Source organism: Ruditapes philippinarum, unplaced genomic scaffold (assembly GCF_026571515.1).
Source record: "Ruditapes philippinarum isolate M1 unplaced genomic scaffold, ASM2657151v2 ctg5973_1_1_1_1, whole genome shotgun sequence".
In the NCBI taxonomy this organism is placed as follows: domain Eukaryota; kingdom Metazoa; phylum Mollusca; class Bivalvia; order Venerida; family Veneridae; genus Ruditapes; species Ruditapes philippinarum.
The window spans coordinates 16,294-88,382 of NW_026854080.1; the positions used below are offsets into that span (position 1 = coordinate 16,294).

General features: G+C 32.3%; 3 protein-coding genes and 1 long non-coding RNA gene across 6 annotated transcripts; 2 read left to right on the top strand and 2 right to left on the bottom strand.

The window, feature by feature from the left end:
• Window positions 1–21,886: 21,886 nt before the first annotated feature.
• On the bottom strand, window positions 21,887–34,405 carry LOC132738873 (carbohydrate sulfotransferase 10-like). 2 transcript variants are annotated; one of them, XM_060726482.1, is made up of 2 exons: window positions 34,294–34,405; window positions 21,887–24,178 (listed from the first exon to the last, which is right to left on the bottom strand). In XM_060726482.1, the coding sequence occupies exons 1-2, from the start codon at window positions 34,391–34,393 to the stop codon at window positions 22,842–22,844; spliced, it is 1,437 nt and encodes a 478-aa protein (XP_060582465.1). In that variant the 5' UTR covers window positions 34,394–34,405; the 3' UTR covers window positions 21,887–22,841. The 2 variants fall into 2 exon arrangements, with proteins under 2 accessions (XP_060582465.1, XP_060582464.1); XM_060726481.1 differs by lacking the exon at window positions 34,294–34,405 and adding an exon at window positions 25,051–25,257 and having other exon boundaries at window positions 21,896–24,178.
• A 10,053-nt stretch (window positions 34,406–44,458) lies between these two features.
• LOC132738874 (uncharacterized) lies at window positions 44,459–54,521 on the top strand. 2 transcript variants are annotated; one of them, XM_060726483.1, is made up of 3 exons: window positions 44,459–44,658; window positions 49,395–49,534; window positions 52,567–54,521. In XM_060726483.1, exons 2-3 carry the CDS (start codon window positions 49,441–49,443, stop codon window positions 53,871–53,873), a joined length of 1,401 nt encoding a protein of 466 aa, XP_060582466.1. In that variant the 5' UTR covers window positions 44,459–44,658; window positions 49,395–49,440; the 3' UTR covers window positions 53,874–54,521. The 2 variants fall into 2 exon arrangements, with proteins under 2 accessions (XP_060582466.1, XP_060582467.1); XM_060726484.1 differs by lacking the exon at window positions 44,459–44,658 and adding an exon at window positions 44,692–44,834.
• Window positions 54,522–62,198: 7,677 nt separating this feature from the next.
• Window positions 62,199–63,862, top strand: LOC132738875 (uncharacterized). The gene has a single exon (XM_060726485.1). It carries the CDS (start codon window positions 62,272–62,274, stop codon window positions 63,856–63,858), a length of 1,587 nt encoding a protein of 528 aa, XP_060582468.1. The 5' UTR covers window positions 62,199–62,271; the 3' UTR covers window positions 63,859–63,862.
• A 4,355-nt stretch (window positions 63,863–68,217) lies between these two features.
• On the bottom strand, window positions 68,218–70,299 carry LOC132738876 (uncharacterized). Its single transcript, XR_009626927.1, has 3 exons — window positions 70,262–70,299; window positions 69,642–69,658; window positions 68,218–68,618 (listed from the first exon to the last, which is right to left on the bottom strand). It is a non-coding gene; the product is annotated as an uncharacterized LOC132738876 (long non-coding RNA).
• Between the last annotated feature and the right edge of the window lie 1,790 nt (window positions 70,300–72,089).

Sequence of the window (72,089 nt, forward strand, 5' to 3'; positions counted from 1 at the left end):
TTCCAGATAAATGTACGATTTGATGAAGGTTTTGACCACTAATCTTTGTGTAAAATTTCAGATCATTTGCGCACTTCGCTTTTCCAGAATGATTTCTCAAATTGTAATGAAATGACCCAAAATGAAAATTGTTTAAACGCTTTTGACTCAAATTGGGCTAAGAAAAGCATAAAAATATGATTTTCAATTTATTTCAAAGTATATTTTTTAACTATCTTTGCATATATTTCTGTTTAAAATACCCCAGCTCATTTATGTAAGAAATTCAAATGTTACGTTTTAGGCTTTTAAACCTAAGCGGAGTCCCTTTAATATTTTGTGTATGTAAATCAAAGTACATTTACATTTTCACATTACTGCACAGTCAGTGCTACTTTCTTTTCAGTTGTTTAACATTTGACATGTTTTTGATTAATTCATTATCACATTTTGAAAGAATAAATAAAACACTGATTTCTGAGGCATGACTACTCGTTTTGTAAAATGTAGAGGAAATGTTTCCTTATACTTAACAAAACAGTAACCGAAATTTTTCTTATTCTCCCTCGCCGAAAGGCGGCGGGGATATAGAAATAGTCTCCGTCCGTCCGTCCGTCCTTCCGTCATTCCGTCCTTTCGTCCGTCCTTTCGTCCGACATTTTTGTCCGGAGCATATCTCAAAAAGTATTTGAGGTATCAACTTGAAACTTCATAGGTGGATAGATCTCATTGAGGAGGAGTGCAGTGCACAAGAAGTGCACATGATAATTCTACCCTGCATAATTTTTGAGTTATTGCCCTTTGTTATTTTTCAAACTTAATGATTGTCCGGGGCATAACTCAAAAAGCTTATGAGATATCAACATGAAACTTCATAGGTGGATATATCTCACTCAGGAGGTGTGCAGTGCACAAGAATAATAACTCTACCTTTCATAATTTTGAGTTATTGCCCTTTGTTATTTTTCATACTTAATTTGTCATTTGAGTGACTCATAACTCAAAAAGTCTTTGAGATGTCAACCTGAAACTTCATAGGTGGATAGATCTTATTGAGGAGGAATGCTGAGCACAAGAAAGATAACTCTTCCCATTATAATTTTTGAGTTATTGCTCTTTGATATTTTTCATACTTTTTGTCCGGAGCATATCTTAAAAAGTGTCTGAGTTATCAACTTGAAACTTCATAGGTGGATAGATCAAACTGGGGAGGAGTGCAGTGCATAAGAATGATAACTCTAAAAATGCATAAATATACCGTGCACAATAATTCACCGTCGGGGAACTAAAACAATAGAATTACTAAATGCACGTGAAAAACATTGAAGTAGCTGATAAAATACGTGTAAAATGCTACTACAGTCGACTCCGGTTATAACGAACTCAATGGGACATAAAAATATCGTTTGTTATATCCGAAGTTCGCTAAAAGCGAAGTAGCAACAACTTTCTGACTTGTTTGGATGGGGAAATTTGCCGTGAAAAAGCCATACTCTTCACTGGTTACCTGTGTAACCGGTATTTTACTGCAGCGGTTATTAAATGGTTATTTAATGCAGGGCATTTGTATATCTTCACCGTCGGATAACTTAACAATAAACTTTAAAGACACGGTGATATATCATGTAACTTACAAAGAAAATATTTCTTGATAAAAATAGTAGTATATTAAAATACATGTATATCGCAATATCTGCGACAAAAGGGGCATAATTATGTAAAAAAGCAAATCAGAGTTATGGGACTCGTGCCAATCATCTTAAATAATCACAGAGAACAAGTGTGTGAAGTTTCAATCCATTCCCTCCAGTAGTTATGGAGATACCAGCTTACACGCAAAAACTTAACCACAGGGTCGCCGACGCCGACAAATGGGTGACTGCATTAACTCGATTATTCTGTGAATAGTCGAGCTAAAAATGGATGCCGCCAGCAATCAGTCTGATGACCTCTCCAATGATGACCTCTCCAATGACCATCGTAAAGAATACCTCCGCTCGAAGAGTATTCAAGTGGGCTTATACTACTGACAACTACATTGAAACTTAGGGCCGTGTGGGTGGTGGTAGTGAGTGTGTTAGTGCCGGTGTGTTGTGACATTGTGGAGGTGGCTCTTGTAGTTGTTGTGTTGGTGGTATTGGTGAAATGACCGTGTGGGTGGTATTTGCGGTGTGTATTAGCGGTGTAGGTGGAAGTGGCGGTGTAAGTGGTATTGGTGATGTCTGGTGGTAGTATAGGTGGAAGTGGCGGTGTGGGTGATAGTGGCGGAGGCGGTGTGGAAGAAGCGGTGTGAATGGCGGTGTGTAGTGGCGGTGTGGGTGGCGGTGGGTACAGTGTAGTGGCAGCGGTAGCAGCAGTTTTTGTCGCAATTGATTCTTTTATTTAAACTGAAAAGCATTTTCGTGTCAAAGACATCCGTTTTTTTTCTCTTGTCCCATTTAATTATTTGCTTTAATAATTTGAAGTTTTTTTTGGTCGTTCGCGGCGTGAACAGACTAAAAAAAACCGAACCTGAAATTGTTCAGTACTATCTAACTATCAGACACTTAATTCTTTCCTAGAAGTAAAAAGGGAAAAAATACACAAAAAAAACCCTACAACATCAATTGCCACACAAAACCACAGCAAACCAAACAAATACACATTCAAACAAATTTAAAAAATACCAGCCGAACAAACAAAAGAGACAAAACAACTTGTAAAAACTGATCCCCCACAAACCGAAAGTACTCTTTATCAACAAGTTTATCATAAATAATGGCCCACATATAAGACATTTTGTCTTTTGATATCATAGATTAAATATAAATATAAGTATCTTTAAATACATGTACAACATTACATGCATACACAATAAACACATTAGTAAAATATTTGTCTTTTAAAAAAAATATGACCGAAATAAAATCATGAAAATAACATGTTTACAAGTTTGTATTGATCAAGTTTAACTATTTTCAACACTATTAGTAAGCTTACCCTTTCTCAATAATACACAGACACAAAGCGTTCATCACGTAAACGCTTGCTGATTTTTTAGTTCGAAAAGTTATTCGACGCTGAATGAATATTCCGGTAAATGTAAATCATTTCGCGAAACATTTTCACGAAAAAAGTGTTTGAGCTCTTTGCCAAATTGCAAATTTTAACCCCGAAGTTCACGATGTTAAAAGGCCCATTATGCCTCGGAAACGCTTCTTCCATTTTTTTTTTGGGGGGGGGTGATTTTTCTTGTTGCAGTTTCTAAAACAGTGCTCAACTGCCATATAGGCGAACTATCCATTGCTTCTTTTGCTCTTTTGGCAATTGATAGATCCCTACTTTGACATTTTATTTGAATATCAATTGCTTGACCACACGCATTGACATGTGCTCTTCTGTTAACAAATATGTTGTGGTGAAATTTTTATTGTATTCACTAATCTGATAATTAGAATCATTTGCATTTGGTATAACTATCGAGTTTTAAAGGGACTCCACTGAGGTTTTTTGGCATGATGGGACTGAAAATATTTTTTCCAGATAAATGTACGATTTGATGAAGGTTTTGACCACTAATCTTTGTGTAAAATTTCAGATCATTTGCGCACTTCGCTTTTCCAGAATGATTTCTCAAATTGTAATGAAATGACCCAAAATGAAAATTGTTTAAACGCTTTTGACTCAAATTGGGCTAAGAAAAGCATAAAAATATGATTTTCAATTTATTTCAAAGTATATTTTTTAACTATCTTTGCATATATTTCTGTTTAAAATACCCCAGCTCATTTATGTAAGAAATTCAAATGTTACGTTTTAGGCTTTTAAACCTCAGTGGAGCCCATTTAATATTTTGTGTATGGAAATCAAAGTACATTTACATTTTCACATTACTGCACAGTCAGTGCTACTTTCTTTTCAGTTGTTTAAAATCTTACATGTTTTTGATTAATTCATTATCACATTTTGAAAGAATAAATAAAATACTGATTTCTGAGGCATGACTTTTGTCTTTTGCACTTCGGTCAATGCAATATACTTGCAAGGGAAACAACTCTATCAAACCACAAAGGATTCTGTAAACACTGGTTATTTCCCTTTCGTAAACTAACATAATGTACGATGGGTAAATGACGTGATTGTTAGTATGACATTTTTCTTATTTGAATTTAGATTAAAATAACAACATTTTCATTCGAATGGCATCTTTTATCTTAATTCGTATTATCAGTTTTTATATGAACATGCTAATCATGGTCTTTGTTATATTTTATGTTGTTTATCTTGGAGATTTTATTTCTCATAAGTAAATTTACAATATATGTTATATTTTTTCAGACTTGTAATTGTTGTTACCAAATTTATGGTGTACATGTTATAATTATTCATTCATTCATTCATTCATTCATTCATTCATTCATTCATTTATTTATTCATTTATTTATTTATAATAATAATTGTTATTATTATTATTATTATTATTATTATTATTATTATTATTATTATTATTAAACAATTCAATTTTCTCGGACGGACGGACACATATTCATACGAACAGACGGAGGGACGTTTGCAGGACTACAAGATACAAGAAACTTTATTTTTAAGTCGGTTTACATATTACAAGAAACATTTGTAATTAGCCACTTACCGACAATAAAAAAACAGCTGTAAAATATACTCAGTATACCCTTCATTTGCAACTCAAAGTCAGCTAGAAATATTAAACAATAAATTGTCTCGGACAAACAGACATACGGACGTACAGACAGACGGACAAACAGACAGACGGACATACAGACAGACGGACAAACAGACAGACGGACATACAGACAGACGGACAAACAGACAGACGGACATACAGGCAGACGGACATACAGGCAAACGGATAAACAGACAGACGGACAAACAGGCAGAGGGACAAACAGACAGACGGACATACAGACAGTCGGATATACAAACAGACGGACATACAGACAGACGGACAAACAGACAGACGGACATACAGACAGACGGACGAACATACAGACAGAAGTTCTCACAGGACAGTAATTATGTGGCTACTCTATTGTTCTCTCTATTGTTCTTTTTAGCCACGCAAAAGAAAATAGCCACATAAAAGCATTACGGAATGAATGACATCAAAGAGAAAGAACAGTTACCTATTGTCCCTCTAGCCACATAATTACTCTCCTGTGAGTGCGGACATACAGACAGACGGACGTTCTAACAGGAGAGTAATTATGTGGCTACTCTATTGTTCTCTCTATTGTTCTTTTTAGCCACACAAAAGAAAATAGCCACATAAAAGCATTACGGAATGAATGACATCAAAGAGAAAGAACAGTTACCTATTGTCCCTCTAGCCACATAATTACTCTCCTGTGAGTGCGGACATACAGACAGACGGACACACAGACAGACGGACATACAGACAGACGGACAAACAGACAGACGGACATACAGGCGATTGCAGGACTTAAAATATACAAACTAGTTTTCGTGCTACATATTATATGATACTGTGTTAATATATAGAACATACCTGCTAGTCATAATCAGAATTGATTGTTAAGCAGTATGATGTAGATGTAGATGCATACAGTCAAATACACAAAAAATTATTACAATAATTGAGCATTCTATTAGAAATATAGACAAAATACTTACTTTTGATTGTAATAGTAGTCCAAAGTTGCGATTTTCATTCCAGGCAGTACTTTGGCTAAAACGTTTTCGTATGATCTGTAGGCCATATGACACATCGGTTGATATTTTCTATGTTTTTATATAAATTATTAGTAAAAGTTTGCTCACAAGACCTGCTTATCTGTTCCTGAGCCATTTTGAACTTAAAATGAAAATCTTATACTCACAATAATATACATGTTTATGATCAGTTATGCCCAACTTAAACCTCGAAAATACTGACTATCGCTCACCCATTGTTAGATAGACTCTGACTTTTAATTTGAATAACAATACATTTACCCACAAACATCGACAAACAAACCTGTTGTGGTGAACTTCTTATTGTATCTATTAATCTGATAATTAGAATTGGACAGGTCAGGGATCAATGCATTTTAAACGGTCAGTCTATATTTTATCACTACTAATAAACCAATGACATGGCTAACACACATATTCACATTTTCTGTTGTTGTATTTTTATCAGAAAGACATATTTAAACAAAAGAAAGTCCGTTATGAGGTCAATCTGTGGCACGTGCACAGATATAATCTACTCGGACAGACCCGGTCATGTAAAATACGTGAAAATAGAAACAAAGAAAACATTAATTGTAATCAGAAATTTAAAACGAAAAAAAAAATGTAAATGATTTTCATAGTATACATGCCATGAAAAATCTGAAGACAACTTTTAATCAAAGTAATGTTTATTGAATGCACTATGCAATTATTACAACATACCTTTATTAAATCTTTAAAACAAAATAGTGGACAGCATCACGTGACTTATTCAATCGCGTAATTTTTTTAGATATGACCATCGTAATGAATTACCGCCGCTTTCAAGAAGAGTACGTCGTGCTAGTATTATAAGGTCCTATCTCCATTTTCATGAAAATTGAGTATGATATACCACTGGATTCAGAATTAAAAGATCTATCTCCAGGTGGTTTCCATTTATGTATGAGGTTACCTTGCTTGATATAATAGCATGTATATCATTTTCCATTTTCGAAAATAATAGTTGAATTAATTATTATGTTGCCCTATGTCCATGAGCCAATCAGTAATTGTGTGTAAGGTCATGTGACAGATTTTGCTTTGTCAAAAAGCATTGACACCATTGCTTAAACTGGCTGCCAGAAAAGTTAGTTTTTTAGTATCATATTTGATAAATTGCTAGGAAATATTACCAGTAAGTCAAAGCAAAACCTTTAATTCTTTTAAAAGAGATAATGCCATTATATATGGTTACCGCCTTTAAAATAAAAATGGTTATAAACACTACTCCTGGAGATAGGGTAATGTAATTCTAAAAAGAAAATTTTTATTTTGTTTTAATATTTTCAAAAACATGGCAATAAATAGAAGGCAGTGTTGTTTAAGGCTAAAGTACTTATTCTGAAACATTTTTAATCATCTATTTGAGTTATCAAAAAAAAAATTAATAAGGTATCGTGAAAAAAGTCGTTATAAATTTTATAAAATATAACTTTTGAACTATGGATATATTCGGATGATTGAATTTCGGAGATAGTTGTTGTTTCTTGTTTTAATATACTGTCGTCTATATAACCAACTGTTGTTGTAGTATAAGATACTTTAATTGTTTCAGAGATTAGAGTGTGTTTCATTGAATGCAGATGCCAGAACATATACTAGCGTTTATTTTGTGATTTCTTCCATTAGAATTTTTACTTAACAGTGTTTCACTAACATGTAAAAAACTCCACAACCGCGCATTAAATGTTTTTGCCTTTTATGAGAAATTTTGAATTTTCTTTCACATTTAACCTAAACGATAGAGGCATCCACAATATTTTCCAACATGCTCGTGGGCTTAAACTATTTTTAATTCCATGAATATTCATCTTGTTCAACATTTAAACTTTACCAATGATTTTAGTTCGCTCAGTCACTGTATATCAACATATTGGTTAGATATTTCAGACAGTCCAATTTTATAATTGTCACATCTAGAATAAAACTTAATGTCTCACATTGCAGAAACTTAAACGACTTCGATTTTCCTGCGATTAGATTTTGTCATCAACTACTCTCAATTACTAGTATATTTTTTTCTCATGCAAATGTTATCAGGTGAACAATCAAGTTCCTTTAAAACTTTGTTTTATTTTCACTCTTATTGGCAGAAAAGGAGGATCAAATATAGTTTAAAGAACTTATTGCAAATGCTTACATTGACTGTTCCTTTCATAGTTTTCAAAATGAAAACTTATTTTGATTTTCACTCGTTCACTCGCTATATACCCTTGGATGGGCATAATGTCACTTTAATTTTTTTGGTAAGTACATGTATATGGAAACATTTCCTCTACATTTTCCAAAACGGGCATAAAGTTTGTTAATAATCAAACAATTTTAAGTCCAAGATTTACATAAAAAATGTTTATATCATTTGATTAGAATAAACAGTATATAAAGCTGGAGGAAAATCTTGAGTAAAATTTGTGCCATTTGCGCCCAAAAATCTCCGTTGCGTTATTTAGTCATACCGGTTCAAAAGTTTAAAGAGCAGCAAAATTTCGGTACACGGTTTAAAAGTGCATGGTGATATTGTACCTGTAAAATTCACTGTTACTATTCAAGTAAAACGCTATTCAGAAAACAATACAGTAATCGATTTATACAGTTTAAAAGATTAAAACGGAATGAAACATCCACGTAGTGCTAAGTAACGTAAATGATATTTTCCGTTTTTTCTTTGTACCGATTTGTTTACTTCGATGTTAATTTTTCGTTTAAGTTAAGTCGTATTTTGAAGCGGAGCATGCGCAAAACAATTTTTGTAGACTGCTCCTAATGATTTTACGCTTTAAATGACATTCGTTTACTACAATCAGATACGCAAAAAATGGATGCTGCCAGCAATCAGTCTGAACACTGTGGAGAGGTCTGATGACCTCTCCAATGACCATCGTAAAGAATACCTCCGCTCGAAGAGTATTCAAGTGGGCTTATACTACTGACAACTACAATGAAACTTAGGGCCGTGTGGGTGGTGGTAGTGGCCGTGAGGGTGATAGTGCCGGTGTGTTGTGACGTTGTGGATGTGGGTGGAGGTGGCTCTTGTAGTTGCTGTGTTGGTGGTATTGGTGAAATGACCGTGTGGGTGGTATTTGCGGTGTGTATTAGCGGTGTAGGTGGAAGTGGCGGTGTAAGTGGTATTGGTGATGTCTGGTGGTAGTAAAGGTGGTAGTGGCGGTGTGGTTGATAGTGGCGGAGGCGGTGTGAATGGCGGTGTGTAGTGGCGGTGTGGGTGGCGGTGGGTACAGTGTAGTGGCAGCGGTAGCAGCAGTTTTTGTCGCAATTGTATTGATTCTTTTATTTAAAATGAAAAACATATTCGTGTCAAAGACATCCGGTTTTTTTCTATTGTCCCATTGAATTATTTGCTTTAATAATTTGAAGTTTTTTTTGTCGTTCGCGGCGTGAACAGACTAAAAAAAACGAACCTGAAATTGTTCAGTACTATCTAACTATCAGACACTTCATTCTTTCCTAGAAGTAAAAAAAGGGAAAAAATACACAAAAAAATCTCAACAACATCAATTGCCACACAAAACCACGGCAAACCAAACAATGGAGAAAAAACAACTTGTAAATCTTGTCCCCCACCCCCAAACCGAAAGTAGTCCCTATCAACAAGTTTATCATAAATTATGGCCCACATATGGGACATTCTGTCATTTGATATCACGGATTAGATATAACTGTATAAGTATCTTCAAATACATGTATAACATAACATGCATAAACAATAAACACATTATAAAATATATTTGGCATGCAAAAAAGACAGAAATAAAATCATGAAAATAACATGTTTACAAGTTTGTATTGATCAAGTTTAAGTAATAGAAAGAGCATCGGAACACGAGCCTATCTGATTTATACGAGGGGGCGTAGCCCCCGAGTATAAATCAGATTGCCGAGTGTTTCGATGTTCTTTCTCTTTTGTATCATAGTCAAACATAAAAACACGTTCCCTGTAGTCACAATATGAAACCCCGGAGAAAAGTAACTAATGAACAAGCATCTAAATATGACATTTCTTGTCGCTTTCCCTTTCTCTGCCGTCACAATAAGTAAACCACAGCAAAAATGAGCCAATCAATGGGCATGCTCTGGAGTGCGGGTAACTTACGCACGGTGCATGTATATGTATACGATTTAACTCGACACATTTTCAACAGAAAGGTCCCCAAACTATGATACAACTATTAAAAACACTTGCAGTAAGCTTATCCTTTATCAATAATACATAGGCAAAAAGAGTGCATTTTTGTATTAAAACTGACGTGAAAGCTTGCGGGTTAAACTCCTGATTTTTTAGTTCGAAAAGTTACTCGATGCTGAATGAATATTCCGGTAAATGTAAATCATTTTGCGAATCATTTTCCCGAAAAAGGTTTGAGCTCTTTGCCCAATACATAAAAATTATTAGAGTTGTAAATTAAAACCCCGAGGTTCACGATTATGCCTAGGAAACGCCTCTAACTTAATTTTCCGGGAGGGGGGGGGGCATTGTTTCTTTTGCTATTTGATCAATTGATAGATCCCTACTTTGACTTTTTATTTGAATATCAATTGCTTGACCACAAATATTGACATGTGCTATTTTGTTAACAAATATGTTGTGGTGAAATTTATATTATATTCACTAATCTGAGCAGGTGTCTATGCATTTGGTATAACTAGTATCGATGGAAGTCAAAGTACAAATGCACTACAATGTTTACATGTTCACATTACTGCATTGTCAGTGCTACTTTCTTTTCAGTTGTTTAGCATCTGTCATGCTTCTGATTAATTCATTATCACATTTTGAAAGAATAAATAAAATACTGATTTCTGAGGCATGACTTCTGTCTTTAAGCTCCTTGTTAAATTAAATGGACCTTAAACTTTTAGTCTTGCACTTCGGTCAATGCAATATACTTGCAAGGGAAACAACTCTATCAAACCACAAAGGATTCTGTAAACACTGGTTATTTCCCTTTCGTAAAATCTACATAATGTACGATGGGTAAATGACGTGCTTGTTAGTATGACATTTTTCTTATTTGAATTTAGATTAAAATGACAACATTTTCATTCGAATGGCATGTTTTATCTTAATTCGTATTATCAGTTTTTATATGAACATGCTAATCATGGTCTTTGTTTCATTTTATGTTGTATATCTTGGAGATTTTATTTCTCATAAGTAAATTTACAATATATGTTATATTCTTTTAGACTTGTAATTGTTGTTACCAAATTGATGGTATACATGTTATTATTTATTTATTTATTTATTCATTCATTCATTCATTCATTCATTCATTCCTTCATTCATTCATTCATTCATTCATTCATTCATTCATTCATTCATTCATTCATTCATTCATTTATTTATAATAATAATTGTTATTATTATTATTATTATTATTAAACAATTCAATTTTCTCGGACGGACGAACACATATTCATACGAACAGACGGAGGGACGTTTGCAGGACTACAAGATACAAGAAACTTTATTTTTAAGTCGGTTTACATATTACAAGAAACATTTGTAATTAGCCACTTACCGACAATAAAAAACAGCTGTAAAATATACTCAGTATACCCTTCATTTGCAACTCAAAGTCAGCTAGAAATATTAAACAATAAATTGGACAAACAGACAGACGGACGTACAGACAGACGGACAAACAGACAGGCGGACATACAGACAGACGGACAAACAGACAGACGGACATACAGGCAGACGGACATACAGGCAAACGGATATACAGACAGACGGACAAACAGGCAGAGGGAAAAACAGACAGACGGACATACAGACAGTCGGATATACAAACAGACGGACATACAGACAGACGGACAAACAGACAGACGGACATACAGACAGACGGACGAACATACAGACAGAAGTTCTCACAGGACAGTAATTATGTGGCTACTCTATTGTTCTCTCTATTGTTCTTTTTAGCCACGCAAAAGAAAATAGCCACATAAAAGCATTACGGAATGAATGACATCAAAGAGAAAGAACAGTTACCTATTGTCCCTCTAGCCACATAATTACTCTCCTGTGAGTGCGGACATACAGACAGACGGACAAATAGGCACACGGACGTTCTAACAGGAGAGTAATTATGTGGCTACTCTATTGTTCTCTCTATTGTTCTTTTTAGCCACACAAAAGAAAATAGCCACATAAAAGCATTACGGAATGAATGACATCAAAGAGAAAGAAAAGTTACCTATTGTCCCTCTAGCCACATAATTACTCTCCTGTGAGTGCGGACAAACAGAGAGACGGACATACAGGCAGGCGGACATACAGACAGACGGACATACAGACAGACAGACAGACGGGCAAACATCAGACGGACATACAGGCGATTGCATGACACATAAAATAAACAAACCTGTTTACGTGCTGACATATTATATGATACTGCGTTAATATATAAAACATACCTGCTAGTCATAATCAGAATTGATTGTTAAGCAGTATGATGTAGATGTAGATGTAGATAGCATACAGTCAAATAAATTATTACAATAATGCAGCATTCTATTAAGAATAAAGACATAATACTTACCTTTGATTGTTATAGTAGCCCAATTTTCTTTCCAGGCAGTACTTTGGATAAAACGTTTCCGTATTTCTCTTTAGGCCATATTTTGATATTTGTTTATAATTTTAAATAAATTATTTGTAAACTTTTGCTCGGAAGACAGGCTTATCTGTGTCTGAGCGATTTTGAACTAAAAAATGAAATGCTTATAATTATACAATATGATCAGTTATGCCCAACTTAAACCTCAAAAATACTGACAATAGCTCAACCATTTTTATAAGTATACGAGAGCATAATTATGAGCCGTGTCACGACAAAACCAACATAATGGGTTTGCGACCAGCATGGATCCAGACCAGCCTGCGCCTCCGCATTATTATTTTTTTACATGTAGCTTGACATTTGATAAGAATCCCTGTCCCCTAAATCTAGTTTTTGAGTAGAAAGTTACGTTGCTGATTCGTACCCCGGGCAGTTCGAACTCGTCCAAATAAATTACAATTGTGCTAGTTGAATTCAATTTTTGCTAGTTAAAAAAATTTTTTCACTAGCAAAAAATTGCTAGTGGCCAAAAAAGTTAAATTCGAGCCCTGCAGTATCACAATAAAAGTTTAGAACTAATAAAATTCAATAAGCACATTTTCGGTAAGTATATGGAAACATTTCCTCTACATTTTCCAAAACGGGCATAAAGTTTGTTAATAATCAAACAATTTTAAGTCCAAGATTTACATAAAAAATGTTTATATCATTTAATTTGAATAAACAGTATATAAAGCTGGAGGAAAATCTTAAGTAAAATTTGTACCATTTGCGCCCAAAAATCTCCGTTGCGTTATTTAGTCATACCGGTTCAAAAGTTTAAAGAGCTGCACAATTTCGGTACACGGTTCACTGGTCATATAATAGTGCATGGTGATATTGTACCTGTAAAATTCACTGTTACTATTCAAGTAAAACGCTATTAAGAAAACAATACAGTAATCGATTTATACCATTAAAAAAATTAAAACGGAATGAAACATCCACGTAGTGCTAAGTAACGTAAATGATACTTTCCGTTTTTTCTTTGTACCGATTTGTTTACTTCGATGTTAATTTTTCGTTTAAGTTAAGTCGTTTTTTGAAGCGGAGCATGCGCAAAACAATTTTTGTAGACGGCTCCTAATGATTTTACGCTTTAAATGACATTCGTTCACTAGCTGCAATCAAATACGCAACAAGAACTGTCGGGAGAACAGTAACGCTCGATGATTCGAAAAGTTGTCACAAGGGTGTTTCATTGAGTATAATAATGCTTACCTATATGAATACATAAAATTGTCGGAAAAGGTACAAACCCTCCAGTAGTTATTGAGATGCCAGCTTACAAGCAAAAATTTACCAAGAATTTCTAAGTCGAAAAACGGGCATAATTATGCAAAAAAGCAAATCAGAGTTATGGGACTTGTGCCAATCATCTCAGATAATCACAGAAGTTTCAATTCATTCCCTTCAGTAGTTATGGAGATACCAGCTTGCACGTAAAAAAATTTACCAAGAATTTCTAAGTCGAAAAAGGGGCATAATTATGTAAAAAAGCAAATGAGAGTTATTGGACTTGTGCCAATCATGTTAGATAATCACAGAGAACAAGTGTGTGGAGTTTCAATCCATTCCCTTCAGTAGTTATGGAGATACTAGCTTACACGCGAAAACTTAACAAAGAATTTCTAAGTCGAAAAAGGGGCATAATTAATAATAATATGTAAAAAAGCAAATCAGAGTTATGGGACTCGTGCCAATCATCTTAGATAATCACAGAGAACAAGTGTGTTAAGTTTCAATCCATTCCCTTCAGTAGTTATAGAGATACCAGCTTACACGCGAAAACTTAACCAAGAATTTCTAAGTCGAAAAAGGGGCATAATTATGTAAAAATGCAAATCGGAGTTATTGGACTTGTGCCAATCATGTTAGATAATCACAGAGAACAAGTGTGTGAAGTTTCAATCCATTCCCTCCAGTAGTTATGGAGATACCAGCTTACACGCAAAAACTTAACCACAGGGTCGCCGACGCCGACAAATGGGTGACTGCATTAGCTCGATTATTCTGTGGATAGTCGGGCTAAAAATGGATGCCGCCAGCAATCAGTCTGATGACCTCTCCAATGATGACCTCTCCAATGACTATCGTAAAGAATACCTCCGCTCGAAGAGTATTCAAGTGGGCTTATACTACTGACAACTACAATGAAACTTAGGGCCGTGTGGGTGGTGGTAGTGGCCGTGAGGGTGATAGTGCCGGTGTGTTGTGACATAGTGGATGTGGGTGGAGGTGGCTCTTGTACATGTTGCTGTGTTGGTGGTATTGGTGAAATGACCGTGTGGGTGGTATTTGCGGTGTGTATAAGCGGTGTAGGTGAGAGTGGCGGTGTAAGTGGTATTGGTGATGTCTGGTGGTAGTATAGGTGGTAGTGGCGGTGTGGGTGATAGTGGCGGAGGCGGTGTGGAAGTGGCGGTGTGAATGACGGTGTGTAGTGGCGGTGTGGGTGGCGGTGGGTACAGTGTAGTGGCAGCGGTAGCAGCAGTTTTTGTCGCAATTGCATTGATTCTTTTATTTAAACTGAAAAGCATTTTCGTGTCAAAGACATCGTGTTTTTTCTCTTGTCCCTTTGAATTATTTGCTTTAATATCTTTAAGTTTTTTTTGTCGTTCGCGGCGTGAACAGACTCAATAAAACCGAACCTTAAATTTTACAGTACTATCTAACTGTCAGACACTTCATTCTTTCCCAGAAGTAAAAAAGACAGACAAAAGCCAACAACAACAGCAACAACAAACAAAATAACAGCAAATCCAAACAAATACACATTCAAACAAATAAAAAAATACCAGCCGAACAAACAAAGGTGTAAAAACTTGTCCCCCACAAACCGAAAGTAGTCCCTATCAACAAGTTTATCATAAATTATGACCCACATATAGGACATTGTGTCATTTGATATCAGGGATTAGATATAAATAATATTATAACATAACATGCATACACAATAAACACATTATTAAAATATTTGTCATGTAAAAAAAATGACCGAAATAAAATCATGAAAATAACATGTTTACAAGTTTTGTATTGATCAAGTTTAACTATTGTTAATCTTATCCTTAATGAATAATACATAGACACAAAGAGTGCATTTTTGTATAAAAAATGACGTAAAAAGCTTGCGGGTTAAGCTCCTGATTTTTTTTTACTTTCGAAAAGTTATTCGATGCTGAATGAATATTCCGGTAAATGTAAATCATTTTGCGAATCATTTTGCGAAAAAAGGTTTGATCTCATTGCCCAATTCACATGGGAGTTGCAAATTTTAACCCCGAAGTTCACGATGTTAAAAGACCCCATTATGCCTCGGAAAACGCTTCTTCCCTTTTCTTTAGGGGGGGGGGGGTGGGATTTTTCTTTGTTGCCAAAATATAGGCGAAGTAATCCATTTGCCTTCTTTGGCTCTTTTGGCAATTTGATAGATCCCTAATTTGACCTTTATTTGAATATCAATTGATTTATCACACGCATTGACATGTGCTCTTCTGTTTACAAATATGTTGTGGTAAATTTGCATCGATTCACTAATCTGATAATTAGAATTATACAGGTATCTATGTATCTCTGCATTTGGTATAACTACAAAGTTTTAATATTTTGTGTATAGAAGTCAAAGTACAAATGCACTACAATGTATTAGTGCACAGTCCTTCTGACATGTTCTGATTAATTAATTATCAATCAAATGTATGATCGTTGAAAGAATTAATAAACTACTGATTTCTGAGGCATGACTTCTGTCTTTAAACACCTTATTAATTAAAGGGATATTCAGGCAATATAATGAAAAAATATCAAAATGATCTTATGTACTCAAATCACGCTAAAATGACGTTTCTTATAATTTCAGCATGAATTTCTGTTTAAATTCTATATATTTTGGGTTAGAAGCGTAAATATCTATATATGTTGAACAAAATTTAGACGCCAAAAGAATCACTGAATACTTGAACAAACCCTTGATGTTACAATAACAGGTATTGTGGATATTGTACGATTGAAACAAGTGTAAGTCATTCATTTGACATGTTCTTTAACGTTTCCAGAGTTCACTGTGACAACTATTGTGAAATCCTAGCGCTTTAACCTGATCCACGCGGGTCAAGTAAGGAAACCACCATTTTATTCCTTATATTGAGAAATTTTTGTTCCTTTGACTGTCTAACGTGTACATTTTGCTGGCATTTACAGAAAAATGAATGAAAAATTCAAAATTAAGAAATGAAAATTTTGTCTGTGTCTCCCTTTAAACTTTTAGTCCCGAGAATACTTGCAAGGGAAACAACTCTTTCAAAACCACAAAGGATTTTGTAAACACTGGTTATTTCCCTTTCGTAAAATATACATAATGTACGATGGGTAAATGACGTGCTTGTTAGTATGACATTTTTCTTATTTGAATTTAGATTAAAATGACAACATTTTCATTCGAATGGCATCTTTTATCTTAAATCCTATTATCACGTAAATTACAGTAAAAGTCTTCTAGCGGAATACTTATTTAGCGGAATGTTCAAGTTTTGACGGATTTCCGTTGTTTGGCGGATTTTTAGTAGGGTTGAGCCACTGTTCAAATTATAACCTTGTTAGTCCGTGTTTCACGGTTTGGGAAAAGCTGCTCAACTGAATTGAGCGTCTGTATTTATAGACTTTTTGGCGTGTTAAATTTTCCAGAATGAAATTTCGCCCGCCGCTAAAACATTCTCAAGTACTCGGCAACGGAATTAGTTAATCCAATTACAGCGTTCCGTTATAAACACAGCACAGTCAGGCTCATACGCAGTCAGATAAGATAGATCCGTCAAGGGATCCGTTAAAATGTTATTGTTCTTTTATAGAATAACCAATGAACCTTAAATTATCGCGCACATTTCTATAAAATAGTCACTCCTTTTCCAAAAGATGATTATGGTAGTTTAGTTTGCATTTACTGTAATTTTCTCGGCATTTGGCCTGATATGGAACTTAAATTTCCGCTGAATCCGTCAGCTAGAAAATGTTAATAACCACACATCATTGTGTTCTAGTGACACTTCTTTCTAGTGTATACTTTCTGCATTTATTGTAATGGAATAATAGTTTCAGGTATATTTCTACATATCTGATCGTTATTATTGTTATTTTTCTTTTGGTCAGTTGAGTAATCTACGCTTTTCAATTGTCAGGTTATTTAGCGACCCGGATCATGTTCACATAGTTCTGAACGATATTTCAATGGTTCTTTAACTCGAATCATTGAATATTTATACTGTTTACTGTAAGAAATTTAGTTGATAAACAACCACACAAATCATGGGAATGACAGATCAGAATTCAAGTAAAGGTAATATCTCACCACACTGTCAATTTGTTTACATGTCTATCCATAACAATACGAACAGACGGAGGGACGTTTGCAGGACTACAAGATACAAGAAACTTTATTTTAAGTCGGTACATATTACAAGAAACATTAGCTAATAAGCTATTTACCGACAATAAAAAAACAGCTGTAAAATATACTCAGCATACCCTTCATTTGCAACCCATAGTCAGCTAGAAATATTAAACAATAAATTGTCTCGGACAAACAGACAGACGGACATACAGACAGACGGACAAATTGACAGACGGATAAACAGACAGACGGACGAACAGACAGACGGACGAAGAGACAGACGGACATACAGGCAGACGGACGTTCAAACAGGAGAGTAATTATGTGGCTACTCTATTGTTCTCTCTATTGTTCTTTTTAGCCACACAAAAGAAAATAGCCACATAAAAGCATTACGGAATGAATGACATCAAAGAGAAAGAAACAGTTACCTATTGTCCCTCTAGCCACATAATTACTCTCCTGTGAGTGCGGAACATACAGACAGACGGACAAACAGACAAACGGACAAACAGACAGACGGACATACAGGCAGACGGACATACAGACAAAAGGACACACAGACAGACGTACATACAGACAGCCGGATATACAAACAGACGGACAAACATACAGACGGACAAACAGACAGACGGACATACAGACAGACGAACATACAGACAGACAGACATACAGGCGATTGCAGGACTTAAAATATACAAATTAGTTTTAGTGCCGACATGTCCATATCATATGATACTGTGTTGATATATAGAACATAATCAGATTTGATTGTTAAGCAGTATGATGTAGATGTAGATGTAGATGTATATAGTCAAATACATAATAAATTATTACAATAATGCAGCATTCTATTAAGAATAAAGACATAATACTTACCTTTGATTGTTATAGTAGCCCAATTTTCTTTCCAGGCAGTACTTTGGATAAAACGTTTCCGTATTTCTCTTTAGGCCATATTTTGATATTTGTTTATAATCTTAGGTAAATTATTTGTAAACTTTTGCCCAGAAGACCTGCTTATCTATTTCTGAGCCATTCTGAATTTTAAATGAAAATCTTAATCTCACAATAATATATACATGTTTATGATCAGTTATGCCCAACTTAATCCTCGAAAATACTGACAATCGCTCAACCATTGATAGATCCTCACTCTGACATTTAATTTGAATAACAATAAATGTACCCACATATACCATGTGCTCTTTTGTTAACAAACCTGATGTGGTGAAATTGTTATTGTATAATTAGAATTAGACAGGTCAGGGATCAATGCATTTTAAACGGTCAGTCTATATTTAATCACTACTAATAAACCGATGACATGGCTAAACACACATATTAACATTTTCTGTTGTTGTATTTTTTATCAGAAAGACATATTTAAACAAACGAAAGTCCGTTATGAGGTCAATCTGTGGCACGTGCACAGATATAATCTACTCGGACAGACCCGGTCATGTAAAAAAAATACGTGAAAATAGAAACAAAGAAAACATTAATTGTAACCAGAAATTTAAAACGAAAAAAAAAATGTAAAAATGATTTTCATTAGTATACATGTCATGAAAAATCTGAAGACAACTTTTTAATCAAAGATAATGTTTATTGAATGCACTATGCAATTATTCCAACATCCCTTTATTAAATCTTTAAAACAAAATAGTGGACAGCATATTAAAGTTAAGACACGTGACTTATTCAATCGCGTAATTGGAGAGGTCATCAGACCTCTCCATAGTGTTCAGACTGATTGCTGGCGGCATCCATTTTTGCGTATCTGATTGTAGTGAATGAATCTCATTTTAACCGTAGAATCATTAGGAGCAGTCTACAAAAAATGTTTTGCGCATGCCCCGTTTCAAAATACGGCTTAACTTAAACGAGAAATTAACATCGAAGTGAACAAATCGGTACATAGAAAAATCGGAAAATATCATTTACGTTACTTAGCACTACGTGGATGTTTCATTCCGTTTAACCTTTTAAACTGTATAAATCGATTACCGTATTGTTTTCTGAATAACGTTTTACTATTTCATGTTCCGATAAATAGTAATAGTGAACATTATAGCTACAATATCACCATGCACTATTATATGACCGAGTGAACCGTGTATTGAACCGGTATGACTAAATAACGCAACGGAGATTTTTTGGCGCAAATGGCACAAATTTTACCTCAAGTTTGATTTCTTCTAATATTGTGGTTGGAGGCATGCAGCTTTAAATACTGTTTATTCCAATAAACAGTATATAACAGTATATACTGTTTATTCCAATCAAATGATATAAACATATTTTATGTAAACCCTGGACTTAAAATTGTTTGATTAACATACTTTATACTCGTTTTGTAAAATGTAGAGGAAATGTTTCCTTATACTTAACAAAACAGTAACCGAAATTTTTCTTATTCTCCCTCGCCGAAAGGCGGCGGGGATATAGAAATAGTCTCCGTCCGTCCGTCCGTCCTTCCGTCATTCCGTCCTTTCGTCCGTCCTTTCGTCCGACATTTTTGTCCGGAGCATATCTCAAAAAGTATTTGAGATATCAACATGAAACTTCATAGGTGGATATATCTCACTCAGGAGGTGTGCAGTGCACAAGAATAATAACTCTACCTTTCATAATTATTGAGTTATTGTCCTTTGTTATTTTTCATACTTAATTTTTCATTTGAGTGACTCATAACTCAAAAAGTTTTTGAGATGTCAACATGAAACTTCATAGGTGGATAGATCTTATTGAGGAGGAATGCTGAGCACAAGAAAGATAACTCTTCCCATTATAATTTTTGAGTTATTGCTCTTTGATATTTTTCATACTTTTTGTCCGGAGCATATCTTAAAAAGTGTTTGAGTTATCAACTTGAAACTTCATAGGTGGATAGATCAAACTAGGGAGGAGTGCAGTGCATAAGAATGATAACTCTACCCTGCATAATTTTTCAGTTATTGCCCTTTGTTATTTTTCAAACTTAATTTTTGTCCAGAGCATAACTCAAAATGCTTATGAGATATCAACATGAAACTTCATAGGTGGATAGATCTCACTCAGGAGGTGTGCAGTGCACAAGAATGATAACTCTACCTTTCATAATTTTTGAGTTATTGCCCTTTGTTATTTTTCATACTTAATTTTTCACCTGAGTGGAGCATAACTCAGAGTCTTTGAGATGTCAACATGAAACTTCATAGGTGGATAGATCTTATTGAGGAGGAATGCTGTGCACAAGAACGATAACTCTTCCCATTATAATTTTTGAGTTATTGCCCTTTGTTATTTTTCATACTTTTTGTCCGGAGCTTATCTCAAAAAGTGTTAGAGGTATCAACTTGAAACTTCATAGGTGGATAGATCTCATTGAGGAGGAGTGCAGCACACAAGAATGATAACTCTACCCTGCATAATTTTTCAGTTATTGCCCTTTGTTATTTTTCATGCTTAATTTTTGTCCAGAGCATTACTATAAAAGCCTTTGAGATATCAACATGAAACTTCATAGGTGGATAGGTCTCATTGAGGAGGAGTGCAGCACACAAGAATGACAACTCTACCCTGCATGATTTTTCAGTTATTGCCCTTTGTTATTTTTCATGCTTAATTTTTGTCCAGAGCATAACTATAAAAGCCTTTGAGATATCAACTTGAAACTTCATAGGTGGATAGATCTCATTGAGGAGGAGTGCAGCACACAAGAATGATAACTTACCCTGCATTATTTTTCAGTTATTGCCCTTTGTTATTTTCAGCTATCAGTATTCACATAGGTTTCAAATCTGTAATCACTTCAGCCATCAGTTTTCATTACCAAAAGACCTCTTAAAATTGAATTATTCTGCTCTACTACATATATATTCTTCCAATGAGCAAACACATTCGGCGAGGGATGGCCATGTTGACATGGCTCTTGTTGAACTTTACAAGAAACTTTTATTTTGATACTACTTTTAATAAATATATACTTTTTCTACAAAGGGAACTAAATTTAAAATACAAATGTAAATGATATGTATCATATAATTTACATTTAGTAATTTTACATTTTATGCAGAAAAAGTATCCCTAATGCGCCACAAAAAAAGTCCATTTCTTCGGCATATAATCTATCAAAACATTAAAAAAGATGAAGTGTAAGACAATCTTTCATTGCAATATATATAATAAATATTATTTTGTTAAATAATTGTAATTTATAATCATTCATTGTGTCTTTTATGCCATATAATATCCCCAAATATTTTCGAATTAAACAAATCTTCCACAGCAGCAAAAATACCTCTCGCATGCTTCTTTTTAAAGAAGCAAACTTTGTTTTTTAAAGCGGTTATTCTGACATTAAGGTTTGACTATCGTAATGAAATACCTCCGCTCGAAGAGTATTCAAGTGGGTTAATACTACTGACAACTACAATGAAACTTAGGGCCGTGGGTTTAAACCCCAAAAGGGTCAACTTGTGTGAAGGCAGTGGTTACTGACCGTAGCGTAAGTGGTGTAACACAAGTTTACGCAGAAAACATCTTTATTCATTATGGAAGATGCCATGTACTACGAGTCACTGTTTAAATTTTTATTGATTTCCATTATAAACAATTTATTTTTTGTTGTTGAAAAAAAAATGCACTAGATATTAAAGGAACATTAATAATTTTCAAACACAGATCAAGTATTTTCATCTTAAATGGTCTAATAATGACAGAAAAATAGAAATATCATGTAAAAGTGCTATGTACTTCATGTACTTTATTTGAAGTAATTCCCCAGAGCTAAATCAGTAACGTACCGGAAAACGGTGTTTAGCTATGTTTTCGAAAAGGTCAAATTATTCTTAAAAATAAAATAAACAGAAGATGGATAGATGGTCGAATGAATGAATGAGTGAGTGAGTGCATGCATGCATGAGTGAGTGAGTGAATGAAAGACGTACTTGAAGGTAAAGAAAAATAAAATGAACCGTATTAATATCTATGTATAAATACATATTTTGTGTTTGATTGGAAAATGATATGCTCCTTGGAAAAAGACAGAGTTCATTAAGTACAGAGTAGATCTACTACTGCACGGGTATAAACAACTCCATATTTTAATTTTTTATGTTTCATACAGATGGAGGTGGCTAGTGAGGAGTTATTGTAGAATAATTAAACATTGTAAAATCGAATTTGTATATTTCAATAATTTGTGTCAAAGTTTCATTTCTTATTTGCTTGTATGCGTCTACTAACGCTTTATGACGTCGTCGTTTCATTTCTGATGACGTCATTTTATTTCTATTTATAGAAGCGAGTATAACCTCTGTGACGTATGATGTGTCGTCATATTGTAATTTACTATTAAACAATTTGCTCGGAAATTCTATTGTTTCTTTCAAGTAGCCTTGTATTTTAAAAGCGGTCCATATTCTTTGTATTAATTTTTGGCCATATACGCAGGTTCCCTTTTTCGTTATCTTATTTTTATTCATCACTGTTTGAACAATTCCTGGAATAGTTGTTTCAATTCTGTGTTCATGTAACGCTGATAGAATCGTGGCAAGCTTTTCATCAGGTACACTGAACGCTTTCAATGCCTGCTCTACGTCTTTTGAAAAGCTTTCTTGTTTTACAAGTATATAAGCGTTTACATCACACGGACGACATAGATTATAAATCGGTGCCCAGTGCCGATTTAATGTCTGCTCCCTCCCTACTTCATTAATTATGAAATCAAGAAATTCCTGAAATGTGACGTCATCGGGACAATTATGACGTTTCAACGCCGGTCTAAATTGCATGATGTTTTTATTCAAGCTTTTATCAAGGCATTGATACGATTTATCTATGAACGCTGAAAACAGACGACTGAACGGGTCACGTGACACGATGACAGACAAAGAATTCTTTCTCTGTTGACTGTCAAATTTTAGAGTAAATTTCCAAGTCAAGCCATGGACACGTGACCTTGCTTTAGAAAACACAGTCACTGAATTCTCATCTTCATTTTCAAGAATGTAAAATGCTTGCATCCAGAAAGTCGATCCTGATTTTGGAACCTTGCAATATGAAAATCCGTAAGTTTTAGAGTAGTAGTACCTTGTATTATTTTTACCTTTGTACATAAGGTCCCGAAATAAATCTGTGTCTCTACAAACTGTTTTAATTTTATTTATTCTTTGTTTTTGAACTGTTGGATACATTTGTCTTAAAAGAGCTACTGCTCCCGTTTTGTTGTTTACACTTTCCTTTAAATTATTTGAACCATTTGGCGTTTTCTTATTACTCTGCTCGTGCAGTTTTTGAATTATATGTGTCAACATTGCCTCGGGAAATTGATCTGTTGTTGACGATGCTCTTGTAGTTGTTGTTGTTGCTGTTGTTGTTGTTGTTGTTGTTTCTAGTGTACTTGATACTTTAATCTCTTTTGAATTACGAGAAACATTGGTGCTGCTTTTACGAAAACCTTTGAAGTTGGAGCCTGAAGTGCAAATATATATTGTTTTGTATAATTAATGTTCTACTAAAATTCATATTAAGGATTAAAAGATAAACATTTGACAAGCACATGTTTTATAAAACAATACTCTATTTTTTTTAACTGTTACACTGCACTACTGTTATTTTATATATACATATATACATCATGTTATGCACATACTTATATAGATCTATGTATATGCAGTGTGTTTCCTTTTCCAACATGTTACAAGCAAATGTTATAATTAGAATACTAATTGGATCTTCATGACACCTTGGTAGCAATCCCAAGCTGCCTCTTGATATAAGCTACCTACACACTAAGTTTGGTGTCAATAGGCCAAAGCAAACTAAAGTAATTGAGCAGAAACCAAAAGTTGACGCCCGCCCGCCAGCCCGCCTGCCCGCACGCCGGCTTCCGCATTACAATAACCCGGTTTTCGTTAAAAACCTGATTAAAAATGTTATAAAGAAATTGAAAGAAGTAAGGAAATAAGGTTGTTTTTGTTTGAATCTATTTCTGTAACTCATAAATAATGGAGATATATGTAAGAAGCTTAACTCTTAAAAGTTGTTGCAAATAAAATAAGTACTGAATTGATTAGTATTATTGAAATTCATTAGAACAAATTTTGTAAAATGATATTTATACCTTTCACATTACTTCATACCTTTCACATGATTTTTTTATCTGCAGTCAAAAAATATATATTTTTTTAAAGTAAAAAAATACAAAAAAAAAACGGACAATGGAAAAACGCATTTTATTTTATCCATATTTCATTTATAAGTATATAGTAAATTAACACATATTGAAAATTAAACACACAAAAAATAAACATTAAAAAAAGCATGGAAATATAAAGATTTAACCTGAAGTGAAATAAAAAGTTCCATTGTTTTCCAAGGACAGGCACAATACGAATGTTATACCAATCGCAATACAAATAAACACCAAGTAACACACCTTCATGTTTCCAAATACAGGATCCCTATAACAGTTTCTACCCTATAGCAGTAAACATAAATACTTAATCTTGACTATTGGTATGCGTGCAGAGTAACATTAAACTATTTATATCCGTGCGAATTCTGTAAATAATATATCAATGAGGTATTTATATGTCAAGAATGTCGCGTGATTATATTTTTTAAACTAAGCAATTGCTTCTATTGACCGTCGATCAGTGCGGCAAAATCAGATCAAATGTAATAAAAAAGTTATATGAAAAGCTAAATATAAAAGCTAAATTATTACGGAGTGTCGGCGCTTCCACTCCAAGTATCCTAACACCGGCTCAACCAGTATTCATTCCAAGTACCCTTACACCGGCTCAACCAGTATTCATTTCAAGTACCCTAACACCGGCTCAACCAGTATTCATTTCAAGTACCCTAACACCGGCTCAACCAGTATTCATTCCAAGTACCCTAACACCGGCTCAACCAGTATTCATTCCAAGTACCCTAACACCGGCTCAACCAGTATTCATTCCAAGTACCCTAACACCGGCTCAACCAGTATTCATTCCAAGTACCCTAACACCGGCTCAACCAGTATTCATTTCAAGTACCCTAACACCGGCTCAACCAGTATTCATTTCAAGTACCCTAACACCGGCTCAACCAGTATTCATTCCAAGTACCCTAACACCGGCTCAACCAGTATTCATTCCAAGTACCCTAACACCGGCTCAACCAGTATTCATTTCAAGTACCCTAACACCGGCCCAACCAGTATTCATTTCAAGTACCCTAACACCGGCCCAACCAGTATTCATTCCAAGTACCCTAACACCGGCTCAACCAGTATTCATTCCAAGTACCCTAACACCGGCTCAACCAGTATTCATTCCAAGTACCCTAACACCGGCTCAACCAGTATTCATTCCAAGTACCCTAACACCGGCTCAACCAGTATTCATTCCAAGTACCCTAACACCGGCTCAACCAGTATTCATTCCAAGTACCCTAACACCGGCTCAACTAGTATTCATTCCAAGTACCCTAACACCGACTCAACCAGTATTCATTCCAAGTACCCTAACACCGGCTCAACTAGTATTCATTCCAAGTGCCCTAACACCAGCTCAACAAGTATTCATCCCAAGTACCCTAACACCGGCTCAACCAGTATTCATTCCAAGTACCCTAACACCGGCTCAACCAGTATTCATTCCAAGTACCCTAACACCGGCTCAACTAGTATTCATTCCAAGTACCCTAACACCGACTCAACCAGTATTCATTCCAAGTACCCTAACACCGGCTCAACCAGTATTCTTTCCAAGTACCCTAACACCGGCTCAACCAGTATTCATTCCAAGTACCCTAACACCGGCTCAACCAGTATTCATTCCAAGTACCCTAACACCGGCTCAACTAGTATTCATTCCAAGTACCCTAACACCGACTCAACCAGTATTCATTCCAAGTACCCTAACACCGGCTCAACCAGTATTCATTCCAAGTACCCTTACACCGGCCCAACCAGTATTCATTCCAAGTACCCTAACACCGGCTCAACCAGTATTCTTTCCAAGTACCCTAACACCGGCTCAACCAGTATTCATTCCAAGTACCCTAACACCGCCTCAACCAGTATTCATTCCAAGTACCCTAACACCGGCTCAACTAGTATTCATTCCAAGTACCCTAACCCCGGCTCAACCAGTATTCTTTCCTAGTACCCTAACACCGGCTCAACCAGTATTCATACCAAGTAACATAACACCGGCTCAACCAGTATTCATTCCAAGTACCCTAACACCGGCTCAACCAGTATTCATTCCAAGTACCCTAACACCGGCTCAACCAGTATTCATCCCAAGTAACCTAACACCGGCTCAACCAGTATTCATTCCAATTAACCTAACACCGGCTCAACCAGTATTCATTCCAAGTACCCTTACACCGGCTCAACCAGTATTCATTCCAAATACCCTTACACCGGCTCAACCAGTATTCATTCCAAGTAGCCTAACACCGGCTCAACCAGTATTCATTCCAAGTAGCCTAACCCCGGCTCAACCAGTATTCTTTCCTAGTACCCTAACACCGGCTCAACCAGTATTCATTCCAAGTAGCCTAACACCGCCTCAACCAGTATTCATTCCAAGTAACCTAACCCCGGCTCAACCAGTATTCTTTCCTAGTACCCTAACACCGGCTCAACCAGTATTCATACCAAGTAACATAACACCGGCTCAACCAGTATTCATTCCAAGTACCCTTACACCGGCTCAACCAGTATTCATTCCAAGTGCCCTAACACCGGCTCAACCAGTATTCATTCCAAGTACCCTTACACCGGCTCAACCAGTATTCATTCCAAGTACCCTAACACCGGCTCAACCAGTATTCATTCCAAGTGGCCTAACACCGGCTCAACCAGTATTCATTCAAAGTACCCTAACACCGGCTCAACCAGTATTCATTCCAAGTACCCTTACACCGGCTCAACCAGTATTCATTCCAAGTACCCTAACACCGGCTCAACCAGTATTCATTCCAAGTACCCTAACACCGACTCAACCAGTATTCATTCCAAGTACCCTAACCCCGGCTCAACCAGTATTCATTCCAAGTACCCTAACACCGGCTCAACCAGTATTCATTCCAAGTACCCTTACACCGACTCAACCAGTATTCATCCTAAGTAAATTATTTCCAATTTCGGAATCAACTATTCTAGTGGAGCAGAAAAATTAACACTGAAATGAAAAAAAAAATTGACCGCACTGATTATATTCTAATATTATTTTTCTTGGGACGTTAATCTTTAGTTTAATGGTACATTGTATTTATTTATTCTATTATTTCGACCAGTGCAGATCAAATTCAGTCGGCGCGTCCATGTTGTCTGTACTTGGTATGCACTGTTTTCTATTCAGTCAATAATTTTTCTTCAGTAACAATGATGAATAGTTTTTTGTCCAGATTAAATAACGACAAATCAATGGATAGGTCACGGCCACGTGTCTTTATATAACACCAGTACCAGTTAGTTCCAGGAAGCAGACTCGAGAATGCTTGATTCAAGTTGCAAGAATTTTTAAGTTGAAAGAACTTAAATCGCAATCGAGCTTAAATAAATACTAGTATGTTTAAACCAAAGTCCATTGAAGTATAGCCTGACTAGGGTTAAAATATCATATAGTTCAAGAAATTTAAATTATTCTGAATTTACGAAAGCTTTATTTAATTAATTGAAATATGCTTATTAAAAATAAATGTTTTTAACATTTCGAGAATATTTTCCTCAAGGTAATAATTAATTATAATTAACTTAATTAATGTAGAAATTGAAATATTGAATTTCCTGCTCATTTTCCTTCTTTTTTACAGCTATCAACATTGTGTCTAATACCAAAATTGTTAAAATCAATACAACTTTTTATTCTGGTTACCTTTTTTTATGAAAATTTAGAAACTGTAAGCAAAAGTCGATGCTAGTTGGTGTGGACAGTAAGAAACATTAACATGAACTGTCTTAATCAGACTGAACGTGCAATTTTTGATATTGATAAACAATGTATTTTTATCATGAAAAAAGAAGAAATTTTACCAAGCATTCGGCGATTTCATTCCATATCAATTATCTCATGTAATGTCAAACTCTTAAACATTACACTGACTCATTTAGTAATGGGGATGAACTATTATCCGGTATTTGACATACTCTTTAATAAATATGTGAAACTTTCATGTGGAATGTAAATATGTGCATATTTCTAAAACTCTACAAACAGCTCCCTGAACTTGTGCGTATATATATTAATAATATACCTGCTCATCTGGAAGCATGTTCCTGTAAAACAAAGAATAATATTATTAGTTTTTACATTTGATACCCACCTCGTTAGCTATTGATATCTGTAATAATAATAAAGGTGCCATGCGACAATGGTAATGTTGAACGCTTCAATTACATTAAAGAACAATGGAGATCTAATCGTATATTTGTGACATCGGATTCCTGGTATATAATATCATGACATTACGGATCATCAATGACAATGATGTGAAATTATATGACATTGATCTTTTATAATCAGCTAGAATTCAACAGTATTATATACCAAAGCTGTGTTTTCTTCTTTACATTTTACATGACAATTTATATATATAGTCAGTGTCAATTTGCGAGTAACATCTTGCATACAGATGTACCCCAGTAAAATTGAAAACTCTTTTTACTTCTCTTTTATCATTTATTTTGTAATTATATTACTTGGTCTGAAATCATTGGAACATATATCCAAAGTTTTAAGTCTGAGATCACTGGCACATGTATACACAGTTATTATTATGAAATCATTAGAACATGTTTTCCCAGTTTCAACAGTTATTACACTGATATCATTAGAACGTGTTTTAACAGTTCTCAGTCTGAGGTCATGGAGTCGTGTATCAACTTTTTTAACCTCAAGATAATTGTAACGTGTATTCCGTTTTAACTTTTAGATCATTTGATCACATTTTCACAGCCCTTCTCTGTGTTGATTCCAGCGTATATCAACAGTTTTAACTTTAAGATCATTGTAACGTGTAAAAGCATCAAGAGTCCAAATGTTTGTAAATTTCCGTTTATTCAATGAAAACTCAAATCTTGTTGTTATGAGTAAAAATGTTGCCAAGGTTACAAATCACGTGTCTGAACTAATATGTAACATTTAATCCACATTGGGCATATATACTATCTCAAAATATGCAAAATAATTACTTACCAGTATGCAACGTGATATAATTTTTGTGATAAAATTTTGTCATATTTAAAACTTCAAGTTATACATTAAAGCTTTTACATGCATTGTGAATATTTATATATTTCTTATGATACAAATACATTTTCTTCTCATGTTTAATTTTACTCATCTGGTGGCATGCTGCTTTAAGTCTAGTAATTGTGAATGAAGCTTTGACAAAATAAGGATTTCGTTTTGTTTCGTTTATTGATATTTGAAAAAATTGAAACTATCCTTTTAATAAGTTGTATCTTTAATGACAATGTTTGATACAACAACTAATTACACAGAAACACTATGACAAATGAAGTTGTAACTTGAGATGGTAACTAGAGGCGAAACTTATGTTCAAATAAAATCTCTTTTTCTTTCCTTATATTGAAAAATTTATTTGCAATGCAATATAAACCCTAACGGCAGTTATATGAATTCACAGAATAAGAAAATACGTCGCAGTCACCGTGAAACACGTGCACGGAATGATACAGAAAATATTGCGGAATAATTAGGTCATTATAAGAGGTTTGTACATATATTTGGCTAAAAATGAAGTTTGCTCAGGCAGAACAAGCACCGAGCATGATCTGGTACTGCAATGTCCATGTTAACCAAATTCAAGTCTAGATCAAAATTATTATTTATCATTATTATTATTATTATTATTATTACATATGTATTATTATTATTATCATCATCATCGTTATCGTTATTATCATGATTATGATTATTATTATTATTATCATTATCATTATTATTATTATTATCATTATCAATATTATTATTATTATTATTATTATCATTATCATTATTAAGATTATTATTATTATTATTATTATCATTATCATAATTATTATTATTATTCGTATTTTTATTATTATTATTATTATCATAATCATTATCATTATCATTATTATTATTACTTTTATTATATCATTATCATTATAATTATTTGTCTTTATACTTACGGCATTGTATATATACAGTATTAAACAGTGATTTTTACCTGCATAGATGTAATCGTTCAAATAGTTAATGTGATGCTGTTAATTAGTTCGAACAAGCACTGTTCAAAAATTAAAACTCGATAAAAAGATAAAGAAAATGGTTATTATCGCTCCATGAGTGTTAAATGGAGGTTGAACGTTGTATATTTTAGTGTTTTTTTTTAGTTGGTAATAATGATAATGATAATCATAAGGTACTTAAATTTGTTATATTATCATAGATTTCAAACAGTTCGCGCTTCAAGTAAGTTGTATCCTCAAAGTGTTTACAATAAATTGAAATGCAAACATTAAAAGAAATCTAACAAAAGCTCCTTGCTGTTTGATACTATAATAAATGGGCACTACTGGGTCTAGAGTTTGATTTGATGCAAGTTTCTTACACACATAATCCAATAGAAGATAATTCAAATGTATTACATGTACAATAAGGGGCGTCCTTTACCGAGACTTCAAATCAATTGGCCCTCACCGCTGTGGGTTCGAATCCCGTCAGGCACTTTAGATTCTTTCATGTGAGGAAGCTATTCAGCTAGCTTACGGAACGTCGGTGGTTCTACTCAGGTGCCCGTTTGTGCATAAAACATGCACGGAAGGGCACTTGAGGTCTTCCTCCACCCGTGAAGCTGGAACGTCGCTATAATGACCTAAACATGAAACCCAATCAATCAATCAATCAACCAGTCAGTCAGTCAATCAATCAATCAATCAATCAAGCAATCAATCAATCAATCAATCAAATCAATCAAACACACTATAATCAGTTGACTCGCCTAATCTGCAGACGATAAAAAATGAAAATTGCACACCTTTACACAGATAAGTTAATTAAAATCCGTGCAATGAATAAAATATCAGGTGGTGAAGTTAAAAGGGATTATTTTATTACGGTATTGTTATTTGAATCGCACAGTTCAATTGTCATTGGAAATTCATACAAGACAACCTCGAAAAAGCTTTAAAAGAAAAAGAAATTGAAAAATTTGAATACATAAACAGGTACAGTACCTATTCCTTATTTAAATTGAAACGAAAGTTTATAGGGACTCCACTTAGGTTTTTAGACACGAATGGACAAAACGTATTTTTTTCAAGACTTTAGTATTTAGACCGTTTTCTCAAATCGATGCCAAGCGATAATCAGTTTATTACACATATTGGCCAATAAGTGAAAAAAGTTGCAACGCTTTTCACTCATATCGGCCGAAAACCGCATACAAATCGATTATCAATTTTGTAATATTATCTATTGCATAGTTTTCCGTTTTAAGTGCACTAGTTGATTTATGAGAAACTTTCAAATATTATGATTTTAGGCTATTTGATCTCAATGGAGTTCCTTTAATAATTGACCAAAGAAATATAAAAAAAATCGAACACGATAACGGTTACATTACTTGGTGGTACCATTATAATATAATGGGTTGTGCTAGTTATTTAATTATAAAAGTTTGCCTTTTTATTGGAATAGAATAGAATTAAAGTTGGCATCGACACATACACCAGAGTAGGGTAATGGTAAATATATCTTATGGAAAATTGTTTTGTTTCTCATTGTATGTATTTGTTTATTTGAATTCGATAAAATATTACGCTTTTATATGACAATTATCGACACCCCATACATGTCAATATGAATGTAAACAGATAATGAAAGGAATAGCGGATTCAAACTATAAAACAGAATGAATCAATGCTCATATTTTGTGATAATGTGTTTGTAGGGTTATGCAAATACAGCTTATACTGAAAATTCAAATATTGTTTAAGCCGGTGCTATGGGGGCTTTAGATTGCGTCTATTGAACAGACATTGTCAGCAAAGTTAATGAAATGCGTTTTATTTACTTGAGCAGCATGGGACTTCCTTTTTCCTTTTATTTATTTTAACAGCATTCATCGTTTAAATGGAACTTCCTTTTTCCTATATGCAAAAGTTCTCAATTCAAATATTGTAACATCATTCATCGTTTAAATGGAACTTCCTTTTTCCTAAATGCAAAAGTTCTCAATTCAAATATAAGTATTCAGTGAGAGAGTGGTGATCTGATTGGTTGGTTTCGATTTCTAAAAATTGAAGTTAAAACGAGCATGAAGGATGATACAGTTTATATCTTGCCCGTCGTTTATTTTAGTAGAATGAATACAGAAAATCTAGATAAGTTTGATTGCTTTACAGTGGCTTGATTATAAATTAAAGTGAATAAGTCCGCACTGGTTATATTTTCTAAGAAAAATGACATGAATATAACATTCTGTTAATCACACACATTAAGAGTAACCGTGTAATATTTACTTATCATAATTAAAGCACGCTTATTTCTGATCGTCATAAGTAAATCACGCTTATTATTTAGTATCATCATAAGTAAGAGCACGCTAACTTCTACACATCACATGCTTTCTTATTTACACCCATCATAAGCTTTCTTATTTCTACTCCTCATAAGTGAAAGCACGCTTATTTCTACTCCTCATATTTAAAGCACGCTAATTTCTACTCATCATAAGCTTTCTTATTTTTACTCCTCATAAGTAAGAGCACGCTTAATTTCAATCATTAATAATTAAGTAAGAGCACGCTTATTTCTTCTCATCATAAGTAAAGACGCATATTTCGACTCATCAAAAGTTTTAAAAACACGCTTATTTGTACTCCACATATTTAAAGCAAGGTAATTTCTACTAATTATAAGTAAAGCACGCAAAACTCTATTCGTCATATATATCTACTCATCATAAATAAAGAATGTATATTTTTTAACTCATCGTCATTATAAGTATACTGATCGTCATATTTTGATTCCTATCGAAAGGTATTTAAAATTATTGATGCACTGTCTCTGAACATGTTAATATGTTCTACATTGTATTTATAACTAGTTTCTGTTCGTTAACATTTTCATATGATATAAAATGCGTTTTTCCATTGTCCGTTTTTTTGTTTGTTTTTTTTTTTTACTTTAAAAAAATATTTTTTGACTGCAAGCTTAACCCTTAAAAGTTGTTGCAAATAAAATAAGTACTGAATTGATTAGTATTATTGAAATTAATTAGAACAAATTTTGTAAAATGATATGTATACCTTTCACATAACTTCATACCTTTCACATGATTTTATACCTTTAACATTATTTTACATCTTTAACAATATTTTATATCTTTCACATGATTTTTTTATCTGCAGTCAAAAAATTTTTTTTTTAAAGTAAAAAAAAAAACAACAACAAAAAAAACGGACAATAGAAAAACGCATTTTATTTTATCCATATTTCATTTATAAGTATATAGTAAATTAACACATATTGAAAATTAAACACACAAAAAATAAACATTGAAAAAAGCATGGAAATAAAAAGATTTAACCTGAAGTGAAATAAAAAGTTCCATTGTTTTCCAAGGACAGGCACAATACGAATGTTATACCAATCGCAGTACCAATAAACACAAAGTAACACACCTTCATGTTTCCAAATACAGTTTCTACCCTATAGCAGTAAACATAAATACTTAATCTTGACTATTGGTATGCGTGCAGAGTAACATTAAACTATTTATTTCCGTGCGAATTCTGTAAATAATATATCAATGAGGTATTTATATGTCCAGAATGTCGCGTGATATTATTTTTTAAAACTCAGAAATTCCTTCTATTGACCCGTAAATCAATGCGACAAAATCAGATCAAATGTAATAAAAAAAGTTAATAACCTCAAAGTTTTAAACTTCCCTGCGAAAAAGCTATCCAGCTAGCTTATGGAACGTCGTTGCTATTACTCTGGTGCCCGTTCGTGCTTAAAGTAATGCATTAAGGGAAACCTGGCGTCATTCCTCCATCAGTAAAGCTGGGAAGGCACCATATGACCTTTACAGTATCAGAGTAACTAAAAACAACAGGAACAAAGCTCCTTTGAATTAAGTTCCAGTTCATTATTAAAAGAATATGTTTGTTTTAGTAACATACATGTTAAAGTGTTGATTTGTGTTACTTACGATAATGTTTTCAAATTGCTTAAATATTGTGCACATTTACATATTAAAATGATTTTAATCAACCCTCTAGGTAAAAGAGGACTGGAAAGATATGAAATTATGTAGCTAAAGGCTGTCACCATTTCATGTCCACTTTAATTTATTCTTCACTTAATATCGTAGAAACTTGATATACTAGTACGCGTATAAATAAACATTCATCAGACACTGCTTTACTGGTTTTGTATACTTCATTGACTTATGTAAGATAAAATATTGTTTGTACGTAAAAGTTATTACATGACAATATGATAGCAGTTGTATTATTTTTCTTAGACAGAATTTAACTCTGTGAAAGAAAACAGCAACAACAACAAAAACGTGTTTCTATAACTCTAAAAAGCAAATTTCTTAACTTTCCGTATTTATCTATTGTCTGTTTATTTATAATATATGTGCTCATCTGTGAGGTGTGTGCCTGTAAAACAAAGAATATTATTAGTTTTTCCACATTTGATACCGCCTCGTTAGCTATTGATATCTGAAACAATAATAAAGGTGTCATGCGGCAATGGTAATGTTGAACGCTTCAATTACATTAAGAACAATGGAGATCTAATCGTATATTTGTGACATCGGATTCCTGGTATATGAACTCGTGATATTATGGATCATCAATGACAATGATGTGAAATTATATGACATTGATCTTTTATGATAAGCTAGAATTCCACAGTATTATATACTAAAGCTGTGTTTTCTTCTTTACATTTTACATGACAATTTATATCTATAGACAGTGTCAGTTTGCAAGTAACATCTTGCATAGAGATGTACCCCAGTAAAATTGAAAACTCTTTTTACTTCTCTTTGATCATTTTCTTTGAATTTACATTTCTTAGGCGGCGCCCCACTGTGTTCCTCAGATGTATGTCTATGTTGTTTCATACTGTTTTGGTGACACTTTTGCTTGTGTCCCTTGTTGTTTTCTCGTCTACGGTAAGTATCTTCCCCATTGCCTCTAGTTTTTATTTCTTTGATTAATCCCCCCCCTTCCACCGGTCTCCTGTCCCCTTCCCCTTTGTGGGCCTATTATTATTTTCTTTGAATTCCTAATCAGTTACAAATTATTTATCATTTAATGATTAACGTGTCTTTGCCCTGTCCTTTTCATGTTTGGGGTCCGCCTGGGCTCCTTGCCATTGGTTCTTGTTGCTTGGTCATATGGGGGTTGCGTTCATTGAACGCCGCCTTTCCTTGTTGATCTTGTTTATCATATTTTAATCTGAGATCATTGTAAAATGTATCGACAGTTTTTAAACTGAGATCATTTGATCATGTTTCCAAAGTTTTAAGTCTGAGATCACTGGCGCATGTAACCACAGTCTTAGTATGAAATCGTTAGAACATGTTTTAACAGTTCCAACAGTTATTACTCTGAGATCATTAGAACGTGTTTTAACAGTTCTCAGTCTGAGGTCATGGAGACGTGTAACTCAGAGCTTGTTGTTATGAGTAAAAATGTTACCAAGGTTACAAATCACGTGATCAACTATTTTAACTTCAAGATCAATGAAACGTGTATTCAGTTTTAACTTTTAGATCATTTGATCACATTTTCACAGCCCTTCTCTGTGTTGATTCCAGCGTATATCAACAGTTTTAACTTTTAGATCACTTGATCACATTTTCACAGTCCTTCTCTGTGTTGATTCCAGCATATATCAACCGTTTTAACTTTTAGATCATTTGATCTCATTTTCACAGCCCTTCTCTGTGTTGATTCCAGCGTATATCAACCGTTTTAACTCTTAGATCATTTGATTACATTTTCACAGTCCTTCTCTGTGTTGATTCCAGCGTATATCAACAGTTTTAACTTTTAGATCACTTGATCACATTTTCACAGCTCTTCTCTGTGTTGATTCCAGCTTATATCAACCGTTTTAACTTTTAGATCATTTGATCACATTTTCACAGCCCTTCTCTGTGTTGATTCCAGGGTATATCAACCGTTTTAACTTTAAGATCATTGTAACGTGTAAAAGCATCAAGAGTCCAAATGTTTGTAAATTTTCGTTTATTCTATGAAAACTCAAATCTTGTTGTTATGAGTAAAAATGTTGCCAAGGTAACAAAACATGTGATTTATTTTAATCTTTTTCACATTTAATCGACGGTGGGTATATATACTTTCTCAAAATATGCAAAATATTTACTTACCCGTAAGTGACGTGATATAATTTTAGTGATAAAACTTTGTCATATTTAAAACTGCAATTTACACATTAAAGATTTTAAATACATTTTGAATGTTTATATATTTCTTATGATACTAATACATGTTCTTCTCAAGTTTAATTTTACTCATCTGGGGGCATGCTGCTTTAAGCCAAATAATTGTGACTGAAGCTTTGAAAAAATGTTTCGTTTCGTTTCTTTTATTGATATCAGCTTTGAAAGAAAATGAAACTATCTTTAATAAGCTGTATCATTAATGACAATGTTTGATACAACGACTAATTACACATAAACACTATGACAAATGAAGTTGTAACTTGAGATGGTAACTAGAGGCGACACTTATGTTCAAATAAAATCTCTTTTTCTTTCCTTATATTGAAAAATTTATTTGCAATGTAATATAAACCCTAACGGCAGTTATATGAATTCACAGAATGAAACACATGCACGGAATGATACAGAAAATATTGCGGAATAATTAGGTCATTATAAGAGGTTTCTACATGTATTTGGCTAAAAATGAAGTTTGCTCAGGCAGAACAAGCACCAAACATGATCTGGTATTGAATGTCCATGTAAACCAAATTCAAGTCTAGATCAAAATTATTATCATTATCATTATTATTATTATTATTATTATTACTATTATTGTTATTATTATTATTATTACTATTATTATTATTATTATTATTATCATCATCACATCATCGTCGTAATCGTTATCATCATTATCATGATTAGGATTAATATTATTATTAACATTATTATTATCATTATCATTATTATTATTATTATCATCACGTTATCATTATTATTATTAATTTTATCATTATCATTTTTAATGTTAGTATTATCATTATCATTATTATTATTATTATTATTCGTATTATTATTGATTTTATCATTATCATTATCATCACTATTATTATTATTATTATTATCATCATCATTATAATTATCATTATCATTATAGTTATTATTACTATTATTATTATCATTATTATTATTATTATTTGTTTTTATACTTACGGCATTGTATATATACAGTATTAAACAGTGATTTTTACCTGCAAATAGTTGATGTGAGGCTGTTAACTAGTTCGAACCAGCACTGTTCAAAAATTAAAACTCGATAAAAAGATAAAAAAAATGGTTAATATCGCTCAATGAGTTTAAAATGGAGGTTGAACATTATATATTTTAGTGTGTTTTTTTGGAACAACATTTCTTTGGATTAAGTTATCTTTTAAGTTTAATGAATATTATAGTTTAATATTAAAATAATCTGTTTGTTTTAGTAACAGACATACTTAAAGTGTTGCTAGACTCAAGATTTGTGTAACTTACGATAATGTTTTCAAATTGGTTAAATATTGTACACATTTACATATCAAAATGATTTTAATCAACCCTCTAGGTAAAAGAGGACTGGAAATATATGAAATTATGTAGCTAAAGGCTGTCACCATTTCATGTCCACTTTAATTTATTCTTCATTTAATATCGTAGAAACTTTATACACTAGTACGTGTTTAAATAAACATTCATCAGACACTGTTTTGCTGGTTTTGTATACTTCATTGACTTCTGTAACATAAAATATTGTTTGTATGTAAAAGTTATTACATGACAATATGATAGCAGTTGTTGATATTATTTTTCTTAGACAGAAGTTAACTCTGTAAAAGAAAACAACAACAAAAACAACAACAACAAAACAACGTATTTCTATAACTCTAAAAAGCAGTTTTCTAAACTTGTCTGTTTATTTATAATATATGTGCTCATCTGTGGAAGCATGTGCCTGTAAAACAAAGAATAATATTATTAGTTTTTACATTTGATACCCACCTCGTTAGCTATTGATATCTGAAATAATAATAAAGGTGCCATGCGGCAATGATAATGTTGAACGCTTCAATTACATTCAGAACAATGGAGATCTTATCGTATATTTGTGACATCGGATTCCTGGTATATAATATCATGACATTACGGATCATCAATGACAATGATGTGAAATTATATGACATTGATCTTTTACGATAAGCTAGAATTCCACAGTATTATATACCAAAGCTGTCTTTAACTTCTTTACATTTTACATGACAATTTATACCTATAGACAGTGTCAATTTGCGAGTAACATCTTGCAAACAGATGTACCCCAGTAAAATTGAAAATTATTTTTACTTCTCTTTTATCATTCTTTTGGTATTTACATTTCTTAGTATGAGATCTTTGGAACATATATCCAAAGTTTTAAGTCTGAGATAACTGGAACATATAGACACAGTTCTAAGTATGAAATCATAAGAACATGTTTTCCCAGTCTCAATAGTTAATACCCTGATATCATTAGAACGTGTTTTAACAGTTCTTAGTCTGAGGTCATGGAGACATGTATTCACAGTTTTAACTTCAATATCATCTGAATTACATGTATATATTAAGTTTTAACTTTTAGACCATTTGATCACATTTTCACAGCTCTTCTCTGTAATCATTCCAGCGTATATCAACCGTTTTAACTTTTAGATCATTTGATCACATTTTCACAGCTCTTCTCTGTGTTGATTCCAGCGTATATCAACAGTTTTAACTTTTAGATCATTTGATCACATTTTCACAGCCCTTCTCTGTGTTGATTCCAGCGTATATCAACCGTTTTAACTTTTAGATCACTTGATCACATTTTCAAAGTCCTTCTCTGTGTTGATTCCAGCGTATATCAACAGTTTTAACTTTTGGATCATTTGATCACATTTTCACAGCTCTTCTCTGTGTTGATGCCAGCGTATATCAATCTTTTTAACTTTAAGATAAATGTAACGTGTAAAAGCATCAAGAGTCCAAATGTTTGTAAATTTTCGTTTATTCAATGAAAACTCAAATCTTGTTGTTATGAGTAAAAATGTTGCCAAGGTAACAAAACATGTGATTTATTTTAATTCTTTTTCACATTTAATCGACGGTGGGTATATATACTTTCTCAAAATATGCAAAATATTTACTTACCCGTAAGCAACGTGATATAATTTTTGTGATAAAATTTTGTCATATTTAAAACTTCAAGTTATACATTAAAGCTTTTACATGCATTGTGAATATTTATATATTTCTTATGATACAAATACATTTTCTTCTCATGTTTAATTTTACTCATCTGGTGGCATGCTGCTTTAAGTCTAGTAATTGTGAATGAAGCTTTGACAAAATAAGGATTTCGTTTTGTTTCGTTTATTGATATTTGAAAAAATTGAAACTATCCTTTTAATAAGTTGTATCTTTAATGACAATGTTTGATACAACAACTAATTACACAGAAACACTATGACAAATGAAGTTGTAACTTGAGATGGTAACTAGAGGCAAAACTTTGTTCAAATAAACCCTCTTTTTCTTTCCTTATATTGAACAATTTATTTGCAATGCAATATAAACCCTAACGGCAGTTATATAAATTCACAGAATCAAGAAAAATACGTGACAGTCACCGTGAAACACGTGCACAGAATGATACAGAAACTATTGCGGAATAATTAGGTCATTATAAGAGGTATGTACATGTATTTTGCTAAAAATGAAGTTTGCTCAGGCAGAACAAGCACCGAACATGATCTGGTACTGCAATGTCCATGTTAACCAAATTCAAGTCTAGATCAAAATTATTATTATCATTATTATTATTATTATTACATATGTACTATAATTATTATCATCATCATCGTTATCGTTATCGTCATTATCATGATTATGATTATTATTATCATCATTATCATTATTATTATTATTATCATTATCAATATTATTATTATTATTATCATTATCATTATTATTATTATTATCATTATTATTATTATTATTATCATTATTATTATTATTATTATTATTATTATTATTCGTATTTTTATTATTATTATTATTATTATTATTATTATAATCATTATCATTATTATTATTACTTTTATTATATCATTATCATTATAATTATTTGTCTTTATACTTACGGCATTGTATATATACAGTATTAAACAGTGATTTTTACCTGCATAGATGTAATCGTTCAAATAGTTAATGTGATGCTGTTAATTAGTTCGAACCAGCACTGTTCAAAAATTAAAACTCGATAAAAAGATAAAGAAAATGGTTAATATCGCTCCATGAGTGTTAAATGGAGGTTGAACGTTGTATATTTTAGTGTTTTTTTTAGTTGGTAATAATGATAATGATAATCATAGGGTACGTAAATTTGTTATATTATCATAGATTTCAAACAGTTCGCGCTTCAAGTAAGTTGTATCCTTAAAGTGTTTACAATAAATTGAAATGCAAACATTAAAAGAAATCTAACAAAAGCTCCTTGCTGTTTGATACTATAATAAATGGGCACTACTGGGTCTAGAGTTTGATTTGATGCAAGTTTCTTACACACATAATCCAATAAAAGATAATTCAAATGTATTACATGTACAATAAGGGGCGTCCTTTACCGAGACTTCAAATCAATTGGCCCTCACCGCTGTGGGTTCGAATCCCGTCAGGCACTTTAGATTCTTTCATGTGAGGAAGCTATTCAGCTAGCTTACGGAACGTCGGTGGTTCTACTCAGGTGCCCGTTTGTGCATAAAACATGCACGGAAGGGCACTTGAGGTCTTCCTCCACCCGTGAAGCTGGAACGTCGCTATAATGACCTAAACATGAAACCCAATCAATCAATCAACCCAATCAATCAATCAATCAATTAATCAATCAATCAAACAAACAAACTATAATCAGTTGACTCGCCTATTCTGCAGACGATAAAGAATGAAACACACATTTGCACAGATAAGTTAATTAAAATCCGTGCAATGAATAAAACATCAGGTGGTGAAGTTAAAAGGGATCATTTTATTACGGTATTGTTATTTGATTCGCACAGTTCAATTGTCATTGGAATTTCATACAAGACAGCCTCGAAAAAGCTTTAAAAGAAAAAGAAATTGAAAAATTTGAATACATAAACAGGTACAGTACCTATTCCTTATTTAAATTGAAACGAAAGTTTAAAGGGACTCCACTTAGGTTTTTAGACACGAATGGACAAAACGTATTTTTTTCAAGACTTTAGTATTTAGACCGTTTTCTCAAATCGATGCCAAGCGATAATCAGTTTATTACACATATTGGCCAATAAATGAAAAGCGTTGCAACGCTTTTCACTCATATCGCCCGAAAACCGCATACAAATCGATTATTAATTTTGTACCGAGTATATTTAGATACTATGTATTGCATAGTTTTCCGTTTTAAGTGCACAAGTTATTTTATGAAAAACTTTCAAATTATTATGATTTTAGGCTATTTGATCTGAATGGAGTTCCTTTAATAACTGAATAAAGAAATATAAAAAAAATCGAACACGATAACGGTTACATTACTTGGTGGTACCATTATAATATAATGGGTTGTGCTAGTCATTTAATTATAAAAGTTTGCCTTTTTATTGCAATAGAATAGAATTAAAGTTGGCATCGACACATACACCAGAGTAGGGTAATGGTAAATATATCTTATGGAAAATTGTTTTGTTTCTCATTGTATGTATTTGTTTATTTGAATTTCTATGGTTATAAACATTGTACTATGTTTTATGCTGAATAATGTTCGTAGGGCTTTTCCAGAATTCGAACCATGGCCTTACGAAGCGGACACTACCTCTACGCTATATACCCCTACATCTCTATGAAATGCTAAATAAAAAACGGTTTAGGTAGTTAAAGATTTAGGCGATAAAATAGTATGCTTTTATATGGGAATTATCGACACCCCATACATGTCAATATAAATGTAAACAGATAATGAAAGGAATAGCGGATTCAAACTATAAAACAGAATGAATCAATGCTCATATTTTGTGATAATGTGTTTGTATGGTTATACAAATACAGCTTATACTGAAAATTCAAATATTGTTTAAGCCGGTGCTATGCGGGCTTTAGATTGCGTCTATTGAACAGACACAATCAGCAAAGTTAATGAAATGCGTTTTATTTACTTGAGCAGCATGGGACTTCCTTTTTCCTTTTATTTATTTTAACAGCATTCATCGTTTAAATGGAACTTCCTTTTTCCTAAATGCAAAAGTTCTCAATTCAAATAAAAGTATTCAGTGAGTGCGGTGATTTGATTGGTTGGTTTCGATTTCTAAAAATTGAGGTTAAACGAGCATGAAGGATGTTACAGTTTATAACTTGTCCGTCGTTTATTGTAGTAGAATGAATACAGAAAAAACTGATCACAACCGAAGAAAATAATTGTCTTTTTTTTACAGTGGCTTGATTATAAATTAAAGTGAATAAGTCCGCACTGGTTATATTTTCTAAGAAAAATGACATAAATATAACATTCTGTTAATCACACACATTAAGAGTAACTGTGTAATATTTACTTATCATAATTAAAGCACGCTTATCATTATCATCATAAGTAAGAGCACGCTAACTTTTACACATCATAAGCTTTCTTATTTACACTCATCATAAGCTTTCTTATTTCTACTCCTCATAAGTAAGAGCACGCTTATTAGTATCATCATAAGAAAGAGCACGCTAACTTTTACACATCATAAGCTTTCTTATTTACACTCATCATAAGCTTTCTTATTTCTACTCCTCATAAGTAAGAGCACGCTTATTTCTACTCCTCATATTTAAAGCACGCTAATTTCTACTCATCATAAGCTTTCTTATTTTTAATCCTCATAAGTAAGAGCACGCTTAATTTCAATCATTAATAATTAAGTAAAGGACGCTTATTTCTTCTCATCATAAGTAAAGACGCATATTTCTACTCATCAAAAGTTTAAAAAAACACGCTTGTTTGTACTCCACATATTTAAAGCACGCAAATTTCTACTAATTATAAGTAAAGCACGCAGAACTCTACTCGTCATATATATCTACTCATCATAAATAAAGTATGTATATTTTTTAACTCATCGTCATTATAAGTATACTGATCGTCATATTTTGATTGCTATCGAAATGTATTTAAAATTATTGATGCACGGTCTCTGAACATGTTAATATGTTCTACATTGTATTTATAACTAGTTTCTGTTCGTTAACATTTTCATATGATATAAATTCGCAAATGATTTAGAAAAATGTATGTGTGCGTGTGCGAGCGCGATCGTACGTGTTAAAAATGATTCAATAATCACATAATCTTTCAACACTCGTTAACATTTGTAATTTGTTATTTACCTCATATTTACATGTATTGTGTATTGAGTGAATAATAAAATCTTGAAATCTTGAACACTATACAGTAGTGTTTAAATACAATGGTCAACATGTAAAGGGCCATTAACAGTTTATTGTTTGACTTAAATTTCGTGCTAAATATAAAATTATCAGATTATACAAGCTTACCCGGGAGAATATAACAGTAAAAACTGATTAATCAGGCGGTGATATAGAGGAATATTTGATTACATTGTATCCATGTAAATGGAATGTGGTATCAAGGTATGTAATGACATTATTCAATATCGTTTTTTATTGATTTTCTTGATGACAAATAAGAAGTTTGTAGCAAAACAGTAAAAACTTTTAAGTTTCTATATCGGAGATAAGTATAACAAAATATGTTTTTGAGAGTTTAATGACAGAGGTGGAAATTAAAGGAATAATCTTTTACTTCTGTAAGTTGACTTTTTTTAGTCATTTTGGATCATTGATTCAATTTTTTTCAGTGTTTATCATTGACTTATGTTGTTATGTCTTTGCAAGAGGGGATGACAAGAGAAGATGGGGTGGGGCGAGAGAGATTTTGCTGATTGTTTTTAGTTTTCATTACTCTTTTTAACTGTTTTACCGACAACAGCAAAAAATTCAACACTGTTCAATTCAGTCTTGTTTTATGCTTGTGATCGTTCGTGATCATTTATTAAACTGTTAAAATATTTTAGTGTTGAGAATTCATAAATGCTTAAGTCGGTGCTAGGGTACCGGACAGGTGACACTTTCAATTTCAGCCGGTGCTAGGGGCCCTGTGACACTTTCAATTGTCTCTCTTGAACAGATTCAATAAAACCAAAGCCGCGATATTAATGTTAATATATATTTTGTTGTGTTTTATATGAACAGAAAAAACAGTACCTCTGATTTAATATATTAATGATTCATCCTCTATATTGATGATTTGTAATGGACATACTTCGATTCATCCTCTATATTGATGATTTGTAATGGACATACTTAGACCTGATCTTGAGATAAATGTTAGTATGTATTGTAAAATTGTTTATATTTGTATGACGATGTATAATTGTACAAGTCAAAAAATAAAGTATCTGTTCTGTTCTGTTTCGTGTAAATCTTTTGATATAGTGTTCTATTCTGTTCTGTGATGTTTTATATGTTTTAAATGGAACTCCCATTTTCTGAGATTTTTACTTTTCAGCATTATGTGTAGTGCAATTCGGATTAAATTTAAAATTCATGTATGCAAATATGCAGAAATCCGTAATCAAACAAATATAAATACTTTTTTCAACCTTTTATACCTGCACGCTTCAAGATGAGCAAAAATATTTCAATAAAGTCAAACCCGATAAAAAAATGTACTAAGATTTTAGGAAAGGTATAAAGATTCAAAATTCTAGTAATCATTTACATGCTATAGGCTTTTAATGACGAATTTTTCAGTATTAATAACTATATATTTACTGCGTTAAGTACTTACGCAGTAAGGACTATTTTTGCATATTTTGACCTTTTTATAATAATAAGCATAGGTTGTAAGTGCAATTGATAATGTGTAAATTGAATTCTTTTTACAATATCATACTGTATTTTCAAATTTTCATGAAAATTAGCATGAATCTGGAGGCGTGCTGCTGTAATGTATTCAGACGATTTGTTAGTTATACGAACCTTAAATATATATTAACTCAATGTTTTTTGTCATTTTGACGACGGTCGTTTTATTTATATCTATATTCAAGCAATGAAGCGAATAGATGTCTTAATGGAAGATTTTACGTTTTTATTTCTTACATACGGAAACGTTAAATGGCCTCAATTTAGTGCGATCATGATATGTAGCCGACTGATTTATTTTCCGATTTGATAACATGTTTTAACACAAATCAAGTAATATATCTAGAAAGAGCATCGGAACATGAGATTATCTGATTCGTACGAGTGGGGGTAGCCCTCGAATATTTATCAGATTGCCGAGTGTTTTGATGTTCTTTCTCTTTTGTATCATAGTCAAACATAAAAGCACGTTCCCTGTGTTGGCACAATATGAAACCCCGGAAAAAGTAACCAATGAACGAGCATCTGAACAATGACACCTTTTCAACAGAAAGGGCATCAAACTATAATAAGAGTGATTTTGTATCATAGCTGTTGAAAATATGTCAGAGTAAGTCGTATACATATACATGCACAGTGCGTTAACAGAACAGAACAGAAGTTTATTCAACAAAATTGACTTGAACACATCGCTTCATCGTCATTCACATATACACATGCAACTGGAGTGTAGGTACTAGTTACCCGCACTCCAGAGCATGCCCATTGATTGGCTCATTGTTGCTGGGGTTAACTTATTGTGACGACAGAGAATCGGAAAGCGACAGAAATATCATATTCAGATCCTCGTTCATTGGTTACTTTTTTCTGGGGTTTCAAATTAGGCAACAGGGAACATGTTTCCATGTTTGACTATGATACAAAAGAGAAAGAACATCAAAACACTCGGCAATCTAATTAATACTCGGAGGCTATGCCCCCTCGTATAAATCAGATAGCGTCGTGTTTCTATGCTCTTTCTATTACTTATTTATTAAAAAATTACTGTTATTTTGCTAAATCTTTTCTCGATATTTTTGAAGTTTTTTTCTGCCTAGGTGAGAAAGTATCGTTTCGTCTTTGGAAAAACATTTTTCATTTTTACTAAAATTTGCCTAGATAAAAAAACATCATGAGTTTTGAGAAAAATGGTACAAAGGATGTTGTTTTTGTGAATAAATTAAATTGTTTTCTGTTAAAAGATCTAATAAAAATCAGTCGACCTTACACATCACGATCGCAATAAAAGGAAGCCCTTTAAATGAAGGCCATTTAAAGTTTCCGTACTTATATTCGCTCAACAATATACACTGATGAAATGAAAAAACAATGTATATAAGCTTACATGTATTATTATTCACTAATGTATGTACAATATGAAATAAAAGTTAAACATTTATTTTCCTGTATGAATTGTGCTAAAACGAGGCTGCACTTATAAATAAGATGTGTAACTCTTGCGAGTTCATAGCATTGTCTTTCTTTTAAAGAGTTACGTCCCATCATATTATGCAAAGTAATTGTAAGGTGTTATTTTGCATATTAAAATGAAGAATAATTTTACAGCATGATAACTTTCCGGATCATTTTCGTTTTATATTTATATTATTTTCTTCCAAGCGTTTACGCATGCGCGGTTTATGAAATGATGTGCTGTTCAGTGTTACATCATTTTTTGGTCGAAAGAAATAAAAGACATTTTGTTTTGAAAAAATATATAATAATCTTATTGGCGGAAAAAAAGAAAATAAATAAATAGAAAATATAAAATCACTATTACTGCTCATACACATGTATATTAATTGAAATGATTAAAGATCCTGTATGTTGTAATTGAGGTTGTATACCACACTTAAGTGAATTATATATATGTATATAATTATGCTTATAAAACAAATTTTCAAACATCAAAGAATATGTAAAATATGTACTGCAAATATTTGTAAATATTATATGTAATCATTAAAATATATGAGTTCATTTCTTATTTTAAAAAATTGACTTAGACTTTATTTTATTACCTCCCTTTATTTACATGGAATGTTAAATTCGGTAATATCTTAAATAAAGCTTTTTGGAACCTACAAAATTGATGAATCTAAATTTGAGCATCATATTAATGATAAAAAACATAAAAAATTGTGTAACAGGATCTTTAATAAAGATGCATTTGTTAAAGTGTATAAAGTTCTACATTTACTGTCTACAGGTATCTAAAAACATGTACTTGATTGAATTTTAAGAAAATATTTGAAAAAAAAACCTGTATGAAATAAATATATTTTTGCATATTTCCTTACATCCGGGTGGTGAAGGCATTTAATCATTGTTAAACTGAAAAATCTTACTTAATAGCAAAAATGTCTTGGTTTAAACATATTTATTTAAGCTCGATTGCAAAACAAGTTCTTGCAACTTATATTAATCACTTCCGAGTCCGCTTTAGTACTGGTGTCATAAGAAGAAACATGATCGTGACCCGACTAGGGCTCGAACCAATGATCACTGGGTTAAGAGGCAGACACCTTATCCACTAGGCCACCGCTCCCCTTAATAACATGTTTTGTTTCTAAACATTTTTTTTATTCTGTTTATATACAATATTCATGAGTGTTTAATAATAGAGATGTTGTATGTTACAAATGTTTTAACAATTTACCATAATATTATGGAAGCAAACTCATTTTACCATTTAATAATTTTATAAAACTATTTCATTAGATAAAAAAATAGCTACCCTATATATACATACGATCTTACATGCGTTATTAAATATTGATATTCCAGACCACATATGGAAAAAATGTATTTATAAATTATTGAAACCAGGCAATCGTACATGCATATTAGATATAAATATTTAAAACCTCAGAAAAGAAATATGTGTTACATAATTGTATGATCATACAATATGTTACGTATAATAAATATTACGTTATTTAATTATTTAATATTATTATTATTATTATTATTATTACAATATTATAAAATATTACCTGTTTCAATATACATATTAAATATTTCAGATATTAAGTTTATTGGAGATGTTTCAGTGAAACAAGGGGGTGCGTTATTTAGCGTTCACCACATATGAGCCGCGTCACGACAAAACCAACATAGTGCGTTTGCGACCAGCATGTGTCCAGACCAGCCTGCGCATCCGCGCATTCTGATCAGGATCCATGCTGTACGCTATCAGCTTCTCTACTTGTTATAGGGTTTGTAAGCGAACAGCATGGATCCTGATCAGACTGTGCGGATACGCCGGCTGGTCTGGACCCATGCTGGTCGCAAACGCACTATGTTGGTTTTGTCATGACGCGGCTCATATATAGACAGATGTATATCTTAACTATTGAATAAATAAAATCGTACAGTCATATTAAATATTTATATTGCAGTCAACAGACAGTCTTTACTGTAGAGAAGTGGCAGTGAATCACAAAGATGCGTTACTTGGCGTTCGCTAGCGCTGGAATTATCTTCACCTTCTTGTTCTGTTTAATGTATGAAAATAGTGGAATAATATATTACGAGCAAGGTGAGTTTTTTTGTTAAATTTATATTTAAAGGCACATTATGCTTTAGAAATCCAAATTATTTTGATTTTTTTTAGGAAATGACATTATTTTACAGTATTTGGACGTAATGCTGTATAAAAATTTAAAGCGTTTAAGAAACGAAATAAATACAAGATAAAATAATATTTGAATGACATTGCTGTTTTAAAGGCTAAGTTCGTATTTTATACACATGTTCACCTTTTTGTTCTGTTTAATATATGAAAATAGTGGAATAATATATTACGAGCAAGGTGAGTTTTGTGAAATTTATATTTAAAGGCACATTATGCCTCAGAAATCCATATTATTTTTTATTTCATTTTCTTTTAGAAAATGTCAAACATGGGGTTATTTATGTTGTAATAATTGATTTAGAGCATATTAAATGTTTAACAACTGAAAAAAAATGTGGCACAGAATGTGCAGTAATGTGTCATAATGATGGCAAAATGTAAACAAAGTAGTATTTTTGACTTCCATACAAAATACTCATTCACTGTTATACTATTATACTCATTGCCAAACAGAGCAAATAACGTAAAAGATAGCTCTAATCTGTTACAAATGAAATATTTTTGGAAACTGTAACAAAATACCAAAAATAAATTTTTTTTGAGAAATAAAAATGAAAGTATTTCTAAGGATAATGGGCCTTTAATATTATTTACTAATTTTTCTACAATATTTAAACAGTATTTAAACGTAAGGCTAGTATATAAAAATTTAAAGCGTTTTAGAAACGAAATAAGTACCAGATAAGAAGATTTTTTTTCCAGACGAAAATAATATTTGAATGACATTGCTGTTTTGAAGGTTAAGTTGGTATTTAATTCACATGTTCTTAAACGATTCTTCCATTTAATTAACTAGGGAATTGTTTTTACAAGTAAGATTCTTGATATGTTTTTAAAGTGACAGTATGCCCATCATGAAGTGTGTGTAGTGAGTGAACAGTTTAAAGTATAAATAAGTTTTTTAATTTCGCCATAATTCCTTTCAATTTTATGATTAACTTTGCACGAACGATAAATAACTCACGTGACCCAAGAAAATCTATGAAAATTTCCATCTCTTCATTAGTTATTGCAAAGGTTTTCATTTTAAGTGCTTCAATTGATTTGTGTCAGACTTTCAAATATTATGTTTTTTTGCACTTATTGGACTCAGTGTAGCTCTTTTAAAATCTTAAATAAAAACAAAATGTAAGACTTAGTCAATATTAATATACACTGCAATATACATGTATACATTACACAGTATGGAGAAATATATAGTTTCAAGTTTATTAGCATCATCAGCAAATCAATTGCCTTTGGCCATTTACAAAGAAAACACATGAAGTATGGCAAAGACATACAATACAGAATAGTATAATAACAATACAAATTCATAGTTTCAAGGGTATTTTTACGCAATTCAAAAGCTTCTTTAATAAATTTCGATAATAAAATCAGATTCTTTTTGCTGTTACAAGACATAATACTATTAAATTTATTCAAGGAAGGCCATGATATGTTACCAAGGTATTTCTGGCGAATTTGAGAGTATTTTGTAGAACATAGGAGAAAATGATATTCCGATTCTGTTACATTTTGGTTGCACATTTTACATAGACGATTTACTCTATCTAATCTACTATATATATATATTTAATTATCTGAATTGATTTCCATTCCATACAAACAAACACTGTACTATTTACTTGTCATAAATAATTAAATCTCATAAAAGTGCACTTGTGAAAACTCTGTGATAAATAAGTGATAGAAGGAACGGGTCAGATAGCCGGGTGATATTGATTTCTAATATATTAATTAATAATGGAATAACAGTTTGCGATGAAATGGTATCCGTGCTTACATATATATGAATTAAAAAATAGCAAGATCTGCCCCCCCATTGTTGTTTGATCCTTATTAGTGTAGTGAAGTGCTGAACGGTGTCTCAATAATGAATTACCGTAAATATTTGTTGATATTCACAGATACAAATTTACTCTTATCAAAACACATTTCTTTTAATTCAGTTTTAAACGTTTCATTTTAAAGTTGCTGTTGATGTTGTTGTTGTTATTGTTATTATTTCACACTACGTTTAATGTAGTTCAACATATTTTTATCAATTCTCTTTTTATACAGGCATGTTAGAATTGAAATAGATATCCACTTTTCTCGCGTTGTAATATAATAATGCACGGTTTATCGTTCAAATACTATGTAATTAATCACTCAGGCCTATGAGTGAATATATTCCTGCGCATTGGAACTTGAACCGTGCATTATTCTACAACAATGCACTCATTTAATTGATATATATTTCCATAACAATATCAATTGTTCCCAAATCAATACTACATGTACTTCAAAATAGACTCAACCTCTGTAATACAACACTTTTTAGCAACGACCACATTATTTATCACCGAAAGGGTATTGTTCAGTACAGGTTTCACTGTATCACTATGATGATTAAAAGGACTTTTAGAAATGAAACATAAATGTAAAATCATTTAAAATCTATATTTAGTTAAAGATATACTATGCTCAAATTTCAAATTTGAAAATATTTATAATTGCTACACAGTCACTTTGTTAATAAAAAATAAACTTGTTTCAATTTCACACAAAGTAGATATGTGGTGTTTAAAATTCTACACACTATAGGTGGTTACAATATGAATATATAGTGTCATTAAAAAAAACTGGCAGTTTTTTAAGAATAAACCAAATTTACATGACCTGTAATAGGGAACACAGCTTCCAATACATATTTTATTCATTCTTTTATTCAAATTGGACATATTCGGTAAGAATTATATTGATTTCATTAAATTTCTGTGATAGGGAACACAGCTTCCAACACATATTTTATTCATTCTTTTATTTAAATTGGACATATTCGGTAAGAATTACATTGATTTCGATAAATTTCTGTGATAAAAATATTTTACTGCAAGGATGAGCATAGTATATCTTTAACATGCACTTTGAATAATGTCGTTACATTTCAGATAACAGTTACACTGATATTAGAAGCCAACATAACGAGAGTTTGTTTGTCTATAGTACACCAGAGGATATGTTTGTATCTTATATGTACAACTCCACTACTGATATCCCCTCTCAAGATGAAGAGCTGACAAATTTTTTACAAAAACTGCAAAAACAGATTAAAACTATGGCGGCGAACAGTTCACGCGACGTCATGGCAACTATAAATTACAAAATGACGTCATCAAGTAATCATTTAAAGCCAGGGTATTCGACGGAGCAAAAAGAAAGAATTAATAGAATTAAAACAGTTTGTAAAGACACAGATTTATTTCGGGACCTTATATACAAAGGTAAAAATAACACAAGGTACTACTACTCTAAAACTTACGGATTTTCATATTGTAAGGTTCCCAAATCAGGATCGACTTTCTGGACGCAGGCATTTTACATTCTTGAAAATGGAGTGGCGAATTCAGAGACTGTGTTTTCTAAAGCAAGGTCACGTGTCCATGGTTTAATGGGGAAGTTTAGTGTAAATTTTAATAGCCAGCAAAGAAAACACTCTTTGTCTGTCATTGTGTCACGTGACCCGTTTAGTCGTCTGTATTCAGCGTTCATTGATAAGTCATTCTTGTTTCTAAATATAAACCTAAATCGTGAAATCATGCAGCTCAGGTCGCCATGGAAGCGAAGTTATTGTCTTGATGACGTCACATTTCAAGAATTTTTGGATTTTATCATTCTTAAAGTGGGAATGGGACAGACATTAAATCGCCACTGGGCACCGATTTATAATCTATGTCGTCCGTGTGATGTAAACGCTTATATACTTGTAAAACAAGAAAGCTTTTCAAAAGACGTAGAGCAGGCATTGAAAGCGTTCAGTGTACCTGATGAAAAGCTTGACACGATTTTATCAGCGTTACATGAACACAGAATTGAAACAACTATTCCAGGAATTGTTCAAACAGTGATGAATAGAAACAAGATAACGAAAAAAGGAAGCTGCGTATATGGCCAAAAATTAATACAAAGAATATGGACCGCTTTTAAAATACAAGGGTACTTGAAAGAAACAATAGAATTTCCGAGCAAATTGTTTAATAATAAATTACAATATGACGACACATCATACGTCACAGAGGTTATACTTGCTTCTATAAATAGAAATAAAATGACGTCATCGGAAATGAAACGACAACGTCATAGAGCGTTAGTAGACGCGTATAGTGAAATTAGATATGAAACATTGGAACAAATTATAGAAATATACAAATTGGATTTTAAGATTTTTAATTATTCTACAATTATTCCACATGATTAATGCATGCTCAATTTAATTTCTAATTATGTTTGAATTACAGATTTAACATTATTATGCCCCTCTAGTCAGCCAGTTCTTCTACGTAGAACTACATGTAAAAAAAACACTTTTGGAAAAGACCAAGTATACCTGACTTTGTTTGCATTGATGAATTCAGAAAATGAAATAGAAATCAGAAACTTATCAATGGATATATTTAAAGCTTTCGATGTTCGAAACACTTTTCTTTACAGTTAAGGTATTAGGATCCTAATGGGCACTATCAGGAACTAAAGAATTGACATCATAGGTCAGATGTATACCTTAAAGTACACTTGTATGCAAAATTTAAACAAAGTTTACCGTACGGAAATCAAGTTATGGCCACTTTTCTGAACTCAAGCTAGGATGTTATGAGGGCCCTGTTTTTAGAAATGAGGAACCTGTAAAAAATCAGCAATAACATTCTAATGAAAAATGTTTTCCCATGAATTTTTGGTAAGAAACAAATAGTACCATTCAGCTAACAATCCACATAAGCAAAATTATGGTTTCTACTTAAAATTTATGAAATCTGTATAAAAAAGTTACCCTACCCCACCCATTTTTACCACATGTCTTACCATTTTCTACTTAGGGAGCATAATTAAAAAAATTCTTAAAATTTACCCAAATGAGTGCCTGCTTTCAAAGTTTCCCTAAAATTTTTAAAAAAGTATATTGGTTGATCTTGTAAAATATGAAATACTTTTACCGTCTAGTTTTGATTATATTACACTTTGAAAATATCAGGTATATACCATATTTATTACTAGATTTAGCATAATTTAGCCAATAAATACCAATATAGATTAAAAATTCAAATTTAAACACTTTTTTCTTTCCACATGTGACATGAGAGATACATAAATAATGTTAAAAGAAAAAAAGAAAGAAAAAAAAGTTGACCCTTCTGGGGATTGAACCCATGGCCCTCATTTTCAATGTAGTTAACAGTAATTCTAGCTTATTTGAATACTCTTCAAAGCGGAGGTAATGCATTAGGGTGCTAATACCTTAAAATCAAAAGTTTGTCCCAAACGCTGTAACACTGTTTAATTATATACTGTTATTTTTGTTTTGTTGTGTGATTGATACCCTTCTTGATAGGATGGTATCTGTCTGAAGTATTTATTTACCAGTAGATATATAGAGGATATTTGTTTGTTTTGTTTAAAAATACTGTGTATTTTAATGATATATTTTTTTATAAAGTATTGATATTGATCATTTGACTGTAAGATATGCATATTTGTTATTAGTCTGGAGTAACTTCCCCTTATACTACGTTATACAAGTTACACTACTTTCCGTAGTAAATGTAGGCAGGGGACCAGACTAATTTTTTATACGTACTGTGTACGCATGGGCATATTGCCCGGATGTATTTTGAAATAAAGTCTTGTATTTTATTTTAATAAAATGAATCATGTCTTTATCACGTAAGAGTTATCGAACATATTATTTGAAGAATGTAACTTTCCGGATGAGGACAGCGGTGTAAACAAAGTACGGTGATCGCACGCGGTAACTATTATCCGGTGCACGACATTACATCGAAATAAATTTGATAGAATACGACAATTAAAAGAATGGACAAATGGCCGAATACGACAAAGTATCGAATGAAAATTTGATAGAAAAGAATAAATTGTCGAATATGGTTGAAAATATGAAGAAATATTAAAAAACACTTCAAAAATACATGAATATAAAAAAAAAAACTTTTATAATAAAAATATTTTTTACCAGACCACTTAAATTTAGTGTTCTTTAACCTATAAAGAATGTTTTTTTACAACACAAACAAACTGGTGAATGAAGCAGTATCAGATTGATGCTATGAACTCGAATCTGAAATAATCCACTTTTGTTTTCATTGTTAAAGTCGACATGTTGTTGCAATCGCAACTTTTCGACCCTTTCCGTCAGTCTTCGACTTATTATAGATAATAGCCGAGGATGTTCCGATTGATGTTGTTGGAGTTACTAAATTTTCGTCCCAAATAGAAACGCCTTTTATCTTCATTTAGTAGTAAAGCGCAACATAGTTTAATGAACGGACACTCCACCTGGTACTTTCTAGGTCCCTAACACCGTCTAGTTATAACTTTAAATGGACTAAAAGTGCCGTGTTTGGTTTTTTACTATAAAGCCTAGTGTGAAATGTACTATTAAGAAATTAAAGTAATGACTATCTTATGTCGCACATTTTGTAGGCAATCAATTTTTTTTTTAAATGACTTTGTAAAGTTAACATTTTCTTGTAAAAGATGAAAAAATAATAAAAATATTAAATAAATAAAAAATCGATTAATTAATTAATCAATAAATAATAAAAATCAAATGATTATTGGCCAAATATAAATTTTAACAGCGACATAATTTTTATATTGCCTCATTTGTTTGAAAGGATTTTTGTAAAGATTTTCACGATAACAATTAATAAGAATATTATATCTAAAACACTATAAACTCTAGATTGTTTACCATTAAAACTTGCTTATATGGAAATATTAAAGCAATATCCTAGCTTTTATAAGCAACTGATAACAATACTTCAAGTAATATAACTATGTCTTATAACTGATGAATCTAGGGTTCAATTTATGATAAATAGAGTATTAAACTCGTGTAAGTTCACTACTGAATTTATTGAACTCGTTGAATAAATTAATATTATGCCCGTCAGAGGCTCGCATAATATAATTTTATTCAACTCGTGCAATAAATTCAGTATTGAAATTACACACATTCAATATCCTCTATATAATGAAATTCATGTAAATGATAAAAATCGGGAAACTACATTTTACTCTACATTAAAGAGAAGATTGTTTTCGTTTCCTCTTCAAAAAAAGTTTATACCTACTTCGTTAAATCTCAAATTTTTAACTAATATAAGCCAACCGTTTCCATTCAGATAATAACTTTAAATAAGGCTATTTTTTTATCTCCTTGAGTCAATTTTCTTCTCGCGAGCATTGAGGCCATTTTGTAGGTGTCAAATGTTAAAGAAATGCAAGATATATATGGTTTATCTGATTACTTTTTTGAAAATAATATTGTAGATAGTAAATTATTTCCAAGAATATTTAAACAAAGAGTTATTGATAATTATATAAAAATATGTCATTCATCTGTAGAAAACAATAATGTTATAGAACTTTTAAAAAAATGTTCAGAATTATATTTATACGAAAACTACCACAAATCTTAGATTTAACATCACAAAAATTAGAATATCTGCACATTCACTAAAAACACAAACGGGTAGGTATCCCACAATACAAATCCCTCGGAGTGAAATATTGTTTATGTTGTAATTCTATGGATTTAGAAGACGAGTATCATTAGTTTTATATGCCCATGCTATGTTGTCATATGGAAAACAATATGTGAAACGTAATTTTTTTTATAAAAGACCATCAATGTGCAAATTTATTTAACTGATTTCTTCTTATAATAAAATTATACTTACTAATCTAGCTAAATATTTGAGAGAATCGATTAAAATCAGGAACATTATTGTTAGTACTAACAACTGAATTTTGATATTTTGTTAGGACAAATAGATCAAAACCAACACAAATTAAGATATCAATACATATTTCGCTTTATTAGCTTCGTCTGTTGATACATCTTTTGATATTTTGTTACAAATTTATATTTAAAATTTAATTGATTTGTTGTATCAAATATGTTTATACTCAAACCAAATTGTTTTATAAGTGCCTTATTCGCCTTATCGTTTATCACGAACAATCGAAATATTTCCATAGCCTGAAATCAAACATTAGCACTTTACATATTAGAAAATTATAAACAAACACCTTAGAAATATTCTTAATGTATAAAGTTAAAAGGTTCTAGAAAAAATATTATATTTACCTTCAGAGACACACATCTATCGTTCACAATGATTAAAGCATTAATAAATTCAAGAATACTTCATATTTGCCTGAAAGTGATATACATTAAGCACTTTTTAAATCCTCTATAAAGATAATTATAACAGAGAAAATTCCCAGAATCGATTAATATTTTTCTTTGTACTTGATAAGTAAAAAAGACAACATTGAACATTTATTCTGAAGATAAATTATCCATTAAGATAAAAAAAAACTTAAATCCTGCGTATTAAACAAATATGATTTTATATCATATTAACATGAAAAGATCACCAAATAATATCTTGACTAACTCCCGATAGAAATTATATTGTTTTTTCTTTGTGCTTTTTGTTATTGTTGTTGTTGTTTTATTTCAGATTAACGTAGAGATAAGTCCGTGCAGTTTTAATTAACATCTGTATGATAAATTACGAAAATGTTTAACATGTTTCAGAATGTGTTCTCACAACCTAGAAATTGAATTCGGAAGATATAGTGGTTCACAAATAGACGAACGAATCTGTAAAATGTGTAATACAAAAATGATTGAATCAGAGTTTCACTTTCTATTAACTTGTCCTGCATATGTTGATTTGAGAGCTAAATATTTTGGTAATTGTTCATGGCCCAATGTACAGAAATTTGTTAATATTATGTTTTGTAGTAGTAAATATAAGCTGTATAAAACTACAAAATACATATATGAGGCTTTCCAGTTAAGGGCCAAGCCGTTGTTTCCTTGAGCAAGAAACTTTACATTCATTGCTTAGTACTGGTTGGTTCCAGGAACGGATTCGAGAGTGTTTCGATAAGCTTATAGCTTCCAACACAATCGAACTAAAATAAATTTGTATAAACTAAACTAAGGAAGATATGTCTAGAAACGGAAGATGCTTCTAAAACTTTGAAAATGTACATTTTTTGTTTATATGTCTATATGCTTATCTTGTAAACTATGTATGTTATATGTCTTGGCCATATTCGTCAATTGTATTTGTTAAAATGGCCAATGTTATGTAAAATATGCCGATTTGCCAAATAAAAACTCATTTTAAGCTGGAATGTAAGCGATGTATAACAGCGCGAGATCTGTAAAATGAACATTTAATTATCAATGATTTAATCGCCGATTATTATTTTTTGTTTGATGTTTTTTGCGGATGATGATTCGATCTTGTGCATAAAAGAATACCATTTAAAGGCACGTTTTCGCAATGAGGATATCGACATGCATACGCTATTCAAAAAAACAAAACAAAAAAAAACCCAACAAAAAACAAAAAATAGCCAAAAAAAAACAAAAAAAAAAACAAAAAAACATAGTACTACATTCAGAAACACAAAACCAAAACAAAACAGGCATTTAAAAGCTATTGATAAAATGTTTATATTTTAGAAATCAAAATGACGCCTAGCATCTATGCACCGTCAAACACCCTATACCTCACAGCCATGTTGTACAAATTTAATGGTGTTTCCTTGAAATCTTAATGTAAGAAATATATACACGATACGCGTCATGATAAAATACAAATACGGGACTTCATAAAATATACGAAAAAATTATCCCATTACTATGTCATTGACGGTCAAGTCCATAAAAGCAGATGTTGTTAATGTAATACTAAATAGAACGAAGCAAGGATTTATTAAGATAATCCAAAAATCACTAAAACAACAAAAATGCGACATTTTGTTCATTAATACCAAGTAATCAAACTATAATTTTACAATACTACATAAAACCTCACCGTTGTTCAGACAAGAGTTGAATCGTGATATTTGTTCATATGTGTTTTGTTGGTTTGTTTATCAATTAGAATTTATAGTAAAAGAGAAGTACATGGAAATCGTGCATTGTCTACATCTCAACTACAACAATAATGACTGGAATAATAGCTGACTAACAATGAACTGTATTTAATACGATATATCAAAGTAACCGTCCGGTTTGTATTTTTATAATGTTTCACTTGTTTTGATTTTTATGCTTGTTTCTTGTTGTTTTGTTGTTTTTTCACTTAGATATAGATCGCTTTCTGCTTATAATTAACTTTAAAAAACTGATTTTGATTCTATATGTACATTCTTTGCAAAACAGGCAATTTGTATTTTTATATTTTCTATTTTTGTCTACATATTTATAAAAAAATAAAGATTTATAAATGATTTTTTTCATGATGTGGCACTCTTTATTTTTTATCATGCCATTACATGCATTTCTGTCTGTTGATAAAGTGCATACCTGATAAATTTAGCTTTAACAGTCACAGTCATCTTTATCAGACACCTCATGAATACATACTGAAAAAAATGAATAGCATAATTATACCTCTTTCTAGTTTGAAAATATCAAACTGTTAAACTTTGAATCGAATACAATCTTTAATATTAAAGTTTCTCTTACGTATTAAGATTCCTTCATGGGGGAGGGGGTGGGGTGGTGCTATCCAGCTAACGTACGGAACGTCGATGGTTCTACTCAGGTGCCCGCTCGTGCCCGAAATATTGCATTTAGAGACACATCTATCGTTTTGTGTTATTTACCATATGTTAAATTACTGAAATATATTTTTAGAACATTTTAGGTCCCGCCATGATGTACTTCACGTACAATATGAGCACGAGAAAGTCGTGCATTTCACTAGTTTGTGTGTTATGTGTGATAGTTCTTGTCATCTACATTACATCAGAACGACAATTGATGGCATTTTATGTTGAAGGTATATATTAACTAATTGTTTATTATATATATTAATATCACTTGTATCATAGTTTGGGGACCTTTTTGTTGAAAATGTGTCAGCGTTAAATTGTATACATATACATGCACAGTGCGTTAACTGGAGTGCAGGTATTAGTTACCCGCACTCAAGAGCATGCCCATTGATTGGCTCATTTTTGCTGGGGTTTACTTATAGTGACGGAAGAGAGAAATATCATATTCAGATGCTCGTTCATTGGTTACTTTTTTCCCGAGGTTTCATATTTTGACAACAGGGGACGTGTTTTTTATGTTTAACTACGATACAAAAGAGAAAGAACATCAAAACACTCGGCAATCTGATAATTACTCGGGGGCTACACCCCCTCGTACAAATCACATAGCCTCGTGTTTCGATGCTCTTTCTATTACATAATTATACTAGTATCTGTTTAAATCCGTGGATATTATGATATTTTCCTTGCATAAATCTACCTTAACGAACGACTACGGGTGAATGCATATTCAAGAGAGGTGTGACATTTACTAGCTAGCTATCTTGGGGGATTTCGGTGTCTTTAAATAGAGAAAAACACAATCCCTCAAGAAAGACAAAAAACGACAAAATTGTAAATGTTGCAGGCTCAGTTTAATTGAGCCTGTTTAAGTCATATTTTTGCTTCATTTTCATAAAAGATTCAGACCATACATGTTACAATACATGTTATAATGTATGTTTTCCTATACATACTAGCCAAATAACAAGGGGTAAGCCCCATCCCCGCCATCTTCTTTGGATCAGCGCATGATATATATACAAGATGGTATATTAATGTTTTCTTATATAATAACATAACAGGGGAAATCTCTAAAACTTATTGTGATTTACGTGCCATTTTTGTTTAAAAGCATAAAAATTTACGTTTTTACTTAGGAATCATACGCCGCTTTTCATGAAATAATACTTACATTGAAGATTCCATGATCACTGCCGTTTTAACACATCTGCGGATGTTTCTAAATTAACATTTCACCATGATTACATGTTTAAATGTTGACTACTGTTTAAGCCGGTGCTATGGGTAGGTAATCGTCCATGAGAAGACTCAATATGACCGAGTCTGCAACATTTATTTCGTAGGGATTCTGTTTTCTCTTTTTTATTGCGTATTTGTATTAATGGTTTGTCTCAAATGCCATGTTTACCATGAAATTAGAAGAATTCGGTTTGTCAAAAATGAATAAAAAAATCGGAAACTGTAGAAAAAAAGGAAAAGCGGCTACGTGGAATTTTACAATATAACCCGACAATAATTATTGTCTCTAGGTTCTACAGGCTCAGTTAAACCGAGCCTGCAACATTTTCAATTCTGTTATTTTGGACTTTCTGGGATTCTTATTTTTTCTATTCCACCAATTACAAAAACCTGTCCTTATATATCTAAAGACAAAGACCTGGAAAAAGGATTAACAAAATTACATGAAAATTGCAGATCCGGCTTATAGGTTCAAACACTTTATAGGCTGCGTATTGAAATGTTCTTCTAACACAGCCATAAAAGTTTTTAATATTCAGCATACGTAATAAATAAATACAACAATAAAATTATCTGAAATTATAATTTAGAGTATCCATCACGCATTGATATACTACTCACAAGGTCTAATTGTCACGTTTATTTTTTTACTGTTTTTTTCCTTTCCAGAAAGCAAAATAGGGAGAAATAGCAAAATCCATACTGCCAGGACAGAACCTTTGACGAAAAGTTATTCCAATCAGGATATGGTAAGAGATAACAGACAGAAGGACATAAAAACAACTCCTATTATTACAACATCAGCACGGTCGTCTACCGTTAAATCACATTCATCACACTCGACAACATTGGAACCTCCTTCTAGTTCCATACAATCAGAATCATTGTTAACATCAACTTCTGTGAGTATAGTGAGCTCAACGAGACTTCACAGTTCTCAGAGTTATACTTCTTTGTTAAATTCTACTAGTACTATGACAACTAGCTCAACTAGCAACTCGGAGATACATACCTCAGAAAGTAGTACAGGTAGAATGACATCCACGGGACATATCTCTTCAGAATCACATAGGACGCCGCCTGTTGCTCTTAAAAACGGAAATAAAGTAATTCATAATGAACTAAATGCGTCAGATGATTTTGTACCAGTTCTTATTAAAACCAAAGATACGATAATGAAAATAAAAGCCGATATTAAGGCACCAAAAGGTGTAAATACAAGTAGTGCCAGTTACGAAAGTTATAACAAGGTTCACAGAGCAAGAATTGAACAAATAAAACATGTTTGTAGTGACAAACATTTGTTTGAGAATACAATGTTGAAAGGTCATTCAAAGATTATATTTTATAAGTCAGAAAATTACAATTTCTCTTACTGCAAAGTACCGAAAAGCGGAAGCACGTTCTGGACAAGGGCCTTTGGAATATTGAAACGTGGTTTGAGTTACGGTAATTTCATTTTCAAATTATCAAGGCGAAATGTTCACAACACTATGCTACAATATATGACAGATGTTCAGAATGTTATAAATGAAAAATCTAGAACAATCCTAGTGTCACGTGACCCATATTCACGCTTATTCTCAGCCTATGTAGATAAATCATATCTTCTCTTGATGAAAAGTTTAAATTTTCAGATACGCCACATACAGGAAGATTATGATATAACTAACATTTCTACCTGTCCGACTGATGTTACATTTCAGGAGTTTTTGGACTGGATAATATCTGAAGCAAGACAAGGTAAAACATTAGATCGACATTGGTCACCGGTTTACTCTCTCTGTCGGCCATGCGAAATTAATTCGTTTATTCTTGTAAAGCAGGAATCATTTGCCAAGGATGTTGAGTTTGCATTGCAGCAGGTTGGAGTTGAAAAAGACAAGTTTGATTATATCAATCAAGCGCTCCATGACCATAGGGCTGAATTAAGTCTTCCAGGAATCATTGATACATTGTTTCTTACAGCTAGTAATCTGGTAACTAGAAAATGTCTTGGCTATTTAAAGTTTTCAAAACGTGTTTGGGTATCACTTCAAATTCAAGGGTTTATCGATAAACAAATAGATTTTCCTAATGACAAAATCAACGAAACTATGTTTGCGAATAGTAAAAACCTTACAGAGATTGTTTTACAAACACTGCGAGACTTTCCATTGAGCTCTAGTCAGAGTCAGCATCAGCGATATGAATATCTTTATCAGGCATATCAAACAATTAAACCTGAAACTATAAAAGATATACAAGAACTTTATATACACGACTTTGTACTCTTTGGATATAATACTGAACCACCAACAAAATATTTTGATACCAAATGGTATTATCAATAAAAAAGTATTTCAGACGCCAAGAGTTTTTTGTGTTTATTTTAGATTATATTTACTTGCATGTGCATAAATTGTTTAATATTGATATTCATCACATACTTGTATCATAGTTTGGGGACCTTTCTGTTGAGAAAGTGTCGGAGTTAAATCGTATACAAATACATGCACAGTGCGTTTACTGGAGTTACCTGCACTCCAGAGCATGCCCAATGATTGGCTCATTTTTGCTGGGGTTTACTTATTGTGACGGAAGAGAAAGGAAAAGCGACAGAAATATCATATTCAGATGCTCGTTTATTGGTTACTTTTTCCCGGGATTTCATATTGTGACAACAGGGAACGTGTTTTATGTTTGACTATGATACAAAAGAGAAAGAATATCAAAACACTCGGCAATCAGATTAATACTCGGGGGCTACGCCCCCTCGTACAAATCAAATAGCCTCATGTTTTTATGCTCTTTATATTAATTAAGCCGCTTGTCCGGCTCTGTAGAAAGTGTTGCACGACATTATACAAACACATTTTTTGGCGTGACCATATTTCCGTTATACAGTCATAGGACAAAAACTGGAAACAAAGTGATCCCTCGGAAGCATTAATCACAACAAAATTACAAGAGAATGCAATCATTTATTTGTTTTTCTTTGAATTCCTTATCAGTTACAAATTATTTATCATTTTAGTGATTAGCCTGTCAGTGCTCTGCCTTGTGCCCTGTCCTGTTTTTGTTTGGGGTCCGCCTGGGCTTCTTGCCACTGGTTCTTGTTGCTGGGTCGTGCGGGGTTGCATTCATTGAACGCCTCCTTTCCTTGTTGATCTTGTTTATCATATTTTGTTGAGCCCTTTGTTGTTTTCTCGTCTCCGTAAGTATCTTCCCTTTTGCCCCAAGTTTTTTTTAAAATTTTGACCCTGCCTTCCACGAATCTCGAGTCCCCTTCCCCTGTACCCTTTTACTTTGCGGGCCTATCAATCAATCAATTATATGTTTTCTTTAATTTCCTTGTCGGTTACTATTATTCCTTTTAAGTATCATTTAAGTGATTATACTGTTCGTGCTCTGCCTTGTGCCCTGTCCTGTTTTTGTGATGACTTTATGTCAACATTTATATCAACAGCCGGCAACATTTTCAAATTTTGTCGTTTTGGACTTTCTTTAGAGATTCTATTTCTTTTCTACTTTATATCAAACAGCTCATTTTAATTTTTGTTTTTAAATTATAATTCATTTAGCGCTATTTATATTGTGTCGCTTGTCATGTACTTCCAAACAGGACCAAACCTGTCTAGATCAATCTAACGATAAGTTAAACAACGCTAGCAACTAGATATAACTGGTTTTAATCTGCATAAGCTTTCTTTTATTTCATAGTTTATCCTCTGTCATAAAAAAAAACAAATTAATCTTATTCGCCGTTAATAAGAACACATATTTTCCTTATAACATATAATGCTTGCTGATACCACGTTTTAACTCTTAGAAGTTTCTTAGTATGTTCCTTAAAAAATCAGAAGAATTGATGTGCATGTTTTTTGACATGTTTTGTTTTCCAAATGTCAACGTTTGTTTGGTTGGATTCTCAGTCACACCAATACTGTAATGGTTAAATTGTGACTTGCCAGGAGTAGAAACCCCGACGTCTGGTGTAAGAATACAATGTTCCTGGCGGACTTCGAAACAACAGCAGCTAGGGCAAGTTGTTTGATTTCGGACGCCCCAAGTGTAATGTATCTTTTAATAAAATGAGAAATAGCCGATTGACCCCGTACAAACATTATTGATTACAAACACAAGAATAATAAATAATCCCGTCATAAAAATGCTTGCATTATTCTTTATCCCCCATCGAAATAATTGTCAACGTAGGAAGATTTGCATACTAATCTTATTCGCATTTTCAGGGCATGTTTGTTTGATTGTTTGTTGTTTTTTTTGTAGATACATGCATTTATACATACCAAACTCTATTCCATTTATTGTTTTTCTGTATTTTACTTTAATATCTCATTGTTTTCAAAGACCTATTTGGTAATATGAAACTAAGTATTTGAATCTAAAGTTTTGTTTTTGTGTAACAGGTGCATATGGCATTTTCATTTTTGCACCGGCTTAAGCAGAATTCAACATTTGAACATAAAAAATGGTAAAATCTCAGATAAGAAACATCCCCATATGTAAGACGATCCTATGCAATAAATATCTGGAAACAAAGTGATCCCTCGGAAGCATTAAAATAATCAAAAACAGCAAAATTACATGAAAATTGCAGATTCGGTTTGATTTAGTCTGTTCATGAAGGATAATGTTAAAAGTGCAATATCCCTTACTCCCCCTAGCACCGGTTTGAGCAAGTTTAAGTACCCAGCCATGCTCAGCACAGCTAAGTACAACAACTACATTTTTGATGATCATAAGTTTCATAACCTCTTATTTTGGTTTAAGTGTCAAAATATTTTATATAAAAATTGACGATTTAAGATTTAGTTTATTTTCTGCTTTAAAAATTCTGGAAACAAAGTGATCCCTCGGAAGCATTAATCACAACAAAATTACAAGAGAATTGCAGACTCGGTTTGATTGAGTCTGTACATGAGGGATAATGGATATGTGCAACATCCCTCACGCCCCCTAGCACCGGCTTGAGCGGTACTCAATTCTCAACACTTAATAGTGCTGGCATCAATGATCCCGAAGGACCAGAAAATATTAAAGTTCACATACGACAGCTAGATTGGATTTTTATTTTTTCATGTTTCATAAACATTTAACATTTTTGTTATTATTTAAATATTGTTATATGACATACAGCTGTTGAGAGGAAGACTGTAGTTATTTAGTATACCAAAAAAAAAAGAAGGAAAAAGAAAAAAGTTACCGTCCACGCCCCCTAGCACCGGCTTAAGCAGAATTCAACATTTAAACGCCAAAATGGTGAAATTTTGAATTTAGAAACATCCTATATTTAGATGTAAAATTATACTAAAGTCCGGCCAAGTGGACTTACTTGGTAGAATGAAAATTGCATATGTGTTGCCGGTGCTGGGGGCGTGGACGGTAACTTGCAATTCTAGTACCGTTCATCAACAGGCCCAATCAAACCGTGTCTACAACATTTTCAATTTCGTAGGTTCTGGCGTTCTCTAGTCTCTATTTTAGTTTACAAAGCTTTCATCATTTTAATTTATTTTGTGCTGATTTTTTCTTTTTTTTACAATTTCATCATGAAGGCTACATGTTTCAGTAGAAGTATCATGTAGAGTATATTATCCTCTTTAAAAAGTAAATTCCCTTAAGCGTTGTATTAATTCTATTTCTCCTACTATAATATTTCCTGATGTTATTTGATACTTTTTTGTACTCAAGATTTTATCTTATAACGTGGCACTGTCATTTCTTCTCTGCTATAAAACCCAATCGACATTGAAATGTCGTAAAGTAAATGAGTAAATATTTTAAAAATGATAACAATGTTTGAAATCTGACTTATTAGGGCGATATTTTACGGCCGGAACATAATAAAAAATGAACCTTGTCAAAATCAAATCTTTACTAAGTCTTAAGCAGTAACGTTTAAGTAAGTTTATAACGCTTGTTATTGTCTGTCATTGATAGATTATTTTGATTAGTTTTTTATTTAGAAAATTACATATACCTTTACATAAGCTGAGAACGGTTCACGTCCAAGAAATAAAATCAGTATCTAAAAAACTTAAACTGGTGACTAAATTTAAGAGTAACAATATATAACTTATAAATTTGTGGAAATACAAGAACAAATAATTATTACTGGGCGATATTTACGGCCACAACGTATAGCTAAAACTTTGCTGTGGGAGTAATAAACAATCAACAAATCATAAATAACCGCTGATATTAATATAAATTAACTTATACTCAATGGTTGCGCTAGGTGTCTTTTTGTGTCTTCTACTGTAGGACGGAAATATTGTAGATATTTCAAGATTTGTGATACAAAACCCATAAACATAGTGCAAAACCCATAAACATAGTGCAAAATCATTCCTTTAATATCTTTTTAGTATATATTTTTTTATTCTAATATCTGTTACAAATATATATTTAAAGTTAACAAGTGTATTGTTTTACAAACCATTGTTTTTGTTGTTAACAATCATTCCAACATTCATTTCTGAGAAAACGAAAACATATCTTCATCGAATCATCTGCAAGATATTCACACTTTACACGGGTATATTAATATATGAACCGCGTCACGACAAAACCAACGTAATGCGTTTGCGACCAGCATGCATCCAGACCAGCCTGCGCATTCGCGCAGTCTGATCAGGATCCATGCTGTTCGCTATTAGTTTCTTTACTTGTAGGGGTTTATAAGGGTTTATAAGCGAACAGCATGGATCCTATCTGCGCAGGCTGGTCTGGATCCATGCTGGCCGCAAACGCTGCTTTTGTCATGAAGCGGCTCATATTATTTTTTGCTGCGTGACTCGTATTCACTTACCTCACTTGATATTGTATTTGAGAGATTTCTTAACTTGAAACGGTTCAAGCATAAATCATTAACTAAAGGTACATACATATATAGTTACATGTGAGCACTTGTAACCAATGATAATAATAACATATCTAAATGTAAGCAATTTATAATTTATATGTAAATATAGTAAAACTTATTTGTCCCTTTGTATTTAAGAATGTCAATAAATTTATTAAGATAGCTGTTTGCTGTTTCTAACATCCATGTAGTTTAATTAGGCATACTGCATCGCAATCCACCATTCTGAAATTTATAGAAATAACAAATTAGCCGCGTCATGACAAAACCAACATAATGCGCAGTCTGATCAGGATCCATGCTGTTCGTTTACAAACTTTATAACAAGTAGAGAAACTGATAGCGAACAGCATGGATCCTGATCAGACGGCGCGGATGCGCAGGCTGGTCTGGTCGCAAACGCATTACGTTGGTTTTGTCAGAACAGAACATATACTTTATTTTTTACTTGTACAATCATACATCGTCATACATAAATAAACAATTTTACAATACATACTAACATAAATCACAAGATCTTATCTAAACATGTCCATAACAAATCAATATAGAGGATGAATTATTAATATATTAAGTTGTATCTACTATATCTAAATTATTTGTCATGACGCGGCTCATTAATTAGTTTAGATTGTAGGAAATTTATTTAAGAACGACTGTATCGGAAGCTATAAGCTTACTGAAACCCTTTTGTATGTACACTTGATTATGTCTGTAAAATTATTTAATTGTATATTGTGTGTATATTTATACAATAAAATATTATTAAACTAAACTGAAACACTATCGAATCCGTTCCTAGAGCTCACCAGTACTGAGAAATGAGTGTAATGTTTCTTGTTCAATGAAAGAACGGCTGGCCCCTGACTGGGTTTGAACACATGCGGCCAGCGATCTGACGCGTTAACCACTCGGGCACGCCGTCACACAAGTAAAATATTAATAATAAATATGCTTAAATAACAAGTTAAACAAGTCTGCGAACTTGCAGAAACAATACATATAACTTTTTCAAAAATAAAACATAGTCATCAACCTTAATTACTTACTACTTCGTTTACACGTATGCGAATATGAATAACAAGATAAACTAAAAGCATAATAAAACAGAGTCAGCGAACAAAATTTCAATGATTATTCATACTAGTAAGATTTTTAAAAATATGTGTTTTCTTGTAAACGATTAAAAAAGAAATCGTTATAATGTGTGAAATACGAGTAAAGCAATATGATCAAAACTATACATACACTAGCGCCGCCACGACCTAGAAGAAAAGCAATTAAAACAATTATACATAATTATTTAGTATAAATTAACATAATTATTCAGTATTAATTAACATAATTATTCAGTATTAATAACATAATTATTCATTATTAATTAACATAATTATTAAGTATTAATTAACATAATTATTCAGTATTAATAAATATAATTATTTAGTATTAATTTACAATTATTCAGTATTAATTTACAAAATTTTATATGTATCTTCTAAATAACTTAATTATAAAAAAAAAGAAAAAAAGAATATGAATATATGTAAAAAACAATGTTTACGCATGATGCAATTGACAGGTAGTTATTTAAGTCATTATCTTAAAAAAAAACAAAAAAACATGGACAGTCTCCTGTTCTGGATTCGACCCTGTATTTCAGAAGTAAAGTTTGCGAAAAAAAATAGAGTATGCTTTCTCCCATTTACACTAGCATACGGTGAATAGATTTTTAACATACTGTCCCTTTAATAAAAAGTAAAAAAAAAAAAAAATTAATTAAAAAAATAAATAAAACATAAACTAAAATCAAGTAAACAAGTATGTTTCCTTCCATTTATTATGACAAGGTGAATAGATGTTTAACATACCTGATCCAAGTTGTGGAAGCCCACCTCTGTTGGACCTGAAAAAAATCATATCAATTCTTGTTAAAACTTAAAAAAAAAAACAACAACGCAAAATGCCTCAAAAAGAGCTACAAAGTCGATGTTATCGGGGCTGTTCAAGATAAACAATGGCGCCATTTTAAACACTATTTTATCTTAAGTATTCAATTATTGTGAATTCCAGAAAATATAATAAAAGTTGATGACCCCTTGTGGCCAGAGGGGTTGCCTTTAAAGGTTGAGAATCAGAATTACAGCCACTGTGTATCACTGCATGATCGCAAGAGGCGACTAAGTTTGGTTCGAATTACTGGATTCTATGCATCTCTTAGCTCTAGCAGGTGATTTTGACCACTGGCGTTGCTTTAAGTTTGTAACACCAGGTAAGCAAAAATCTTTTCCCTGTTTCCCGCCATATGCCCCATATGAATAAATTTTTTGATGCGCGAAAAGCCAAACCAAACCAAACAAAAAAATTTAAATTAAGTAAACAATGCGAGGACAAACAGATAAATAATCAAAAAAGATAAAATATTTAGATGTTAATAGAGTAAAAAAAACTGTTATAATGTTTTAACAGTAGGCCCTTTTAAATAAAACAAAAATTTTTATGGGTTTTAAAGTGATTTTTAGCTATTTTTATGGTGGGGAAGACCCTTTCGTGCCCCCTTTGTGCATTTTCAGGGACGAGGCAAAAACCCATGTTCCGTAAGCTATGGATAAAAATTAACCCCTTTGGGGATTTAATTCCCCGCCGGGAAGGGGGAATATTAAAGCAAAGGCTTTTAAAGATAATACAAAATAAAAAATTTTTTGTAATTTTTCCTGCCGAAAAATTCCCTAGGGTTCGTCCTTCTGAAATCAAATGCCGACAAATGTCATTATACAATGTTTCATTTATTTCAATGTTTATATGATGTAACATTTTAAAAGATATCTCAGAAATTGTTACACTGTGTATATATCAAGAAATTACATAAATTCTATGGTGTCCTAGAATTCTTCAGTTGTTTTAAAGGGACTTCACTGAGGTTTTTTGACATGACTTGACAGGAAATATTTTTTTTAGATTAACGTTCCATTTGATGCAGTGTAAGAACCAATAACTTTGTGCAAATTTTCAGATCATTAGCTCACTACGTTTTCACAGTATGATTATTTTTATTGTATAAAATGACCAAATATTGAAAAGCATTGCAAAACTTTTTAATCAAATCGGGCTGAGTATTTTCCACTATCTTATGGATATCCAATAAATACCGACAAAAATCTTAAGTATCTTTAGATATCTTTCTTGTTCAAGTGCGCCAGATGATTCATGTAAGAAATTTAAATTTTATGTTTTTATGCTTTTGAACCTCAGTACAGTAGAGTTCCTTTAAAACGTATAACACGGCGTAAACGACTTGAAATATAAGCTTGAAGCGCTTTAAAAATTAATTGCTGGAATTCAGTTTAACAAATAAAAATTAGAAACTGATCAAATTCATACGGGGAAGTCAAAGACCGGGTCCGCGAAGCGGGCCCGGGCTTTGGCTTGCCCGGCAATAGACTACATGTGTATATTTAAAAGGTAATCAAGTAAGAAAAACAATTAAAAAAGATATAGAATTATACACCTATCAATGAAATTTTCAGTGTCAGTATTAGTCGGGCGCCGCCATTTTCAATGTAACTCTATGATAATATGCGAGATATTCACATAACGTACAATCGCAGCTTTTCGGATTAATAATAATCGTCGAGTAGTTCGAGTGAAAACGGAAGCGGTGCGTGAAATAACGAATGACACATTTAAAACGGAAAATTA

Bases quoted from the DNA above. Each gene is read 5' to 3' on its own strand.
- LOC132738873 (XM_060726482.1), bottom strand. From the start codon at position 34,393: ATGAAGGTGTGTTACTTTGTGTTTATTGGTACTGCGATTGGTATAACA. The intron at 24,179-34,293 runs GTTAAATCTTTT...TTTGCACTTCAG, and splicing joins AACTTTTTATTTCACTTCAG to GCTCCAACTTCAAAGGTTTT.
- LOC132738874 (XM_060726483.1), top strand. From the start codon at position 49,441: ATGCGTTACTTGGCGTTCGCTAGCGCTGGAATTATCTTCACCTTCTTG. The intron at 49,535-52,566 runs GTGAGTTTTTTT...GTTACATTTCAG, and splicing joins AATAATATATTACGAGCAAG to ATAACAGTTACACTGATATT.
- LOC132738875 (XM_060726485.1), top strand. From the start codon at position 62,272: ATGGTAAGAGATAACAGACAGAAGGACATAAAAACAACTCCTATTATT.